Source organism: Procambarus clarkii, chromosome 70, assembly GCF_040958095.1.
Source record: "Procambarus clarkii isolate CNS0578487 chromosome 70, FALCON_Pclarkii_2.0, whole genome shotgun sequence".
In the NCBI taxonomy this organism is placed as follows: domain Eukaryota; kingdom Metazoa; phylum Arthropoda; class Malacostraca; order Decapoda; family Cambaridae; genus Procambarus; species Procambarus clarkii.
This window is the reverse complement of record NC_091219.1, coordinates 30,588,834-30,650,057: the sequence shown is the minus strand read 5'-3', so window position 1 is coordinate 30,650,057 and position 61,224 is coordinate 30,588,834. Positions and strand designations below refer to the sequence as shown.

General features: G+C 44.9%; 2 long non-coding RNA genes and 2 pseudogenes across 2 annotated transcripts; 2 read left to right on the top strand and 2 right to left on the bottom strand.

The window, feature by feature from the left end:
• Nucleotides 1–942: 942 nt before the first annotated feature.
• On the bottom strand, nt 943–31,580 carry LOC138356121 (man(5)GlcNAc(2)-PP-dolichol translocation protein RFT1-like; annotated as a pseudogene).
• A 3,488-nt stretch (nt 31,581–35,068) lies between these two features.
• Nucleotides 35,069–40,527, top strand: LOC138356178 (uncharacterized). Its single transcript, XR_011224245.1, has 3 exons — nt 35,069–35,082; nt 38,067–38,153; nt 40,501–40,527. It is a non-coding gene; the product is annotated as an uncharacterized lncRNA (long non-coding RNA).
• Nucleotides 40,528–42,708: 2,181 nt separating this feature from the next.
• Nucleotides 42,709–45,281, bottom strand: LOC138356120 (uncharacterized). Its single transcript, XR_011224203.1, has 2 exons — nt 45,224–45,281; nt 42,709–42,848 (listed from the first exon to the last, which is right to left on the bottom strand). It is a non-coding gene; the product is annotated as an uncharacterized lncRNA (long non-coding RNA).
• Nucleotides 45,282–52,472: 7,191 nt separating this feature from the next.
• LOC138356117 (man(5)GlcNAc(2)-PP-dolichol translocation protein RFT1-like) overlaps nt 52,473–61,224 on the top strand; it is a 45,282-nt pseudogene continuing 36,530 nt past the window's right edge.

The window sequence follows — 61,224 nt, the reverse complement described above, 5'->3', positions numbered from 1 at the left end:
AATCATAGTTGTGGCGAGGGTGTTGGCAGCGTTCCATGACAGCTGGCTGCGGTCCACAGCAAGCAGCAGCAGCAGTAGAGGTCCAGTGAAAGGGCCGAACCAGCCACGTACAGGACCGATTCGACCTGTTGAAAGAGGCGGAGCCGCGGGAAAACACCCCGCGTTTGGACACCTATCAAGCAGTGTCTGAAAATAAGGATGGGCTGGCCACCAAGGAACCATAAGGACTACTCCCATGGGAATGGGCTCCAACCGAGCCAGAACCCGAAGCAACAGCTGGACAGGGAGAAGAGGAACAGGTACCCCCACCTTAATCAGTCCTGCCGAAAGGCATCCACCATGAACGCCTCGCAGGCAGGTAAGGGTGCCACATAGAATGGGCGACGCCTAGACCATGCCGACTCGAAGACTTCCATGGCCAGGAGTCCGTACATCTGGCAGAGCCAACGAAACGAGTCGGCGACGACCGGCCAATCCACGAACAGAGGAATGAACCGAGACAGCTGGTTGACATTAGCTTACGAACTGATGCTAGGCAGCCGGCGCGGTAGGTCCAGGGCTCCCCCCCTCCCCTCTCGGGGCGGGGAGGGCTTGCGCGGACGATCGACGCAGCAGTAAAGTGTGATGTTTGCTTTGTTTCCTTGGGATTGTAGGGTGTTTCTACCTCTTTGTTCGGTTTTTTGTTACCATGTGGGGTTTATTTTGTTATGCCTACCTTTCTGGGTGCCTAACCCCGATCGATGGCAGATAAGGAAAACCCCAACCACAATGGGGTTTTCCAGGGCCATTGCTCCCTGAAACCTCTCTGAAGGGGCCAGGTTATGGCGCTGGTCCCTGGTAGGTCTGAACTCCTTAGCTAATGTCCCAGTCTATATAACATACATCCTAAACACTATGGTTATCAATATGGATTCATCTGCATAACAAAGAAAATGCTGAAATGTAAACTAGTTAATTTCAAAATACTGTATCATATTTCCCAACCTGATTTTGTTCTGTTATTGGTTTTCCTCGAAATATCATCTGGGCATAATATTTGTATGCTGCAGTTTCAATTACTTCGAAAAACAAGTCGGGCAGCGAGAGATCCCAAATTACTCACCACCTGTGTGCATTTATAGTTAGTTAGTTGTATAATGAAGAAATTATGGATTATCAAAATGAAAGTAAAATTTTAAGGTTGAACCAAGAATAGTGAAAAAATCAGCATTGAATGTAATGAAACGTCATTTTCTGGTGTGCCCCGGAGGCTCCCTGGGCTACCGGATTGATATACACTATATTAATCTGGGGCTTCAGTTAATGGAGTTCTGCCTAATGGAGACCACAAACCAGAACCTGGCCTCCTCTGAGAGATGCAGGGAGCAATGGCCTAAGGAAACCACGTTATATTTGAGCATATTCCATGTCTGCCAAAAACTGGGGTTAGGCACTCAGAAAGGTAGGCATTCCAAAAACAAACCACACTTGGTAGGAAAATTGCAAACCCAAGACCAAACAGAGAAACAGAACTCCCCCAATAGAAAATAAGCAAATGTCATCCACTGCTGCTGCACCGCTTGTCCGTTGCAGCTCCACCCCCCCCCCCCTCCCCATTTCCCCGGAGGAGGAGGAGAGAGGAGTCCTGGGACCCCCTCATGCCAGCTGTCCACTCTTCAGTTCGAAGAGTGGACTTTAAAGAGAAAGGGGAGTTTTCGTGAAGTCATCACAACAACACGTATATACTGTATATTAAACTCCAATTATTCTTATACAACAGTCTAGTGTTTAAACTTAATAAAAAAGTAGTCACTAGGACTGGCTATAATATAATTAGCAGTAAAAGTACAGCTTGCTTCCTAAATCCTTAAATAAACTCCATAATAGAGGCTCAATAGAATATCGAGAGAATATTATGGAACACGAACTGGGGAAAGGAGAGGTAGTCACGCTCTCACACGGACAGAGCTTGTAAACAAAACAGAGGGGGCTACTCACAACACGCGCAACTCATCAAAGGATCCACTACGATCCGACCACCGAGAAATTACCATAGTGACCTCAATAACAAAGAGGAAGAGCTCAGTTCCCGACTTCCTTACATCTTTTACTGGTAGTGATCACTATTAAATATTTGATAGGTTAGTTTGTTAAGCTGCAGGCGAGGCCCCACAAAGTGAGTAGTGTTTTACTCAGCATCACACCCCATTTAATTCATGTCACACCTGTTTCTTTAATAATGGAGCCATTATTAAAGCCCATTCTTTGGCAGGTAAGCTTGTGACCTGGAGATATTAGTGAGCTGACCACCTATAACCTGGGAAGCTTCCATGTATGATATAGTTGGCTTTACAGATGCCATTTTATGGATGCCATGACATGGCCCAGCACCTAGACCACATGTGACCCAACAAACACAGATGTTGGGACCACACAATGCCTAATAAGGCCATAGCAACTATCACAGCTAAGGCCATCAATTTACATTATATTGACCCAGTAGGTTGTAGTATTATAATACTGTAGTCTAATTACCACCATATGTGGTATAATTTATATAAATTTAATGGTAAATGTTTACAGCTTATTATATAACCACCAATTGTGGTGTAAGTTGTACACATCCCTCCCAACTATGTGCAGGTAAATTCTGGCAGGCTGAAATTAACATGCTGTCCACTTAGAATCATAATTCAATATTGAAGTAAACTAAAAAATACAAAATAAATAATCACTAATTAAAAACAAATACTGCCTGCTAGGATTACCCCATAGAGACAACTGGCTGCAACCTGCGACCCAAAGCAACACATGAATGACTGGGACCAGGAATATTCATCAAATAACAAGCAGCCAGGACCCTGTTTGACCTCCAAAACCCCCCATGCCAGAATGTCAGCCCAAGACATGTTCCCAAACACTGCGGCTAAAACTGCATACTTACAAAACACTGCATACTACCCTCATGCCCTTACATAGTAACGAGAGTAGACCACACACTGGTTAGGCTTAATAACCCTTTGGACGACCTGAGAGACCCGAGCCCTGGAACAGGGAATGAGGGAAATCAGATTAACACAAAGCGGGTTCATGGCCACAGAAGCCAAGGTGTGCATTTAATGGCGCAGAGCCACAACCAGACACAACACAGGCAGAACCCCAGCCTGACCACCCAAGTATCAATAACCCAAGGGCCCCTCCGGAAGCTCGCTGTCTTGTTCTTCACCAGAAAAGATGAAGACGGATGCAACCAAACAAACCAATCACCAGGACCAAAAGAGCAGAAACCTCTGCATTGGAGGAAAGCATAAAGCTCACCGACCTGACCCCCAGAGGCCAATGCTAACAGAAACAGCGCCTTCTGAAAGCAATCGTGAATCGAAGAGGCCATTACAAACCAAGGAGGAAAGAGAAAAGGAGAGCACCTGGGTTCAAGGACCAGGAGGGCTCAGGCAGCACATGAGCAGGCCAAAGATGAAACAAAGCACAAGAAAGCTTATGGAATGGGGGGTGGAAGTAACATCCACTTCGAATGCAAGCTACTACCCTACTTGCTACTACAAGCTACTACATGCGGTGCTGACTCTGCCAGCACCGCATGATAAGAGGCAACAGTATTTGTCATAAGATGACGGTCCAGAAAGAACCAAAAAAGGACAAAACAATCCAAACAGAAACAGAAGACAACCTATGAAGAGAGGAAATGGTGAAAAGAACGCCAAGAGACTTCATACTGTCCCCGAGACAAAGACTGCGAGTGGGACATCATCAGTGAAGTCACCTGATCACCATACAAGTGGTGATACACCTGCGTCAAAAAGACCAGACACGAAGAGTGGAGGAGTAGATCGAATTAAACAGATATATGACCGGCCAGATCTGATGGAAGGGAAGCGAAGACACGGAAAATGCCCTAGTTCAGACACCAAGCAAGTAGTGCCTGAAACCAAGACTATGTTGGCCATCAAGGAGTCACAGGAATGACTCTCCTGCAATAAAACTCCAACCAAGCTAGAACCCAAAGCAACAGTAGGACGGTGGGGGGGGGGGAGAGAGGTAAAGGTAACCCCACCTTTACCAGTCTTGCCGAAAGGCATCGTCTGCGATGGCTCCGCAGTCGAGAAAGAGCACCACATATATTCGGAAACGCCAGGACCACGTCAATGCAAGAGGTCCACCACCGGGGACCCATTCGTCCGACTGAGCTAACTGTAGGAGTCGGCGTTGACCATCCATTCCAGGGACAGGGTAATGAACCGGGACTGGCCATCGGCCAGAACGCTGGACACCCCCGATGTCAACCGCAGAGAGAGCTGAACCCTGAGAATCCAGCAGACGAGTCACTTGAAACGAGAAGCCCCTAAGAGCCAAGGACCAAAAAGACCCCCCCTCCCTCATGGTTCAATCAATGAACCACTGGGGAACAAAACGAATGGAGCTAGATCATATAGCTAGATCATATAGCGACCCAAACTCGCTGCAGCGAAAGCCATACCGCCGCAGCGAAAGCCATACCGCCGCAGCGAAAGCCCCACTGCCGCAGCGAAAGCCACACTGCTGCAAACTGGTGAGCACTGGTCACAAAATCTTAGCTGAGAAACGAGGCATCTGTGAATGCAGATTGCAAGAGAGGCGGAAGGGATGTCCCCAAAGGAACCAGAACAGGCACTGAAGCCAGACCCGACAAGCAAACCAGCACAGTGAAGTTCAGATTCCCACATAACTGTTCGAGCAACTGCTGAGTGACCCGGGAACACCCCAGGAACCGCTGAAGGTTGGACCGCAGCCGCAGCAATGCCTCTGGAGGAACACACACAGAAGCGGTCCGAGGGTCCCAAACTAGGCCCAGCCAGGTCCAAACCTGGGGATGGAACCAGATGGGACTTCTTCCAGTTTGCCAGGAACCTGAACCCGGCGAGCTGGGAAAGATTCACACCCCTGGTGAGCAGACGACCAGACCGGCTGGAAGCCCACACTATCCAGTTGTCAAGGTAGGCAAGAACCCCAAACCCCTAGCAGACACAGATGGGTCACCACGAGCCGTCAAAGATTGAGGAAAGATGTACACGTTCGTAAGTGCTTGCTTTCGTGAATCTGGCCCCTGGGGATCCTCACTTTCCCTCCCAAAGGGGGGGGGGGGAACTCTGTTTGATACTGCTTGATGGGGTTCTGGGAATTCTTCTACTCCCCAAGCCTGGCCCAAGACCAGGCTTGACTTGTGAGAGCTTGGTTCACCAGGCTGTTGCTTGGAGCGGCCCGCAGGCCCACATACCCATCACAGCCCAGTTGGTTTTAGAAAACAATCCAGTTTTCTCTTGAAGATGTCCACGGTTGTTCCAGCAATATTTCTTATAGTCGCACTATAGAGGGGTGAGAAACTCTACGGACAAATGGCACGGCAGCAGTAGATGACGTTTGCTTACAGGTATTTCCTTGTTTTCTTTTGGAGGAGTTCTGTTTCTCTGTTTGGCCTTGGGTTTGCAATTTTCTACCAAGTGGGGTTTGTTTTGGAATGACAACCATTCTGGGTGCCTAACCCCAGTCGATGGCAGACATGGAATACACACAAATACAAGGGGGGGTTCCTTAGGCCATTGCTCCCTGCATCTCTCTGAGGGGGGGGGGGGGCCAAGTTCTGGCTCAAGGTCCCCAGTAGGCAGAACTCCAATAACTGAAGCCCCAGACTAATATAGCGTATATCAGTCCAATAGCTCCAGAGAGCCGAAGGGCTCGCCACAGAGAAGTAAAAATTTATTCTGTTTATAGTAACAAAATTATATGAATATGTATGTGCTTGGCACAGTGGCCATATCATAACCAATGAGGATGATACTGTGCAAAGTTGTCTATGGAGAATTTGAAGTACAGTAAAGAGGTGTGTGTGTGTGGAAAATAGTATTAGTGTATTGTAAATAGTAAATGAGGATTTAAAGTGTTGATGGGGCTAAAGAAATAGATAATCCAACTCTATAAGAGTGGCATACACAGTAACATTGATGATGATGATGATGATGATGATGATACATATAACAACCAATGGGCAGTGATGCAGTAAGATAGAAGCAACTAGTTTGGTATTCTTCATCAAATTATAAATATAGAATTGATGGATAAGGCTCACTTTATGGTTTCTCATATCAAGACCATCTAGGCCAAACAGTGATTGTGTTATGGGCGAGTTTAATTTTAGTAAAATAAATTGGATTAATAAAGCAGCGAATACTGACATAGATGAATTTTTTAGAATTAGTTGATTACTTCCTTAGTAACACATTAAGAAGCTGACATGGGAAAATAATTTTTAGACTTAGTGTTAGCTAACACTAATAAATAATATCAAAATAGGGAGTAAGTTAGAGAACAGTAATCACAAGAAAATCAGATTTAGCATAGAATGGAATAGAATGCAAGAGAAAATTCTGTTAAGGTGCCAGATCTCCAAAAAGCTGAATTTAATGGACTAAGAAATTTCTTGGAAAGAATAGATTTGACAGCCCTAACCATGTAAACATGGTAGGTGGGCTGGTCTTGGAAAGCGATGTGAACCTGGCAATGTGTGGCGTAACAAGGGACTGCGATGTAGATTTAAAACATAGCTTAAAATATATATAAATATTCTTAGCAAAGCCCAGGAACATAGTATATTATATAAATTGATTAGATCAAATAATAATGATCCCAAATGGATAACTATGGGTCTAAAGAACCTTATATATAAATAGAAAGCTTTGTATAAAAGGATTAATAATGGGGAAGTCAATCTAGAACAATAATTTGTCAAACAAGTTAGAAATGTTAAAAATAAGGAAAGCAAAAAGAAATTATGAAGTTTGTGCAACACAACAGGACATGCAAAGACAAATCCAAAATGTTTTTCTGTGTGGCGTCTGTGTAATAACCTACACTTGGAAAATATTAGAAGGGCTAGTTCTAAATCTGCACTCAGAAATAAGACCACACGAGACCAGGAGACATGGCAGGATGTGCAAAATAGCCCCAATGAAGAGCAGAGGTGCAATAGGAATGTTAAGAGAGAACTTAACATCAAAGACCGAAGACATTTTCAACACACTTTTCCCAAACATACATGACATAACTGGCCGACTTCTTGCAGTGTTCAAAACAGAACTCGACAAGCACCTTCAAAGGACAGCTAATAAACCAGGCTGTGATTCATACATAAGGTTGCGAGCAGTCACATCAAACAGCCTGGTGGTGGATCGACCAGCAACCTGGTCAGAGACCGAGCCATCAGGTCATTAACACCTAGAATCTTCAACAGATAGAAAATTGTAGCCCCTTGTGGCTCCCTGAAAGTATGTCAAAGAGATAGCTCCCAACTACTGGATCACATCAGCCATGTTGTTCAGTTTGGCCTACCGGGGATCAAAACCAGAACCAGCCCCCCCCCACCCCCCCGCCTCAGGAGCAGTGAGCAGGTGACACTCCTCCACCTCACTGAGAAAGGCATCCCGAAAGTCAGCAAACTGATAAAGACCACTGCTGGGTTCAAAAGAGACTGAAGCCTCACAAACCTGCCGAATGAATTCCGCTAACAATGTTAACAAATTATTGAATCTCTGAAAACAAGCATCGTCTTGTTCACCCCCACCTCTCTCCCACTTGTTTGGGGAGGGTGGGCTGGGGCTCACACTGCACACTAGATAGAACAGTCAGTTCTTTTGCTGATGCAGTGTGTACAACATGTCTGCAGTAAGGCTTCTGGATTGTCTGTAAACAGTGGCTGGCCCCAGTGCCTTTCAGCTAAGTGCCTTTTTGAACTGTGCCCTGTGTAGCTTGGTTGGTATATTCTTGGTGTAGTGTAGGCTTGACCTTTTAGAGTGATTGGAGCTGTAAGTGTTCAGGGCTACCTACCCTGAGAGCTCTCTAGCACTACCCTTGCACTGACAATTCTCTCTTTTCTGGTGTGTTTGAGAGTTTGCTCTCTTAGTGGTCCATCCTGCTTGGGGTGGCCCTTGCCTTGGGTGAGTTAAGAGTATAGTTGTCTTGTTGGGTAAAAGACACCTCTGACCCAGAGTCTTGTAAGGTCTGCGCTGCTCGTGTGGCTCATATCTGACCCTCCTGATGAAGTTCTGAGTATAGTTGTCTTGACCTGGGTCAGGAAGGAGCAATGGCTAGTGGGCCACACCAGCTTGTTGGCTTGTGTGCTTGTTCATACAGTGTGCCAAGGTCGGCATTCACATCCATGTAGCCCAGGCTGTGTTGGCTAACTTTTAAGTCCAGCATAGCATCCCCAGTGCCTGAATGTCCTGTTTAGTTTACCCTTCAGGCCCTGGAAATTCCTTATGGGTTCAGTGTGGCCAATGGATATTCCCTCTGAGCCCATTCTCACCTTGTGCATATTGAGAGTTGTTCATCCTTACAATGGGTGACAACCAATTATTATGCCTCCTCCATGCCACTTGTTGGGTCAAAGACACCTCTGACCCAGAGTCTTGTAAGGTCTGCGCTGCTCGTGCGGCTCATATTTGACCCTCCTGATGAAGTTCATGCATGTCAGGCAGTGGGCTTTACAGGTTCATTTTGCCTGTCTTCAGTAGTCTAGGTAGTCTCCAGAGCATCCAGTTGGCTGCCCCGGAGATAGTCCACTTTGTGTTTAGGGATGCTGAATTGGAGGTGTTGATGAACTTCACCTTGGTTCTTAGGAACCAAGACAGGATTTTATCACAGATGTTGTAAGGAGAATGAACCTACTGAGCATGACAGAGAATAGAGGTTTAGGCCACAACTAATGAGTCACCTCAGTGAACACAACAGCAAAGTAAAAATATATGTTTATTTTGATTCAATTCAGATTGAGGATATGAAAGAATGACACAAGGAACTACAATTAATATATCTGGTGAACCTCATTTACAATGACAAAGGAAGTACAAGTATAGAACAGAGAGCTAATTTATATTGATGAGAGAGAGAATGTCTGTTTGTCTGTCAGTACAAGGTTGGAGGCCAGCTGCTTAGGCTAACCTCATCCATCTTTGCAGGGCAAATGGTCTGAGGTATGGGACGGACATAGGCTGATCAGGGTCACCAGAATTCAATAGGGAACAACATGCCATGTTCACATACTGATCCCCTTAACTGCTTTTTGCACTGCCTGACTAAATACTGTATTAAAAAAAATAACAGTTCAAAACAAACTTTTTTTTCTTATAACAATATGAAAATTATGCACTGATCTCAGGAAAATTAACTGAAATTTTATATTCATATACTTTGCCCATAGCAACATAAAATAGATAATCCTTCCATAGCTTCACAGGCTTTCTCAAAGCCAATGGGAAACTATTATATGTTTTTTATTTTTCTGAGGGGGGGGGGGTTGAGGAGAGATCTATTTTTTATTATAATATCTTAACACATTGTGCACTGATATAGCAAGAACTACTACAAATATTTTATTAATCATACTCTGGCCGTAAAGAGCAAAAACTTGCAAGTTAACACTATCACACTCTTCAAACGTCCCTGGCGTCCGATTTTTTTTGAGTCCGAGCATCGGACTGTGCTGGCGTCCGATAAAAAAATATTTCTATAAAATTCATTTATTATCCGATTGACTTTAGGATAGTTTCAAAATGAGCGCCTTTAGAGTGCGCACAATTTGATATCAAAATGAAACTTGATGTCAGAACACTTGAAAGATTATAAATACGTTTTTGGTAAAATTTTTAAAATATTTGTTAAAATTCTATTTATTGTGCTATTATTATGCGACTAGTTTTAAAATGCGCGCCTTTAGATTGCGAACAATTTGATACCAAAATGAAAGATGTAACACGAAAATTTATGTCAGAACACTGGAAAGATATAAATAATTTTGTGATGATGAGCGTCCTAAATTAAAATATTTGTTAAAATTCCAGTTATTGCTCTATTAGTATGGGAATAGTTTTAAAATACGCACCATTATATTGCGAACAATTTGATACCAAAATGAAAGACATAACACGAAAATTGATGTTATCAAACTGAACGAGTATATAAATTAAGCTGGTGTGAAATTGGTGCTTGTTCATGGGTAACTTTAGGCTTTGCTGCTGGGAGTCATGCCAGGCTTTTGGACATTATATGCATATACATCTGCAGGAAATTTAATTGTGAACACAATGATACCAAAATAAATGACGTAGCATGAGAATTAAGGTGAGAAAACTGAAACGAGCATACACATTTTATGGATTTTGTGCGTTCACGGGAAACTTTTGCAGACTTTAGGCTTTGCTGTGGGGGAGTCACGCCGGGCTTTTGGACATTATATGCATCTACACCTGTAGGGAATTCTATTGCGAATACAATGATACCTAAACAAACGACGTAGCATGAGAATTAAGGTGAAAAAAATTAAAAGAGTATACATATTTCGGTGTTGCCACACGCTCGCCTGCACAATCGCCCGCATGCCGGGGGCGTGACCTCTAAGTTGGCAGCGCGCATGCCCAGGGCGCGAAAGTGTTAAAACAAAGTCTCCACAATTGAAAAAGCCCTACCCCTTTCCCAAAACCAATGGAACACTATTATTTTTTAAATAATTCACACTGTTAGGCTGCTCCCACCAGCTGACAACCTCCATACTAATAGGAACTATATTATTATTTTTATAAGAGAAAGGCAGTCAGTCAGTCAGAGACAGGGACAGAAACAGACAGAGAAAAGTCTACAGAGAGAGAATGGGTCAACCAGGGCAAAAAAAAAGAGACAGGAAGATAGACAGAGATAAGGAGAGAAGGAAAAAGAAGGGAAATACATAGGGGATGTTTTACGAGAGGAAAGGAGAAGATGGGGTGTTTGAAGAGAGATGAGAGAGAGGGTGGATAGGGAAGAAGATGGGGAAGAGGGGAAATGGTGAGGGAAAAGGTTGGAGAGGGGGGGAGGGAGAATAGTGGAGAGGAATAGGGGGGAGAAGGTGAAGAAGGAAAGAGACAGGGGAGAGAAGAGGGGTGATAGTGGGCAAAAGTTGGAGAGGGAGGGGGTTGAGGGGAAGAAAGTGGGGAGATTCGGAAGAAGGGAGGGTAAGTGGGGAAAGGAGACACACCTGGGTGCAGCCAGGTATTCTCCGAGTTACTTATACAAAACAAATGTTTCTGACTATTTATTAAAGCTGTAATGCAAATCTTCTCACCTGATACACTCCCTGCTGGGCTAAGGATATCAGTGGAAAGAAATTCATGAGATATAATTCTCCTTCTGTCAGAGCTTCCATTAACCAGCCTTGTTTAAAGAAGCTCCATGATAAGGATCCCAACTCATTATTCACTTCAGGCTAGAAAGAAAAAATATATAAATGTACAGTATTACTGAATAGCAGTGGTTCCCAAACTCTTTACATTCATTACACCTTTTTCAGAGTGCATTCTTATTAATGGCCCCCTACACTCAGTATTAAAAGAATTTTTAGCAACATAAATTTTATTGTTGTTATTATGATCTCAGACAGGAATGATCTCGGACGCAGGTTTGAATCCTCGTCACGGCCCTTGTGGATTTGTTCATTTGATACATCACACTATTGTGATTTCTGTGTGTAATTGTTGTTATTGTGATATTTTTCTTTCTTTGAGTATCATAACCTGTATATTGCCTCAACTTATGGACCCCTACTTATTGCAAAAAGAACCCACCCCCACCCCAAGGGAGCCACGGCTCCAAGTTTGGCAACCAGTACTGTACAGGGTCCATTTTGGGGCTAAAATTAAATAAAAGAAAACAGCATTGAATGTAATGAAACCACCTTTTCTGTTGAATCACTTAGTGTTTCCCAGTGTTACTGGGGCTGTCAAGACTGAGGAAATTGTACCAGGCTCACAAAACCCACTCGAATCTACTGGAAACAAGAACCACTATCTGGCTTTCTCTATGAGGTGAGGTAAGCTTAAGGATCAGAGATCAACCCAAAACCAAAAATCCAGCGTTGAATGTAATGAAACTCAATTTTCTGGGTGAGTCCCAGAGGCTCTCCGGAGCTATCTATGGCCGATATGGATACCCTAACTATTTTGCATCAGTCAATGTGGGTTGAGTTGTAGGCCTACTGGGGACCACGAGCCAGACCCCTCATAGAGGCATGAGGAGCAATGGCCCATCATGGAAATGCACATGTGATTTGGAACATTACAGGCTGTATATATCTGTCATCGACTGGGACAGGCACCCAGAAAGGTAAGCGCCACAAAACAATCCCCTATTCTGGTTAACAATGAAAATCATCAAACGAGTGGACAGAACTCCCCAAAAGAAAAACGAGCAAACAAGCACGACGTCACACGAGTCGTGCCGCATATCTGCACAGCTCCCCCTCCCCAGATGGAGGATGGGGGAGCCCCAGACCCTCGCGCCGGCGATCCTCACCCCAGTTCTGAGGCAGGATATCAGAAATGCAAAAAATTGCCGACCGGAGGGAGGGAGGGAGGGTTGCCGGGAAGCCTCCAGGACTCACCCCCAGAAAATGGCGTTTCATTACATTCAACACTGGTTTTACCCTACGGCTCCCCGGAGCTAACTCACCAAAGACAAAACAAGAAAGAAGGGGACCTACCCGGGAGGCGGTCGGTGCTCCACTCCTCAACTCGAAGTCGAGACAACGGGCTGCAACCGCCGTCCCAATGCGGCACAAGCCCGACTGCGCCCTGGAACGTTCACGAGGTAGCGTGCAGCCAGGACCCTGTTCGACCGCCAAAAACCCCATGCCCGAATGTCAGCTCAAAACATATTGCCAAAGACGGCAGCAAGAGTTGCAAACTTACGAACGTCATAGGCACGGGGATAGACCGCAGGATGGCTAGACTTAATAACCCTGGGGACGACCTGAGAGACCCGAACCCGCGAACAGGGAAGAAGGGAAACCGGATCAACCCAAAGCGCATCCCTGGACACAGAAGCCGTGGTGCGCAGATAACAGCAGAGGGCTGCAACCGGACCCAACACATGATGAAGCCCAGGCCTGACCAACCAAGCATCAACAACCCAAGGACCCCTCCAGAAAGCAACAGTCTCATTCTTTGCCAGAAAAGAGGGAGACAGCTGCAGACGAACATACCTATGACCACAACCAAAAGAGCAAAAACCTCTGCGCCGGAGATGAGCATGAAGCTCCGCCACTTAACCCCCAGAAGCCAATGCCAACAGAAAAAGAACCTTAGCAAAAAATCCTGATTCGAAGGGGCCACAACAAACCGAGAAGAAGAGAGATAGGAGAGCACTCTGTCTATAGACCAGGACAGCTCAGGCAGCGCATGAGCAGGCCGGAGGTGAAATGACACACAAGACAGCTTGTGAAACAGTGCAGAAGTAACATCGATACCGAAAGCAAGCTGCAGCGGCTCCGCCAGCGCCACACGATACAAGGCGATACGATATATTAGGCATAAGGTAACAGTCCTGGAACAACCAAGAGAGAGAAAGAACACCACCACCCGAGCTGAAAGCAAAGAGTTACGACGAAGAATCAAAAAGAAACTGAAGGACCGCAAGGAAACTTCATACTGCCTTCGAGAAGAAGCCTGCAGGTGGGAAACCATCAGAGAGCCCACCTGAGCACCATAGAGATGGTGATAAACCTAAGTAAAAAACACCAAACGCGAAGACTCGAGGAGAAGAGCGAACCAGTCTCGTACCAGACTGGGCCGATCTCCTGAAAAAGACGAAGCCGCGGAAAAATCTCCGGGTTCAAGCACCGGGCAAGCACCGCCTGAAACCACGGCTGGGCTGGCCACCACAGGGCCAAGAGGATTACTTGCCCCTGGTAAGTCTCCAAGCGAGCCAGGACCTGGAGCACCAGCTGAACTGGGGAAAAGTAGTACAGGAACCCCTACCTCGACCAGTCCTGCCAAAAGGCATCGACCCCTAACAGCCTCGCAACCGGGGAAGGGCGCCACATACACTGGAAGACGCCTCGACCCTGCAGACACGAAGAGGTCCACCTCCGGGCGCCCGAACGTCCGGCAGAGCCAACTGAATGAGTCGGCGACAACTGTCCATTCCGTGGACAGGGGAACGAACCGGGACAGGCCGTCCACCAGGACATTGGACATTCCCTGGACACGAACCGCCAGAAGAGCCAAACTCCGAGAACACAGCAGACGAGTCACTTGCAGCGACCAGCCCCAAACAGCCAAGGACTGCATCGAACCCCTTCGGTTCAGGCAATGCACCACAGGAGAGCAGTCTGAATGGAGCAGTATTGTTGATTTGCGGGTTACCCGAACCCACCAAAGCACAAACCACACCGCAGCGAACTCCCGCACCGTGCTGTGGGCCCCACGGAAAGACAGATCCCCACCGCCCCTGGCCGGCCTGGTGAGCACTGGTCACAAAGCCCCAGCTGAGAGATGACGCGTCCGTGAACACATCGAGCAAGGGCTCGGGTAGGCGCAGTGCCAAGGCACAGACCCCGAACAAGAAGTCGGCGATGCAGCAGCCAATAAAAGGCTCCCAGGAGTCGAACCCAGTGATCGCAAGAGGGGGCAGAAGGGACGTCCTCGAAGGAACCAAAACAGCCGACGAAGCCAAACCCAACCCTGCAGGAAGACCAACATCGCAAAGTTCAGGCTCCCGCACAGACCCTCGAGCAACCGCTGGGTGACCCGGGAGCCTCCCAAAAACAAGCCCTTGCTGGACCGCAGCCGAAGGAGAGACGCCGGAGGAAGAGACAAGGAAGTGGTCCGAGAGTCCCACCCAAGACCCAGCCAGGACCGAACCTGGGAGGGAACCAGAAGGGACTTCCTCCAGTTCACCAGGAACCTGAACCCAACGAGCTGGGAAAGCACTAAATCCCTGGCGAGCAGACACGCAAACCGGCTGGGAGCCAAAACCAGCCAGTCGTCGAGGTAAGCCAACACCCGAACACCTAACAGATGCAGACGGGCCACCACGACCCGGGTAAGGCATGTGAACACGCGAGGTGCCAGATTCAACCTGAATGGGAGACAACAAAAGCGTTAACACTGATGCACTACAACAAAACTGAGCCAGTTCCGGAACCCCAGATAAATAGGGACGTGTCAATATGCGTCCTTGAGGTCCAGGGACACCAAGCGCCCGGCCCCATCAGAAGCCGAACCTGGGACAGAGTGGTCATCCGAAACCAGGGGCAAGGGTTTAGACGGGACAAGTCCAGAATGAACCGAAGGTCTGCACAGTCCCTCTTCGGAACTGGAAACAGGCAGGAAACCCACCTGAGAGACATCAACATTTCGACTATGCCCAAGAGCACCCACTTCAAGATGATCAGACAGAGCGCAGGAGAGGAAGCCTGCCTCATCAGCCCCGAACCCCCCAAAGTAGGAGGAGCCACCCAACGCCATCACAGGCCGAGAGAAACGACCCGAAAAGCCCATAAATCGTAAGACCAGGCGTGAGCGAACAGAGCAAGCCTTCCCCCCACCACCCCGTCAATGGGGCGAACCGTGAAATGGCCACTGCTCCTTATGAGAACCCAAAATGCGCGCAGACTGAACATCGCGCCGACCAGGCGGTCAGGACCGCAGGCAGCACTGGCACCGAACCCGACACCTGTAGTCAACCTCGATGAACGGAACCTCGAGCCCTAGCATGACCCCGCCGGGAAGGAATTTTCATGCTTGAAGTTTTTCAATGTCTTCAGCTGAGGTAATTTTCATACTGATTTTTGTGTCATCTGTAAAGGACGATATGAAGCTGTGACTTGTATTTTGTCTATATCTGATACGAGAATAAGGAAAAGCAGCGGTGCAAATACTGTACCCTGAGGTACAGAGCTTTTAACTGCGCTTGGACTCATTTTATATGGTTGACTGTTACTCGCTGAGTCCTGTTTGACAGAAAACTGAGTATCCAGCATCCTACTTTACTGGTTATTCCCATTGACTTCATTTTGTGTGCTATCACTCCATGGTCACATTTATCGAAAGCCTTCAAGAAGTCCGCGTATATCACATCAGCATTCTGTTTTTCTTCTAATGCCTCAGTGACTTTGTCGTAGTGATCAAGTAGCTGTGAGAGGCACGATCTTCTCGCTCAAAATTCATGTTGGCCTGGGTTGTGAATGTCATTGGTCTCCATGAATTTGGTGACCTGACTCCTAATCACTCTCTCAAATACTTTTATTATGTGTGACGTTAGTGCAACTGGTCTATAATTCTTTGCCAATGCTTTGCTCCCTCCCTTGTGTAGAGGGGCTATGTCTGCTACTTTAAAATGCATCTGGTATCTCCCCCGTGTCCAAGCTCTTCCTCCACACTATACTGAGTGTGAGTGTGAAAGGATTTCATAGCACAGGTTAGGGAAGGTAGATTATGGAGGATTATGTTTACAAAGTTGTTTGGCAATTCGTAGTTTACAAACAACTTTTAAAAATGAGGATTGAGTGGTTTTCCGTGTTTGCTTGGCTCAGGTGATTCACCTCAGAATTGGGTTAATCAATGATTTCCATAAGCTCATCAACCATGATAGAGGGGCAAGTGAAAATGATTCTTGTCTCACCAGAAGCCTGGTGTTAGCTGAAGGGAATTATCAAGGGTAGCAACCCCAGATAAACCAACCAATGATCTATAAGCCAATTAAGATATAAACAATAAACTTTATTGCATGCAATAGTTAATATATAAAAGCAAATGTATTAGCTTACCAACAGTTTTCCTTGCTTCCATTTGGGAAAAAGTTGCCTTATTTCTCGAACTGGTAGCTGTTTGGCATTTTCTTTACTGCAGAATATCTTAAAAAACAGCCCGTAATATGACGCACAATAAAATAACGAGCCCAAAATATGACTGACACCGTACACAAAGACAGCTTGCATGGGCCACAAATACACAAAAGCTGCCAGAAGAATAGATCGCAGTACCTGCATTAGGCCCTCTATCACAACCTGTAATAAGAAAAATATTAAAGGAAAATGACTTACAAATCTTACAGCTAAAACAAGGTTTATGAATTAAAAAAAAAAACGTTGAATGTAATGCAACGTCACTTTCTGGGTGAGCCCCGGAGGCTCCCCAGAGCATACCGGGCTGATATGTATGTATTAGACCGTGGCATCAGTCGATTGGAGTTCTTGCCTACCAGGGACCATGTATTTGGAAGCATTCCGTGTCTGGCCACTACAGCCATCAGTTCTGAGGTCAAACATAAAAAAACACAAAAAAAAAAAATGCCAACAAGAGGGAGGGAGGGTGCCAGGGAACCTTCGGGGCTCACCCAGAAAATGGCGTTTCATTACATTCAATGTTGGTTTGATTACAGCCAATATTACAGCCAATGTTGGCTCCTCTCCTGATGGGAGGAGCCCCATCAGCTAACCCCAGAGCTAACTATCAACAGAGGAAAAATATGGGGACTTACCCGGGAGGCAGTCGCTGCTCACTCAACTCGAAGTTGAGACAACTGGCTGTAACCGCCGACCTAAAACGACACAGGCCCGACTAGGCCCAGGAACGTTTACGAGATACCGAGCAGCCAGGACCCTGTTCGACCGACAAAATCCTCGAGCCCGAATGTCAGCCCCAGGACATATTGCCAAACACGGCAGCAAGAGCACCGAACTTGCGAACATCATGAGCCAGGGGATAGACCCTGCAGACGACCAGGGAGACCCACACCCGCGAACAGGGAAGAAGGGAAACCGGATCAACCCAAAAGGCATCCCCGGACAAAGAAGCCGTGGCGCACAAATAACGGCGAAGGGCCGCAACCGGACACAAAACATGATACACCCCCGGACTGACCGACCAAGCATCAAAAACCCAAGGATCCCTCTGGAAAGCAGGAGGGAAAGTCTCATTCTTTGCCAGAAAAGAAGGAGACGGCTGCAGATGGACAAACCGATCGCCACGACCGAAAGAGCAGACACCCCTGTACCGGAGGAGAGCATGAAGCTCACCGACCCGACCCCCAGAGGCCAATGCCAACAGAAAAAGAGCCTTCAAGAAGCAATCCTGAACCAAAGGGGCCACAACAAACCAAGAAAAAGAAAGAAATGAGAGCACCTTATCCAATGACCAGGACAGCTCAGGCAGAGCATGAGCAGGCCGGAGGTGAAACAATGCACGAGAAAGCTTGCGAAATGGCGCAGACATAACGTCAATACTGAAAGCAAGCTCAAGCGGCTCCGCCAGCGCAGCACGATATGAGGCGACAATGTTAGACATAAAATGATGGTCCTGGAACAACCAAGAGAGAGAAAGGACAACACAACCCTAACAGACAGCAAAACATAATGACAAAGACGCAGAAAGAAACAAAAGGACCGCCAGGAAACTTCATACTGACGCCTAAAAGAAGTCTGCAGGTGAGACACTAACAAGGAAGCCACCTGATCACCATAGAGATGATAAACCCGAGTCAAAAATACCATACGTGAAGACTCGAGGAGAAGATCGAACCAGCCACGTGACGCACCGGTCCGATCTGCTAAAACAGGCGGAGCCGCGGTAAAACCTCCGGGTTTGGACACCGAGCAAGCAGCGCCTGAAACCACCGCTGGGCCGGCCACCACGGGGCCAAGAGGACAACTTTCCCCTAGTAAGTATCCAAGCGAGTCAGGACCTGGAGCAACAGCTGAACCGGGGGGAAAGAGGTACAGGAACCCCCACCTCGACCAGTCCTGCCAAAAGACATCAACCTGGTCAGGACTGGGAGCGGTCGGCCGAGCGGACAGCATGCTGGGCTTGTGGTCCTGGGTTCGATCCCAGGCGCCGGCGAGAAACAATGGGCAGAGTTTCTTTCACCCTATGCCCCTGTTACCTAGCAGTAAAATAGGTACCTGGGCGTTAGTCAGCTGTCACGGGCTGCTTCCTGGGGGTGGATGCCTGGTCGAGGACCGGGCCGCGGGGACACTAAAAAGCCCCGAAATCATCTCAAGATAACCTCAAGATAACCCCGACGGCCTCGCAGTCGGGGAAGGGCAACACATATATGGGAAGGCACCTCGACCACACCGATGTGAAGAGCTCCACCTTGGGGCCCCTGAACCTCCGGCAAAGCCAAAGGAAGGAGTCGGCGTCGACCATCCATTCCGTGGAAGGGGGAACGAAACAAGACAGCCCGTCGGCCAGGACAGACACTCCCGCACGTGAACAGCCAGGAGAGCTAAACCCTGAGAACTCAGCAGATTAGTCACCCTAAGCGACGAGCACCAAAGAGCCAAGGACCGCATCGAACTCCCCCAGTTCAGGCAATGAACCACTGGGGAGCAGTCCGAATGAAGCCGGATCGTCAATCCGTGGGCGACCCGAACCCTCTGCAGCGCAAACCACACCTCCGCGAACTCCCGCACCGTACTGTGAGCCTGACCGAAGGACGGACCCCACCGTCCCTGGCTGGCCTGGCGAGCACTGGTCACAATGCCCCAGCTGAGAGATGACGTGTCCGTGAACACAACAAGCGAAGGGCTCAGGCAGGCGCCAAGGCACTGATCCACGAAAAACCCAAAGAGGAAGCCGGCGATGCAGCAGCCGACGCAAGGTCCCAAGAGTCCGAATCCAGTGATTGCGAGAAAGGCGGAAGGGATGTCCCCAAAGGAACCAGAAGAGCCGACGAAGCCAAACCTGACCCGTCGGGTAGACCATCATCATGAAGTTCAGGATCCCGCACAGTCCCTCGAACAACTGCCGAGTGACCCGGGAGCCCCCAGAAACAGGCACATACGGGACCGCAGCCACAGGAGAGACAACGGAGGAAGAGACAAGGAAGCGGTCCAAGAGTCCCATACAAGACCCAGCCAGGTCCGAATCTGGGAGGGAACCAAATGGGACTTCCTCCAATTCACCAAGAATCCAAACCTGGCGAGCTGGGAAAGAACCAAATCCCTGGCTAGCTAACAAGAGGACTGGCTGGGAGCCCAAACCAGCCAGTCGCTGAGGTAGGACCACAGCCTACTGGGGACCACAAGCCAGAACCTGGTCCCCTCAGAGAGGCACAGGGAGCAATGACCCTGGAAGATCCCCATGGTTGGGGGTTTTCCTTATCTACCATCGACTGGGGTTAGGCACCCCAGAAAGGTAGGCATAACAAAACAGACCCCACATGATAAGAAAATTGAAACCAAAAACCAAACAGAGGGGTAGAAACTTCTTCCAATCTCAAGCAAACAAGCAAATGGGGCGACTGCAAGGTGTGAACCTTGCAGTCGCCCCGAGAGGAAGGGGGAAGCCCCAAGGGAGGAACGGGGAGTCCTGGACCCCCCCTGCACGCCGGCTACCTAGCACTCCAGTTCGGAAGCTAAGCATCAAAACAATGCAAAAAAAAAAAAAAAAAAAAAATGTCGACTGGAGGGAGGGTGCCAGGGAGCCTCTGGGGCTCACCCAGAAAATTGTGTTTCATCACATTTAATGCTGGTTTTCTGTGGGGAGCCCCTTTGGCTTCCTGGAGCTACCTAACCAAAGATAAGGAAAAGAGGGACTTACCTGGTAGGCAGCCGCCACACACTCCTCAACACGAAATCGAAACAACTGGCGGCAACCTACGATCCAAAGCAACACATGAGTGTCCAGGAGCAGGAACATTAACCAAATATCAGGCAGCTAGGACCCTGTTTGACCTCCAAAATCCCTGCACCCGAATATCAGTCCAAGACATATTGTCAAACATCGCAGCCAAAGCAGCAAACTTCCTAACGTCATGAGCACGAGGATAGATTGTAGGCTGCCTTGACTTAATTCTGCAGACGACTTGGGAGACCCAAGCCCAGGAACAGGGAATGTGGTTAACAGGATCAACGCAAAGGGCATCCCAGGCCACTGAATCCGAGGCCCGCAACCGGACACAAAACATGATGCACCCCCAGCTTGACCAACCAAGCATCAATGACCCAAGGACCCCTCGGGGGAGCAGTCGTCTCGTTCTTCTCCAGAAAAGAAGGAGAAGGTTGCAACCGAACAAACCAACCAACCAACCAACCAACGGCATTCAAAATCACACTGAATTGTAACCTGAAAAGCTGAATGGCCACCAGGATAGGAAATTCTGGTACTGCATATACATGAAGCATAAATGAAGCAGTGGCCTTGCATAGAACCGAAGTTCCAGGGAACCCTAATACACTATGCTGAAAAATTAAGTTGCATAAGGGTCCCAGCAGAGGCTTGTCTGACCTAAAATACACCACACAAATGAGGAAGAAGGTAAACCACTTTAGGCAAATCATAGATTCTCAGACTTCTCATCTCATAGAGAAAGCCAGATTCTGGTCCTGGCCTCAAATAAGTCAACATGGGTCGAGTCCTGGTACAATTCCTAAGGCTTAGCTATACCAGTGCATAAATACTAGTATAGGGTGGGGGGTCTTGCCAAAAACAATGTTTTCATTCACTGTCACTGTCTAATAAATATCTTATATAGTATGTGACCATGCTATCAGGGTTATATTTTATGTACTCAGTTAAGATGTGGATTCTAAGTTGACCACCACATACAAGAGGCAGGCTCTGTATGGTAATACACAGCATGGTTTATAATGAACTTCACATTCCAAATTCCAAAGCACCAACACTGTCTTAAATTTAGAACATTCCTTAAGAAACTTAAGCCAGAGTCTTCTCTTCTAAGATACTGACATATGCTAACATGCCAGGAGCATTACCACTACATTTTAAGAAAAAATAAGGCTCAAAACTTTCTGAACACCTGTTATAGTTAAGGCAACAACAGTATAAAATACATGTTCAAACTCTTACCTTAGTTTTGCTCCACAGCTGTAACTCTGCAAGGACAAATGGCACCTCAGCTGCTACCTCAACAATAACACTTAAAGCCATGAAGACAACCCCAGCATTGTAGTTCGTGGTTACAGTATCTGGTGGCCTTTCCATTATATATAACCAGATATACCAACTCAGGGCACACACAGGTCCTGACACTAATGTTCTAAGAAAATAAAACAAAATTATTGTAGATATCCTCTTGGCATCAAAGTGCTTAATTAAGGAACTTCTAAATTGAATTTGAAACATCAGTATATTCAATATTTGATATTTCTAATTTCACTTAAAAATACTGTGTTGCTTTAACCAAGGTTAAAACAAAGTTATACAGTACTGGGGGTTCCCAATTCACGTACGTTCAGTCTTTTAAACCTTATTACAAATACCAGTTTGGCCCCCTCATTATTCTATATGAATGCTGCTTATCCAGAAAAATCTCTTAAAAAATCAGTGTTGAATGTAATGAAACGTCATTTTCTGGGTGAGACCCGGAGGCTCCCCGGAACTATCCAGACTGATATGGATATATTAGACTTTGGCCTAGAACTCCATGCACATTGACTGTGTGCATGGAGTGCATGAAGTACATGTCAAAGTGCATGAAGTTCTAGGACTAATGGGGACCATGAGCCAGAACCTAGCCCCCTCTGAGAGGCACAAGGAGCAATGGCCTATAGAAACCCCCATATGGGTGGAAGCCGTCTATGTGTGCCATCGACCGGGTCAAGCATACAGAAAGGTACACGCCCCAAAACAAACCCCCTATTCTGGTTAAAATATTGCTACTAAAAGCCAAACTATTGGATAGAACTCGCCAAATGAAAATGAGCATGATGTCCCCACGTCGCTGCGCCACTGTATGCGCAACCCCCTCCTCCTCCCAGGGATAGGGATGGGGAGCCCCAGACCCTCACCCCAGCTATCCACCCTGCAGTTCTGAGGCTGGATGTCAAAACACGCAAAAAGAACGCCAACCAGAGGGAGAGTTACCGGGAAGCCTCCGGGTATCACCTAGAAAATGGTGTTCCATTACATTCAATGCTGGTTTTCTGTGGGGTGGGGGGGGGGGGGAAGCCCATTGGCTCCCCAGAGCTACTTACCCAAAGATAACATAAGAAGGACAAACCCGGGAGGCGATCAGCAACACAGCAAACATACGAAGCCATGAACATGAGGATAGACTGCAGGCGGGCCAGACCCGGCTCCCAGCGGATGACCTGGGAGACCCGAACCCCAAAACAGGAAAGAAGGGAAACTGGTCAACCCAAGTGTGGCCCTGACCAAGCATTAACAACCGAAGGACCTCTCCGGAAAACAGCAGTCTCATTCTGTGCCAGAAAAGGAGACAGCTGCAAATGAAGAAAACAACTACCGGGACCAAAAAAGCAGAAGCCCCTGCGCCGGAGGAGAGCATGAAGCTCCCCGACCTGACCCCCAAATGCCAACAAAAGAGCCTTCGCCAAACAAACCTGAACCAAAGGGGCCACCACAAACCAAGGAGAAGAGAGGAAGGAGATCACCCGGTTCAATGACCAGGATGGCTCAGGCGGCCCATGAGCAGGCCGGAGGTAAAACAACACACAAGAACAGCTTGTGGAACGGAGCAGAAGTAACATCAATACCGAATGCAAGCTGCAGCCGCTCCACTAGTACCGCATGATACAAGGCGACAGTATTTGGCATAAGATGACGGTCTTGGAACAACCACAAAAGGAAGGACAAAACAACCCTATCCAAGAAAGAAGTACACCTACACAGAGATAAGAAATAATGGAAGGACTGCCAGGAAACCTTCATACTGCTGCCAAGATGAAGCACACAGGTGGGACACCATCAACGAAGCCACCCCGCACATCAAACAAGTGATGATTGACCAGAGTCAGAAAGCCCAAGCGCAAAGACTCGAGAAGAGCGAACCAGCCACATACCGAGCTGTACACATCTGCTGAAAGAAGCAGAGCCACGGGAAGACCTATGGGTTCAGACACCAAGCAAGCAGCGCCTGAAACCAAGGCTGAGCCAGCCACCTAGGGGCCAGAAGGACAACTCTTCCCTGGAAAGTCTCCAATCGAGCCAAGACCTGGAGAAACAGCTCAGCAGACACGTAACCCAAAGAAGGAGGTTACTGCTGGTCACCCTAAGTGACCAGCCCCAAAGAGCCAATGACCGCATCAACCCCCCCCCCCCCAGTTTAGGTAATGAACCACTGGGGAGCAGTCCGAAAGGAGCAGGATTGTCGATCCACGAGTGACCCAAACTCACCGAAGCGACATCCACACAGCCGCAAACTCCCACACTGTGCTGTGAGCCCGATGAAAGGACGGACGCCCACCGTACGTGGCCGGGATGGCCAGGATGGCCCATGACCACTGGTCACAAAGCCCCAGCCAAGAAACGACGCGTCCGTGAACACACCGAGCGAGACCTTGGGGAGGCGCCAAGGCACTGAACGCCAAAAAACCCAGAGGAAGTCGGCGATGCAGCAACTGACGAAAGGCCCCCAGAGGCCGAATCCAATGGTTGCGAGAGGGTGAAGGGAGGTCTCTGAAGGAACCAGAACAGCTGACGAAGCTAAATCCAACCCGCCGGGTAGACCACCATGGTAAAATTCAGGCCCCCACACAAACCCTCAAACAACCGTCTTGTGACCAGGGAGCCCCCAGAATAGGCGAAGGCTGGACCGCAGCCAAAGTAGAGCCCCAAAGGGAGGGACAAGGAAGCGGTCCAAGCGTCACACCAGACTCAGCCAAGTCCAAATCTGAGAGGGAACCAGATGGGACTACCTCCAGTACACCAGGAGCCCGAACCCGAACCCGAACCCAGAGAGCTGGGAAAGAACCAATCCCTGGCGAGTAGACATGCGGACCGGCTGGGAGCCCACACCAGCCAACCGTCGAAGTAGGCCAGAATCCAAGCGCCGAAAAAAACGCAGACGGGGCCACCATGACCCGAGAAAGGCCCATGAAAACGTGAGGTGCCAGATTCAAGCCAAACAGAAGGCAACGAAAACAGTAACCCTGATTGCTCACATCAAAACCAAGCCAGTCCTTGAACCACGGATGAATCAGGACATCCCAAGAAGTGTCCTTGAGGTCCAGGACACCACCATCCAAGAGCCCAGCACCAACAGAAAATGGACCCGAGACTGAGTAGTTAAAGGAGGGGAAGAAAACCCACTTCCTTCCAGGGGAAGGAAAAGGGAAAGTTCAGACAGGACAAGTCCAGAATGACCTGAGGGCCTCGCAGTCCCGTTTCGGAACTAGAAACACATGGGAAAACCACCAGAAAGAGGTGGTCCTTTCGACCACGCCCAAGCAAACCCACTCCGAGATGACCTGACATCACAGAAGAGGAGGCCCGGCCCGCCAACCCCGACCCTCCCGAAGGAGGAGGGACCACCCAACACCACCACAGGGTGCACGAAATGACCCGAAGGGCCCACAAAGAGTTGGACCAGGTGTGAGCAAACAGAGCGAGCCTTCCCCCCCCCCCCCACCACACCCCATCAAAAGGGCGAACCATGAAAGGGCTGATGCCCCTTACAAGAACCCAACCCCCAAAATAGAGAGCTCACCACACTGACCAGACGAAGCCGGTTCTATAAAGGTAACGCCGGCCCCAAAACTAGTACTACTGGCCTACTACAACAGAAAGAACTCCGAGCCCTGGCATTACCCTGCTGGGAAGACCCCCCCATGGGCCCCCCCCCCCTGAGAACCAACAATTCTGACACAGGACAACTAGACAAAGCTGCTTGCAGATACTGCACAACAGCAGACGCTGCAAACAGCAATGGGCAAAAGGTCAAGAAGCCTATGAGACAGGGGCCCAAGCGGATTCCACAGAAGCAGCAAGCACCGCCTGCTGACATGTGAAACGGGAAGCAAAAATAGCAACATCGCATCCCGCATGATCGACGTAAACAGCTCCAACAGTGCAGACAACGCACGCACCGCCGAGGCCAATGCACCAGACCCAGGAGTGGCTCCAAGCGCCTCCACATCCACCTCAAACCAGTCTGAGAACAGTTCGAGAAGGGAACAGAATCGCAAGGTTGAAGCCAACAGGCCACAGGCGTGCAAGTTCTCAGTGACCAATGCAGCCGAAAGAGAAGGAACCTGCACATGAAGTAGCACCACTCCAACATCCCGAGGAAGGGCAGGAGCGAACAAGCATGCACTGAGGGACTCAAACTTGCCCCAGGAAAACCTGAACCACCGTATGAGCCTTGCGCCACTCAAGCGTGCAGGACCGAGAGAATGAATGCACACCTCCAACAAGAAAAAAGTGGCAGTCCGCAAGCCAGGATGACTCCAGAACCTCATAACAAACCCAGAAGGGACAGGAAGCACCATACATGAAAGAAGTTTGATCCATTACGAAGGTATAATCCGGGTCGCACTGGAGGTAAGCTGCAATGGCCTTCACATGGGCGGGATGCAGGTGACCGAAAACCACTGGAAAGACGGGATCGAAGAACTCTCGGGATCACGGAACCAAAACCGGGGAGGGGTAGACACCAAATCCAACTCGTGTGAGGAGGGAAAAAAAAGGGAACCCCCACTCCCTGTAACACCAAGCCTCACTCTGAGGGTACAAAAATTCAAGCGAGGACCAACAGAGCCCAAGGCCCCAAGTCAAACTCCTCCCCCCGCCCCGGGAACCTCCCCACGAGGACCCGGGGGCCGAGCCGTTCCTCCAACCCCCCCCCACCCCTCCCCTCCCCACCCCCCAACTTCTAAAGAAAAAGCAGGCGCAGCGTAAAAGCAGGAACAAAGGGAGGCCCATTGGTCCGACCCAGAAGCTCCTGGTCGGAGGACCAGGCTCGAATGCCTCCGTCACCACAAGCGGAAGGGGACTCGCCGAAACTGCCCAAGTCTTAACACCACTAAACCCAGCCCCAACTCCAAAGCCCTCAGATGCTTTGGAACTGGAAGCAAGGGGGAGGGGAGGGCCAAGATGCATACAGAAGGGGAAGGCCAAGGGGGGGTGCAGATGGAACCAAAGATGAGGCGACTAACATCCCCAAGTCTGGTTCCCTATAAACCAAAGCAGGGCAGCCTTGGGGCATCCGGGGTAGCAACCAACCTAGTGCTCTGCAGCAACCTAAATTGAGCATGCAATGCTGAAGCTGCCCACACCCGCACATCGTGATCATCGGTCTGGGTGAACTGAAGTATGGACAAGCAACAAACTCGCTAGACTCTGGGTCGAATGTGTCAGGCAGCATGATAGAGGCACACCCAGTGAGTGTCACCCAGAGACAAGGGGACAGCGCAAACCTTCAAACTCACACGAAGCGAGAGGGAATCCAGGGGTCACATCCATTGGAACACAGACCTCCCGTGGGGTTTCTACCAAGCTCCCTTCCCCCTCCCGGGGAAGGGGGGGATTGCGCAGACAGCGGTGCAGCGACTTGGTGATGTCATGCTCGTTTGCTTGTTTTCATTTGGGGAGTTCTGTCCACTAGTACGGCTTTCAGTAGCAATATTTTAACCAGAATATGAGCTTGTTTTGGGGCACTTACCTTCTGGGTGCCTGACCCAGTCGATGGCAAAGATAGAATGCCTTCCAACCACACGAGGGTTTCTATGGGTCATTGCTTCTCGTGCCTCTCTGAGGGGGCCAGGTTCTGACTCGTGGTTCCCGGTAGGCCTAGAACTCCAGGCACATTGACTGATGCCAAAGTTCTAATACATTCGTATCAGCCTGGATAGCTCTGGGGAGCCAACGGGGCTCCCCCAGAAATGGCTGACAATAGGGAGGAAGGTGTGTGATGGTGCTCTATGCCTATGCATCACCACTTAGTGATAGTGATGCATCACTAACTGCTGCTGCATCACTTTTCCTCCTTTAGTAACTGGACCTCTTCACTCTTTGAAAAACAAAATCAAAATGAGGCAGAGCAACTCCATCATTCAAAGTAAATAAAACCAGTGTTGAATGTAATGAAATGCCTCTTTCTAGTAGGTCCTTGGTGACTTCCTGAAATGACTTCCCCTTACTGAGTCACATTAGGCATAGGAGTTCTGTTTGACCAGGGACCAGAGTCAGAACCTGATCCTCCCTCACAGAGGCATAAGAGCTGGGGATTATAACCATCGCTATCACAAAGAAAACATCCAGAAACTAAGTGAAGCAATACAGCAACCCATACTCGGGCTAGGCTTGTTAAAGCTGTGGCTGAGCCCCCCTCCCCCATCCCCCAGTGCATTCATAAATTTTAATGCATTTTGTATTTAAATCAGTGTGTTCTCATTTATATATTAATATTATTATATATATAAGTTCTGTGTATTGTTAGGCATAGGTTAGGTAAGGGGTTTAGATTCTGTTGAAGATTATTTATATTTGATGTACGTGGGTGAATCACTTACAGAGTTGTAGTTCAAACAGAGGTGTCATCAGAGCACTGTTCAAAAAATGTTCGAATGTCATCAGTTGACAATATAATTTGATAATTTTTACATAGTTGGAGGTGTTCTTTTCACTGGTTTTGAGACTTCGGTCTCTTTTTGAATCCAATAAAAGTGTTTGGACTCATTGAATTTCAGGTTGTCTTTCCTGGTGAGGTTGCAAAAATAAATGTCACTTCTCCCTAGGCTGATGTGACTCGGCAGATGGTAACCATTTCAATATATAGCCTCAGAGAGCCACAAGAGGTTCCCTCCAGAAAAACCAGGCAATAATAACTAATGTCAACGTACAGAATAATGCTGACTGCATTACCATGGAGATCAACATATGATGATAACTACTCTTTAAGGGTTAAAAGATTTCATGCACTGTACAATAGTTTACAAATGTACTATAGAATAATTCAGCTGTTGACACTGCCATGTCGTGATAGTAGGTTTTGGTGGCAGCTTAGTCAAATAATCCTCACTGAAGCAAACATTTGTTTGATCCATTGAATAATTTGCACTGAACTCAAACTGTTTGGACTATTCAAGATTTCTACTGGAGGGGTTTGTCAGCTCATGGATCCACTGTATGTCCAATGGTAACAAACATACCATGGAATACACTGTTAAAATGCAAGTACAGTAGTAAACAGGCACTATACCCACTAAGGAAACATGTCTTCAGGTGCAGTGAACTGGAGAAATAACATCCAGGCCAAATCAGATGAATGTCTGGCAAAAGTGTGCAGTGGGTCTTGCCAGACCTCTGGGTGGCTGGCATTGCCACCTGGTGGCAGTAGGGAAAGGGACATTAAAGGGTGGTTTCAGCCATTATGAGTTTTGTTTGGCTATTCACATGTTACCAAACACTTCTCTAGTGATTTGTGTTTTTGTGACCATTCTCTCATTTGTTTTACTTCCTCACTGTGGGTTGATTCCTGATCCCCACATGTTCCTCACTTCTATGATATGGCCATAGTTGGATGCCAGGTCAGGTGTAGCCCTCAAATGCCAGTGTTATAGCAAAGCTACTGATGAGCCACCAGAAATATATAAAAATAATAAACACAAATAATGACAGTTATAAGAACATAAGAACAAAGGTAACAGCAGAAGGCCTATTGGCCCATACGAGGCAGCTCCTATTTATAGCCACCCCAATTCCACACATATACATGTCCACCCCACGCTTAAAACAATTAAAGGACCCCACCTCCATCACATTACGCGGTAATTGGTTCCACAAACCAACAACCCTGTTACCGAACCAGTATTTACCAAAGTTTTTCCTAAATCTAAACTTATCCAAATTATGCCCATTGTTTCGTGTTCTGTCTTGTGTTGATACATTTAATACCCTATTAATATCCCCTTTGTTATGTCCATTCATCCACTTGTAAACCTCTATCATGTCACCCTTAACTCTTTGCCTTTCCAGTCAATACAATTTAAGCTTTGTTAATCTTTCTTCATATGACACGTTTCTAATTTGGGGAATTAACTTTGTCATCCTATGCTGGACACATTCAAGTGAATTTATATCCATTCTATAGTACGGCAACCAAAACAAATAACTTACCCAATCAACTTACTTACCCAAAACACTTATCACTTACCCAATCCAAATAAGATTGATAACTTTGTGAATTTCCCCAAATTCTTTAGAGCTTAGTGCTGCTCGCCTGAAAGCCTCCCGTGACAGCAAAAGTCCCGTGGAATACAGTAGGTGAAGTCGAACAGTCATAACAGCAAACACCTCCGACTGACGTGGCGCACAATAAAGGCATTCAGAATGAAAGACAGGATTCGTAGTCCAACCTTCCAGAGATGCATCATACATTAGTGCATTTACATAAATTTATTTAGCAGCTAATTTTTCCTATAATTTTTCCCATTAAGCAGTTTCTTTGTAATGATAATTCAATGGAATTTCCTGTCCAAATATTTGGAATGGCTCAATGCTGGATTAGCATTAGGAAAAAATATATTGTTGTACCATTTATGTATACAGTACAATGTAGTAGAGTATAAGCAATGTAAAAAAAAATCATAATACTAATTATTATTTTTATTAATTCATATAATTTAGCCAATGATACTGTATACTTTCACTTACTTGTAAAATCATGTCATAGGTGGCTGACACAACTGCCCCTTTCTTTAATTCTTTTGGGTCCGACATCTTTATAGCTCATGAAGATTTCTGAAATAAAAGTATTATACAGTATAACAAATTATTGCTATTGTATGTAAACATCATTCTTTCGTCTACATCATATGCTAGCAGCATTTTGAAGAATATATGACAACTTTCAAAGTTATGTAAAGGTGCCAGTTCAGGGGTAACTTTATCCTGTGCTACTTTTTCTCAGAGTCCCTTGTAGCTCCACGAAGCTATCTCACTGACCCAACTACTAGGTTACATCAGCAGCAGAATTCTGTTTGGTCTACCAGGGACCAGAGCCAGAACCTGGCTCTCTTCGCAGAGATGCAGAGAGCAGGTGACGCTCTGCCACCCCACCGGAAAAGGATTCGGCAAGTCAATGCGTGAATACAGACCTATGCTGGGTTCAAAGAGACCAAAGCCTCGAAACTGTTAAACCCTCTCAAACAATGTCAACAAATGATCGAATCTCTCTTAAATCAGCACAAGCTTGTTAGCATTAGCCCCCCTGCAACTTACTGCCAGCGTTTGGGGGGGTTACTGGAGCTCCAGGTCTTCCTAGCCCTCCAAGCCAGTTCTGACGCTGATGTGAACACAATTGGTTGTCAACTATGTTCCCCAGATTATCTACAAGCCATGTGGGTACAACTACTTCTAAGCTAAATTCCAAACATCCTTGGGCTTTGTTCTGTGGGGCTATTTGGTTGGTACTGTTCTATATTTTAGTTAGCTTCATGAGCATGTTTCCTGTCCAGTTTGTGTTGTGTGGACCTAGTTCGTAGCATACTTGGAGTTTCACGTGTTCATGGCTACCTTCTGTGTGTGCTCCCTAGTACTGCCCCTGCACCAACAGTTCTCTTCTCTGGTGTGTTTGGGAGGTTGCTCTTTAGAGGCTGGATCACCAGGGTGGGAACCTTATCTTGGGTGTCAGGGGTCTTTTGCCCTCTTCTGTCTAGACCTTTGCTTGATGGTAAACGTTTTGGCCAGTTGGGGCACACTGGGGGGTTCGCAAACTTGTTTTACACAGCATGCCAAGCTTGGTCTTCACAGCCTCGTTGATTAGGCTGTATCAGTCACGAGTAGATTGGCCTGGGTATCTCCTCCAGATAAGTGCAAGTTATTTTATCTTTTCTTCTTTGTAACACGTGCAGCTTGCACAAAGGATTTCCTCTTTCCTTCTTTGCCTTATTTGTGAAACGTACAGTTTGCATAAAGGATTTCCCCCTTTTAGAATTATAACAGCACGAGTAGTCCTGCTGTAAGACCCAAGACACAGCCCCGATAGGGATAGATTTACTCCAGTCAGTCGAGTGTTGTGAAACTGAAAACGTCAGAAGCTCGCTTGTGGTACCAAATCAGTGTTATCATTTTCTTTGGTTAGTTACATGTAAAATAAAAAACGAAATTCAAATAAAAATAAAAATAATAAAAATATATGTTTATTCATATGTAAAAGTACATACATAGAAGATGAGTTACAAACATAATGTTGGATTTATAGATAGAGCTAGTAAATACAGTACCTAGTCACTAATACGTACAGCGTTTCGGGCAAGGCGCGATGTGTAAATAATAATAATAATAATAATAACATTAAATTTAGGAAAAGTACATACATAGATACAGAGTTACAAACATTCTGATTGATTTATAGATAGAACTAGTACATACAATACCTAAAGCCACTAGTACACATAGCGTTACGGGCAAGGTGAGGTGGGGAAAAACAGACTAAAACTTAATAGTAATTGAGCTTAAAGTATAAATTGCGTTGAAAGAATAAATAAAATAAAAAAGGAGGGAACATGGTAGAAATAGCCATATACAAGTTGGTCAACAAACAGCATTGTTTAAAAAATTGTAAGACATGGGTTGATATTTAGAAGTAAGGTAGGTTACATGGAGTTAATTAGGTTAGTACTTAGTTTTCATCTTAAACTGGTTGAGAGGTACAATCTTTGACATAATTGGGAAGGTCATTCCACATTCTGGGTCCCTTGATTTGTAGAGCATTCCTAGTTTGATTAAGTCTTACTCTTGGAATATCAAATAGGTATTTGTTTCTGGTGTGGTGCACATGAGTTCTGTTACAACCTTCTAGGAAGCGTTGAAGGTCATGATTGACATTACAATTCAGAATTTTAAATATATAGAGTACACAAGAGAGGATGTGCAGTGATTTAATATCTAACATATTCAGAGATTTGAGTAAGGGTACTGAGTGCTGTCTGGGGCCAGAGTTAGATATTGTCCTAATAGCAGCTTTGTGTTGGGTAATTAGAGGACGTAAATGATTTTGGGTAGTAGAACCCCAAACACAAATACCATAGTTGAGATAAGGATAGATGAGATAAGGCTTTAGGCATTGTATGTACTAGTTCAATTTCTTTCTTTATTATGCACCCCATTCCCATCCCGTGGGAGGTGATGTAAAGGATTACAGAGGCACTACACACACTCTCATACATACATGTACATATATATATATACGTATACATATATAATATATATACATACACATACATATCTAATCACTCACACAAATATACACATCAATAATCTTTTGTGTCACAAGTGATTCAACAAGAGGCTCACAACAGTCACTATACAAGGCACTTTACATCTATGGTGAGTCACACAGTTGCTAGTCTTGCTGTACTCCCACCCAACTGGGCGCAGCTTTACAGTCCATGTGCTCCACACCCACCCAACTGCGGCAGCTTTACGGTCATGTGCTCCACACCCACCCAACTGGCGGCAGCTTTACAGTCATGTGCATTCATTACCTACATAAGCAAATTTTGGATACTTCGCTAAGATTCCGGACAGTACATCAGTATGAATGAAGTACTTACACATTTCTTGGACACTATTGATGATGTTTCTCTAAATTCCACGATTTTTTCACATTCCATTATATATGACGCAAAGTATGCGAATAGTTCTGCTGACAGAGTTTACATTTAGTCAAATCTACATCAGCAGATGTTACAAATTCCCAGAGGTACTTGTAGTCGGCCTAAACCTAGCAGTGATAAAATCTAGAAGTCTGCTAACTTTATTGGATGACCCATAGACGTGCGGTTCTTCCTGCATAATAGAATGATGATAGATGGAGTAACTGGTGTGAATTTCACTTTGCCTCAAGTCTCCGAAATTTAGTTGATGTTTCCTGGGATATTGCTGCCCTCCTGTTCAAAGGCAGTCCAAGTTGGTAATCAATTCCCTCTTTACGAGCAAAAGTCTTGGCCAACTCGTCAGTTCTATCATGCATTCGGAGACCAATATGGGAAGGAATCCACAGGAGACAAACTCTTACTCCATCATTGATTATTTCATCATATCTATGTCTAGCTTCATAGATAGCCGTCACAGTTATGCCTTAGGGAGCTGAGGGCAGTCAAGGATGTCAAAGTCACTTACAATTAGCGTGTCAACTTTGGATTCATATACGCGCTCGAGTGCAAGGATTATGACAACCAATTCTGTTTGAAGAGTGGAGGCCCAGTTACTTAGACGCGCGCTCTACACTCGTGGAGAAGGAACCATCTCTCCCTGTCACAACAACTGCACTTCCAGCTGCACCATAGGATTGATGCAAGGATCTATCAGAGTAAATAATCTGGGAAAGGGAGCGCTCTCTGACTAAAGCATCAATTTGGCTTAAGGCATTGTACTTTGCTTCTTGTCGAAGCAAGGTTTGTTCTTTAATCAGCTTCTTGGCGGGAAGGGGGACAATAATTTGGAAAGGAGTGATCTCCCATGGGACAGGAAAGTGTTGTGTGTTGTCTCTCTTGGTAGGAGTGATGAAAGTTATACATTCTGAGCACATTGGCAGTTACGGCAATCCATTTGGAGGGATGCTGACCTTCAAGGAAAGGCTTGGAGGGCTTCAGTGCAGGGGATAGGTGGGTTAGCCTAAGCATCTTGATACCAATTAAAGCATTAATTTCAGTGTACGATCACTTACACACGAAATATTCAGTTCCTACCTCATGTTTAGTAATTTAGTTGTACGGGGGCATCCGAGGATTATCCTCATGGCTTCGTTTTGCATCTTTTCCAGCCCTCCAAGCATTCTCTCAGGCACTAGGGCAAGCATGGTGCAGCATAATCAAATCAGTGTACTAGCTCTACCTATAAATCCATCAACGTTTTGTATCTCGCCTTATTGTATATACTTTACCTGAATAAATATTTGATTTGATTTTGATTTTCGCTTGTGAATAATAAAACGAAAAAAAAGACCTTATTTATTTTCCCACATAAACATGTCATATATAACATTTTCGCCTACAAATTTTTGAATCAAGACAACTCTGAGAAAGGACAGGAAATAATAATAATAAATATATATATAATATTCGGTGTTAGTGAGAAGTGAGGATTTTATGATTATCATTGTCATGAAGATAAATGAGGCGACGACAGGTGCAGAACACTTCGTACAAAATATATTTCGCACAGGCATTTTTCTTAACCTAACGTAATCTAATGTAAACCGATGATCACATTTAGAAAATACAATCATATTATAATGTGGGATTCATAGAAAACAGTTACACGTATGTTTGTAAAAAAGGATTGGTTATAAAATTCCAATGTTCGAAACGTGTATATACGAAGAAGGAGAGAAGGACGGCCAGTGAGAGAAGAGCCACAAGCCAGCCAACATGTCTTCACGAGAAGGTAAGACGCCATATCTTGTCCTATTGCCTCACTACTCCTGCTCTGTTAAAGCAGATAGTTCTCTCTCTATGGAAATAAATCTATGTGTGTCTTGCAGGTGGAAAGAAAGCCGCTGAAGGCGCCCAAGAAGAAGAACGCGGACATGGACGACGTTGAGTATGAGAGCAGCGTGCGTGGGGAACCTCCCTGGTTCATCTTGTCATATCTCTCGCCACACTTCTGCTGCCTCTCACCCTTCCACTATACCACATTCGTATATTTAAACTTCGTATTAATTTATGTGGGTTCAGAACGTCTGGGTGAGAATTATGACTACTGAGGAAGGGTAGGTTGGGAAGACATTAGTCCGTGCTGGGAATAAGTAATCCAGCAGTGCTTATTTTATGCTGTTATTTAGGGCGGCGGCGGCGGTACAGGGATCAGAGGAGCCCGAGTGTGTGATTTATGTACAGGAATGTATAATGGGCTATATTGTCCAATATTGGTTGATTAAGTGGTACGTGAGACTCGCCATGGTAGTAGTGACCAATTTTCCAAAGTGTGAATTTAGTCACTTCACAATCCGGTTGATTTACGGAATGTTTAGTATTGATTGTGACCTTCATTAATGGAGCATTGGTGTAGTTAGGTTAGAATCTTACCCAAAACGAGTTGGGTCAACCCGTGTATTGTATTCCAAAAATGTGTAACCGTGTTGGAAAGACGAATGCCCAAACAAATTTGTTTAAAACATCTTTATAACTTAATAAACAAAAATTATATGTCAGAAGGAAGACTAAACATAATCTATATTTTAAACCGCTCCCGAATAATATTTTAAGTAAAACCGAAGATATATGTGCAGTAGTTGTATAACGGTTGCATTTATCATCGCTCGTCGAGCTCGGAACCCGCATATTCATTCATATCAGAACAAGGCTTATTTTACATACGTTTGTTGATAAATGAAAGTGTTTTGTGTTGCAAGAAAGATACAAATATAAGCTTCATCTTAATTCCATATCATGACATTTAAAGTTCAAGTAAAGATGGTACCAGTACATGCATTTTTATAATGGCGTCCAGTAGCTTGTCGGTCATGGAGTACAGATGCCTTCACACTGCCCGATAAGTTGTTGTAATTAACATATACAGTATGCTAATAAAGCCTAAAATATTATATGAAAGATGGAGATATTTGTGTTATTGTGAGTCTATAACAGGAAATATATCTTATCGGAAAATAAAGATACAGTACATCAGTTTTAAATTTTCATAGTGACTCGCCTATCTATTGGATATTTAGAAAATACCATAAGCCTCATAGCATTACATAAATAATGAAAAAGACATTTGCTCACTAACTGCCACTGAATGAACGTAAAAATTTATATTTTTACAAGGAAATAATTTTATTTTATACCTAAATTAGACTTGAATAAAGTGGAAGGTGATGACAAAGTCGACGATTCAAACTCCTGTGTTGTGGAGCAACTATAAACCCCATATATATGTTGGCTGGCATAGCAGCCTCCTGTACACAGGGAACGAATAGTTGCACTTCTGTTTAATTTGTTGCAAATTTAGTTGATTACTAAGATTGTATACAATAATAATTAGCACTACTGTAACTAAAAAACATTTAAGATTTATTAAAATTGTATCAAAGTTAAATAAAATATAGGACAAATGTTTTAATAATTTTTATTAATTATCCTATTGCAGTTATTAAAACGATTGTCCAATAGTTTAACTTCCAGGCATGTTTTTTTAAATCTTAAATGTTTTGTGGTTATTTGTGCTAATATTATTGTTAATATGCAATCTACTACAATTAACATCAATTAAATTTGTGACAAATTAAGCAGAAATGTGACTTTAACTGTGTACAGAAGGCTGCTATGCCAGCTATCAATATATCTGGCATAAGTCGCCCCACAACATAGGTGCTTTGATCGTCGATTTCCTAAGTTGTCACTGCCATCTATTTAAGTAATTTCTTTATAAAATGGGATTATTTCCTTGTAAAAATTTCACCATACAAAAGAATTAGGTTGCGGTGAACATTTAAACCTTTTGTTGTTACCAAGTCGTGCAGTCCACTCATGACAAATTTTAGAACAGTTTTAAACTTGTAGGGGTATCACAGTGAATAAACAAGTGATGAAGCTCCAAAAATTTTATGCGCATTTTATGATGCTAGGAATAATCCCAGTTGTCTTGGTGCCAAACAATGCCCAAGGAAATTATGCCAACATAACTTTGGCATCATATGGTGCCAATTAGGCCATTTCATTGCCCAAAGCCAAACACCATTTTCTATTGTGTATATGCTTTTAACTCTTCTATGGGGTTGTAATGAAGTACACCAGGTAAACTAATCAACAATTCAAACATTATCAAATGGTATGAAAATATATATATATTTTTATACCCCAGCAACCTACTACTACAGCCACCCAACTCTACTACTACAACCAGCCACCCAACTCCCCAACTACTACAACCAGCCACCCAACTCTCCCTATTACTACATCCAGCCACCCAACTCCCCCTACTACTACTGCCACCCAACTCCCCCTCCCTACTACAACCACCCCCAGCCCCCTTCCTACTACTGCAACCACCCCACCCCCCTCCCACTACTGCAACCACCCCACCCCCCTCCCCTACTGCAACCACCCCCCACCCCCTCCCACTACTGCAACCACCCCACCCCCCTCCCCTACTGCAACCACCCCACCCCCCTCCCACTACTGCAACCACCCCACCCCCCTCCCACTACTGCAACCACCCCACCCCCCTCCCACTACTGCAACCACCCCACCCCCCTCCCACTACTGCAACCACCCCCCCCCCCCTCCCACTACTGCAACCACCCCACCCCCTCCTACTACTGCAACCACCCCACCCCCCTCCTACTACTGCAACCTCCCCACCCCCCCCTAATACTGCAACCTCCTCACCCCCTCCTAATACTGCAACCTCCCCACCCCCCCTCCTAATACTGCAACCACCCCCAGACCCTCTTTCCTACAGGTGAAATTATATTTATATCCTCTCAGCAATTGATGTTCTTTGTAAGTGGATCATTTGTAATCCTTTTTTTTTCATTATTTTTAATTCAAGGCGTTATTGTGTAAAATTTTCTTTCAGGATGATAAGCTTTTATGGAAAAGAAAAAAGAGGAGGACAAAAAGATGAAGGAGCTGCAGGCACGTGCAGCTAAAGGTGGTCCACTAGGTAAGTTGAGATCAGGTATTATCAGATGCAGGGTATTCAAACTTTGTTGGATGAGAGATGTAACCGCATAAATTAATTCCTATCAAAATTTTTTTTAGGCATTCATGATGCCCTTGACAAGCATACACAGTCAAAAGATGTTCGACAAATTCACACGAGGTTGTCTTGTAACCTGAACATGCTGGAGGGGTGACAAGACTTCTGACATGGATTAACAATTTTCTAACTGACACAGATGAGGGCAGTAATCAGAGACAATGTATCTGATTGGAGGAGTGTTACTAGTGGAGTACCACAGGGTTCAGTTTTGCACCAGTAATGTCATTGTCTACATAAACACTACCGGAAGGAATACAGAATTATAGAACGTGTTTTGCTGATGCTAAGCTATTGTGGATGACAGAGTGCAGATGATTGTAATGCCTTTTAACTTGATCTAGATAAAATAAGTGCCTAGAGGGTCGTGGCAAATGGAATTCAATGTGAATAAATGGCATGTTATGGAATGTGGAATTGGAGAAAATAAGACCATGTACAACTTGCAATTATTTGAAGAATTACAGAACTAATAAAGGATAAATATAGGGGATTTTGGATAGTAAACTGTCGCCAGAGGAACACAAATAACATTGTGAGAGGAGCGTATGCGTCACTTTACAACTTCGACTTGCTTTTTAATTACATAGATGGTGAAATACTAAAGAAACCCTACATGACTTTTGTGAGACCAAAATTGGAATTTGCAGCATTTGTATGGTGCCCAAATCTCAAGAAGCACATAAAAAACTGGAAAAGGTGCAAAGGCATTCTACAAAATGGCTTCTGGAACTGAAAAACTAGTTATGAGCAAGACTAGAGGCATTAAACATGTCAAAAATTAGAAGATAGAAGAAAAGAGGAGATATGATTACATTTACAAAATACTAACAGGAATTGACCAAATTGACAAGGATGATTTCCAGAAACCACAATTCATGGACAAGAGAAAACAGATTACAGAGAAAAAGGAAACAAAGGTGCTGAAATTTTTTTATAAAGTTTTCTTTTGCCAACAGAATGGTAGAATGGTTGGAACAAGTTAAGTGAAAAGGTGAGGCCAAAACAGTCAGTTTCAAAGCGTTATATGACAACTTACTGGGAAGACGGGACACCACAAGCGTAGCTCTCATCCTGTAACTGTAACTAACTAACTTCTTCCTTTCAGGTGAAGAATGAGTTTGTGGGCTTCCAGAGGGGTCCTTTGGTTGTGGATGCTTGGTTTGATTGCTTCGTGGCAATAGTTCTGTTTTGGTTGATCCAGTTTCCCTGGTTCTCTGTTTGCAGGGCTCGTGTTTCTCAGATTGTCCGTAGTGTTATTACAACTAATCAGCCTGTGGTCTACCCTCGTGCCCATGAATCTAATGTGCTGCTCTGACGGTTGTCTTTTATATTCAGACTGATATTCAGCACGAGGGTTTTGGAGGTCTAAGTCTTGGCTGCCAGGTATCTTTTATTGTCCCTGGTTCTCTGCATGGACAATATGTTGCACTCATTTGTCGTGGAGATCAGTCGTCTGCAGTTCTGTCGTGACCCTTTTGTCCTTTCTGGGTAGTTAGCTTCAGGGAGCCACGAGGTTCCCCACAGAAAACCAAAGTTGAATGTAATGAAATTCCAGTTTTTGGATGTGGCGTCCGGAGGCTCCTGAACCCTGGTCATCAGCAGGTTTAATTATAGAACTGGATTGAGTTGCCCGGCTGACCTAGGCCGGCTCCCTTCCTCTTCCCCAGGCGTGGGAAGGAGGCAAAATAGCATGGGGCTATTTCGCAAAATTTTGTTTTCATTATGGGAGAGTTAGCAGTTTTGAGGTATAGTTTTGTCTTTACCATGTTTGCCTGTGTTGATTTGCCCATCTGGAAGCCTTCCCTTTTGGATGGTGGCAAGATGATGAACTTTACGTTTAAAGTGTTCATTGCTCTGTGCCTCTCTGAGGGGACCAGGTTCTGGCTCGTGGTCTCCAGTAGGCCAGTAGAACTCCATGACTGATGGCACCTAGTATTATGGCACTTATTCATTGTGATGCTTCATGAAGCTTCAGGGGCTCATCCAGAAATTGACTTTTCATTACATTCAACACTTTTTTTTACTCAGTGGGTACAGGCTGAAAGAATTGTCACTGTCAAAAGTTTAATATGGTAAACTTGTTATTCTGTTTCCATGTAACATTTTGATATACACTGTCCAGTACTGTACAAATAATAAGTATTTTATTAATTTAAGAATTGCCAAGTCATAGTAAAGCCTTATTGGCTTTTGGTATTTTTAGAGTTCCTTTTATTAACAGTTTGTGGTAATTTTTTGTTTTTTTCAGCAAGTGGTGGTATCAAAAAGAGTGAAAGAAGTAACGGCCACATCTCACGATAACGCACTTGACCCCCACCATTATTTCATTGTAACACTTCATGAGGCATTTGTTTATAAAATAAAATGATATAAAAAAGTAGCTTACATTTTACTTAACCTTACAAGAAAATTAATCTAGGATTTTAGTTTTGCTTATTTAGTTTGTGGAATACTTTGGAAATGGTTGTCATGATATAAAGAATTACTGTAATACTGAACATGCTTTTTTAAAGAATGTGGGTTGTATTTATAATTTAAAATTTCTCTATACTGCTTAACAAAATATTTACAATAAAATGAATCTGGGGGTTGGTTTGTATATTTGCTGTGGAATGGAAGTGTGATGGCTAGGCATACTAATCTCTGATTAACGTTCCCTTGGGGCTAGCTTTTCTGGGGTGGGAGGTGTTGGGAAGTCTTTGCTTGCTGTTATTACCCAAAGGTTAATCAAGTGTGGCTTGTGAAGATCCTCTAATGGCAAATGGCTGGAGAGCAGTTCAGTGTAGCCTATGATACTCCCCCCCCCCCCTTCATTGCTAATAAGCTCTTTAGTTTCAATTACTATATGTTATAAGAGAATTTGGGTGCACCACAGCTGGCCTTTGGTCCATACTAGGTGGGTCCCATTAAAATCTACCCCATCCCCTTTTTCCCCATACATATACAATACGTACTGTATATCCATTGCATTATTGAAACTTGTTTAATTAACTGCTAGTCTGAATTAAGCTAGCTGCAGCCCAGGGTTGCAGTGGGTATGTGGGCCTGCGGGCCGCTGCAAGCAACAGCCTAGTGGACCAAACTCACAAGTCAAGCCTGGCCTCGGCCGGCTTGGAGAGAAGAATTCCCAGAACCCTATCAACCAGGGTCCGTCTAATTACCCAAAAGCCAGATAAAGCTTCCTGGCATTACGCTAGTAATGAATAAATTATATGACTGATTATAATGTTGGTGCTGAATGTAGAACATGACAAACATATTTTTACTCTGAAAAAGTATCATTTATAACGAAATTAGACGAAAATAAGCTGCTGGTGAGGCCAAAGCAAGTCTGTGGTCCAAGAGAATGTTGTGGAGCGACTTATCCAAGATACATTGTTGCCTAAAGAGTATTTCCTGGCATATCAGCCTCCTGTACCAACTTAAGTTAATATAACCTGTACGCAACAATATATCTTGGATAAGTCGCTCCACAACATTCTCTTGGACCACAGACTTGCTTTGGCCTCACCAGCAGCTTATTTTCGTCTAATTTCGTTATGAAATGATACTTTTTCAGAGTAAAAATATGTTTGTCCATGTTCTACATTCAGCACCAACATTATAATCAGTCAATATATCATTTATTCATTACTAGCGTAATGCCAGGAAGCTTTATCTGGCTTTTGGGTAATTAGACGGACCCTGGTTGATAGGGTTCTGGGAATTCTTCTCTCCAAGCCCGGCCCGAGGCCAGGCTTGACTTGTGAGTTTGGTCCACTAGGCTGTTGCTTGCAGCGGCCCGCAGGCCCACATACCCACTGCAACCCTGGGCTGCCAGCTAGCTTAATTCAGACTAGCAGTTAATTAAACAAGTTTCAATAATGCAATGGATATACAGTACGTATTGTATATGTATGGGGAAAAAGGGGATGGGGTAGATTTTAATGGGACCCACCTAGTATGGACCAAAGGCCAGCTGTGGTGCACCCAAATTCTCTTATAACATATAGTAATTGAAACTAAAGAGCTTATTAGCAATGAAAGGGGGGGGGGGAGTATCATAGGCTACACTGAACTGCTCTCCAGCCATTTGCCATTAGAGGATCTTCACAAGCCACACTTGATTTAACCTTTGGGTAATAACAGCAAGCAAAGACTTCCCAACACCTCCCCACCCCAGAAAAGCTAGCCCCAAGGGAACGTTAATCAGAGATTAGTATGCCTAGCCATCACACTTCCATTCCACAGCAAATATACAAACCAACCCCCAGATTCATTTTATTGTAAATATTTTGTTAAGCAGTATAGAGAAATTTTAAATTATAAATACAACCCACATTCTTTAAAAAAGCATGTTCAGTATTACAGTAATTCTTTATATCATGACAACCCATTTCCAAAGTATTCCACAAACTAAATAAGCAAAACTAAAATCCTAGATTAATTTTCTTGTAAGGTTAAGTAAAATGTAAGCTACTTTTTTATATCATTTTTATTTTATGAAACAAATGCCTCATGAAGTGTTACAATGAAATAATGGTGGGGGTCAAGTGCGTTATCTAGTGAGATGTGGCCGTAGTTACTTCTTTCCACTCTTTTTGATACCACCACTTGCTGAAAAAAACAAAAAAATTTACCACAAACTGTTAATAAAAGGAACTCTAAAAATACCAAAAGCCAATAAGGCTTTACTATGACATTTGGCAATTCTTAAATTAATAAAATACTTATTATTTGTACAGTACTGACAGTGTATATCAAAATGTTACATGGAAACAGAATAACAAGTTTATCCATATTAAACTTTTGACAGTGACAATTCTTTCAGCCCTGTACCCACTGAGTAAAAAAAAGTGTTGAATGTAATGAAAAGTCAATTTCTGGATGAGCCCCCTGAAGCTTCATGAAGCTATCACAATGAATAAGTGCCATAATACTAGGTGCCATCAGTCATGGAGTTCTACTGGCCTACTGGAGACCACGAGCCAGAACCTGGTCCCCTCAGAGAGGCACAGAGCAATGAACACTTTAAACGTAAAGTTCATCATCTTTGCCACCATCCAAAAGGGAAGGCTTCCAGATGGGCAAATCAACACAGGCAAACATGGTAAAGACAAAACTATACCCTCAAAACTGCTAACTCTCCCATAATGAAAACAAAATTTTGCGAAATAGCCCCATGCTATTTTGCCTCCTTCCCACGCCTGGGGAAGAGGAGGGAGCCGGCCTAGGTCAGCCGGCAACTCAATCCAGTTCTATAATTAAACCTGCTGATGACCAGGGTCAGGGAGCCTCCGGACGCCACATCCAAAAACTGGAATTTCATTACATTCAACTTTGGTTTTCTGTGGGGAACCTCGTTGGCTCCCTGAAGCTAACTACCCAGAAAGGACAAAAGGGTCACGACAGAACTGCAGACGACTGATCTCCACGACAAATGAGTGCAACATATTGTCCATGCAGAGAACCAGGGACAATAAAAGATACCTGGCAGCCAAGACTATTAGACCTCCAAAACCCTCGTGCCTGAATATCAGTCTGAATATAAAAGACAACCGTCAGAGCAGCACACTTAGATTCATGGGCACGAGGGTAGACCACAGGCTGATTAGTTGTAATAACACTACGGACAATCTGAGAAACACGAGCCCTGCAACAGAGAACCAGGGAAACTGGATCAACCAAAACAGAACTATTGCCACGAAGCAATCAAACCAAGCATCCACAACCAAAGGACCCCTCTGGAAGCCCACAAACTCATTCTTCACCTGAAAGGAAGAAGTTAGTTAGTTACAGTTACAGGATGAGAGCTACGCTTGTGGTGTCCCGTCTTCCCAGTAAGTTGTCATATAACGCTTTGAAACTGACTGTTTTGGCCTCCACCTTTTCACTTAACTTGTTCCAACCATCTACCATTCTGTTGGCAAAAGAAAACTTTATAAAAAAATTTCAGCACCTTTGTTTCCTTTTTCTCTGTAATCTGTTTTCTCTTGTCCATGAATTTGTTGGTTTCTGGAAATCATCCTTGTCAATTTGGTCAATTCCTGTTAGTATTTTGTAAATGTAATCATATCTCCTCTTTTTCTTCTATCTTCTAATTGTTTGACATGTTTAATGCCTCTAGTCTCTGCTCATAACTAGTTTTTCAGTTCCAGAAGCCATTTTGTAGAATGCCTTTGCACCTTTTCCAGTTTTTTATGTGCTTCTTGAGATTTGGGCACCATACAAATGCTGCAAATTCCAATTTTGGTCTCACAAAAGTCATGTAGGGTTTCTTTAGTATTTCACCATCTATGTAATTAAAAAGCAAGTCTGAAGTTGTAAAGTGACGCATACGCTCCTCTCACAATGTTATTTGTGTTCCTCTGGCGACAGTTTACTATCCAAAATCACCCCTATATTTTATCCTTTATTAGTTCTGTAATTCTTCAAATAATTTGCAAGTTGTACATGGTCTTATTTTCTCCAATTCACATTCCATAACATGCCATTTAGTCACATTGAATTCCATTTGCCACGACCCTCTAGGCACTTATTTTAATCTAGATCAAGTTAAAAGGCATTACAATCATCTGCATCTCCTGTCATCCACAATAGCTTAGCATCAGCAAACACGTTCTATAATTCTGTATTCCTTCCGGTAGTGTTTATGTAGACAATGAACATTACTGGTGCAAGAACTGAACCCTGTGGTACTCCACTAGTAACACTCCTCCAATCAGATACATTGTCTCTGATTACTGCCCTCATCTGTGTCAGTTAGAAAATTGTTAATCCATGTCAGAAGTCTTGTCACCCCTCCAGCATGTTCCAGGTTACAAGACAACCTCGTGTGAATTTGTCGAACATCTTTTGACTGTGTATGCTTGTCAAGGGCATCATGAATGCCTAAAAAAAAATTTTGATAGGAATTAATTTATGCGGTATTACATCTCTCATCCAACAAAGTTTGAATACCCTGCATCTGATAATACCTGATCTCAACTTACCTAGTGGACCACCTTTAGCTTGCACGTGCCTGCAGCTCCTTCATCTTTTTGTCCTCCTCTTTTTTCTTTCCATAAAAGCCTTATCATCCTGAAAGAAAATTTTACACAATTAACGCCTTGAATTAAAAATAATGAAAAAAAAAGGATTACAAATGATCCACTTACAAAGAACATCAATTGCTGAGAGGATATAAATATTAATTTCACCTGTAGGAAAGGAGGGTCTGGGGGTGGTTGCAGTATTAGGAGGGGGTGGGGAGGTTGCAGTATTAGGAGGGGGGTGAGGAGGTTGCAGTATTAGGAGGGGGGTGGGGAGGTTGCAGTAGTAGGAGGGGGGTGGGGTGGTTGCAGTAGTAGGAGGGGGTGGGGTTGGTTGCAGTAGTGGGAGGGGGGTGGGGGTGGTTGCAGTAGTGGGAGGGGGGTGGGGTGGTTGCAGTAGTGGGAGGGGGGTGGGGTGGTTGCAGTAGTGGGAGGGGGGTGGGGTGGTTGCAGTAGTGGGAGGGGGGGTGGGGTGGTTGCAGTAGTGGGAGGGGGGTGGGTGGTTGCAGTAGTGGGAGGGGGGTGGGGTGGTTGCAGTAGTGGGAGGGGGTGGGGGTGGTTGCAGTAGTGGGAGGGGGGTGGGGTGGGTTGCAGTAGTAGGAAGGGGGCTGGGGGTGGTTGTAGTAGGAGGGGGAGTTGGGTGGCAGTAGTAGTAGGGGGGAGTTGGGTGGCTGGATGTAGTAATAGGGAGAGTTGGGTGGCTGGTTGTAGTAGTTGGGGAGTTGGGTGGCTGGTTGTAGTAGTAGAGTTGGGTGGCTGTAGTAGTAGGTTGCTGGGGTATAAAAATATATATATATTTTCATACCATTTGATAATGTTTGAATTGTTGATTAGTTTACCTGGTGTACTTCATTACAACCCCATAGAAGAGTTAAAAGCATATACACAATAGAAAATGGTGTTTGGCTTTGGGCAATGAAATGGCCTAATTGGCACCATATGATGCCAAAGTTATGTTGGCATAATTTCCTTGGGCATTGTTTGGCACCAAGACAACTGGGATTATTCCCTAGCATCATAAAATGCGCATAAAATTTTTGGAGCTTCATCACTTGTTTATTCACTGTGATACCCCTACAAGTTTTAAAACTGTTCTAAAATTTGTCATGAGTGGACTGCACGACTTGGTAACAAAAGGTTTAAATGTTCACCGCAACCTAATTCTTTTGTATGGTGAAATTTTTACAAGGAAATAATCCCATTTTATAAAGAAATTACTTAAATAGATGGCAGTTGACAACTTAGGAAATCGACGATCAAAGCACCTATGTTGTGGGGCGACTTATGCCAGATATATTGATAGCTGGCATAGCAGCCTTCTGTACACAGTTAAAGTCACATTTCTGCTTAATTTGTCACAAATTAATTGATGTTAATTGTAGTAGATTGCATATTAACAATAATATTTAGCACAAATAACCACAAAACATTTAAGATTTAAAAAAAACATGCCTGGAAGTTAAACTATTGGACAATCGTTTTAATAACTGCAATAGGATAATTAATAAAAATTATTAAAACATTTGTCCTATATTTTATTTAACTTTGATACAATTTTAATAAATCTTAAATGTTTTTTAGTTACAGTAGTGCTAATTATTATTGTATACAATCTTAGTTAATATCAACTAAATTTGCAACAAAATTAAACAGAAGTGCAACTATTCGTTCCCTGTGTACAGGAGGCTGCTATGCCAGCCAACATATATATGGGGTTTATAGTTGCTCCACAACACAGGAGTTTGAATCGTCGACTTTGTCATCACCTTCCACTTTATTCAAGTCTAATTTAGGTATAAAATAAAATTATTTCCTTGTAAAAATATAAATTTTTACGTTCATTCAGTGGCAGTTTAGTGAGCAAATGTCTTTTTCATTATTTATGTAATGCTATGAGGCTTATGGTATTTTCTCAAATATCCAATAGATAGGGCGAGTCACTATGAAAATTTAAAACTGATGTACTGTATCTTTATTTTCCGATAAGATATATTTCCTGTTATAGACTCACAATAACACAAATATCTCCATCTTTCATATAATATTTTAGGCTTTATTAGCATACTGTATCTGTTAATTACACAACTTATCGGGCAGTGTGAAGGCATCTGTACTCCATGACCGACAAGCTACTGGACGCCATTATAAAAATGCATGTACTGGTACCATCTTTACTTGAACTTTAAATGTCATGATATGGAATTAAGATGAAGCTTATATTTGTATCTTTCTTGCAACACATAAAACACTTTCATTTATCAACAAACGTATGTAAAATAAGCCTTGTTCTGATATGAATATTGCGGGTTCCGAGCTCGACGAGCGATGATAAATGCAACCGTTATACAACTACTGCACATATATCTTCGGTTTTACTTAAAATATTATTCCGGGAGCGGTTTAAAATATAGATTATGTTTTAGTCTTCCTTCTGACATATAATTTTTGTTTATTAAGTTATAAAGATGTTTTAAACAAATTTGTTTGGGCATTCGTCTTTCCAACACGGTTACACATTTTTGGAATACAATACACGGGTTGACCCAACTCGTTTTTGGGTAAGATTCTAACCTAACTACACCAATGCTCCATTAATGAAGGTCACAATCAATACTAAACATTCCGTAAATCAACCGGATTGTGAAGTGACTAAATTCCACACTTTGGAAAATTGGTCACTACTACCATGGCGAGTCTCACGTACCACTTAATCACCATATATTGGACAATATAGCCCATTATACATTCCTGTACATAAATCACACACTCGGGCTCCTCTGATCCCTGTACCGCCGCCGCCGCCCTAAATAACAGCATAAATAAGCACTGCTGGATTACTTATTCCCAGCACGGACTAATGTCTTCCCAACCTACCCTTCCTCAGTAGTCATAATTCTCACCCAGACGTTTCTGAACCCACATAAATTAATACGAAGTTTAAATATACGAATGTGGTATAGTGGAAGGGTGAGAGGCAGCAGAAGTGTGGCGAGAGATATGACAAGATGAACCAGGGAGGTTCCCCACGCACGCTGCTCTCATACTCACGTCGTCCATGTCCGCGGTTCTTCTTCTTGGGCGCCTTCAGCGGCTTCTTCTTTCCACCTGCAAGACACACATAGATTTATTTCCATAGAGAGAGAACTATTCTGCTTTAACAGAGCAGGAGTAGTGAGGCAATAGGACAAGATATGGCGTCTTACCTTCTCGTGAAGACATGTTGGCTGGCTTGTGGCTCTTCTCTCACTGGCCGCTCCTTCTCTCCTTCTTCGTATATACACGTTTCGAACATTGGAATTTTATAACCAATTCCTTTTTTAGCAAACATACGTGTAACTGTTTTCTATGAATCCCACATTATATAATATGATTTGTATTTTCTAAATGTGTATCATCGGTTACATTAGATTACGTTAGGTTAAGAAAAATGCCTGTGCGAAATATATTTTGTACGAAGTGTTCTGCACCTGTCGTCGCCTCATTTATCCTTCATGACAATGATAATCATAAAATCCTCACTTCTCACTAACACCGAATTATATATATATATATTTTATTATTATTATTTCCTGTCCTTTCTCAGAGTTGTCTTGATTCAAAATATTTGTAGGCGAAAATGTTATATATGACATGTTTATGTGGGAAAATAAATAAGGTCTTTTTTTTCGTTTTATTATTCACAGCGAAAATCAAAATCAAATCAAATATTTATTCAGGTAAAGTATATACATATAAGGCGAGATACAAAACGTTGATGGATTTATAGGTAGAGCTAGTACACTGATTGATTATGCTGCACCCATGCTTGCCCTAGTGCCTGAGAGAATGCTTGGAGGGCTGGAAAAGATGCAAAACGAAGCCATGAGGATAATCCTCGGATGCCCCCGTACAACTAAATTACTAAACATGAGGTAGGAACTGAATATTTCGTGTGTAAGTGATCGTATCACTGAAATTAATGCTTTAATTGGTATCAAGATGCTTAGGCTAACCCACCCTATCCCCTGCACTGAAGCCCTCCAAGCCTTCTTCCTTGAAGGTCAGCATCCCTCCAAATGGATTGCCGTAACTGCCAATGTGCTCAGAATGTATACTTTCATCACTCCTACCAAGAGAGACAACAACAACACTTTCCTGTCCCATGGGAGATCACTCCTTTCCAAATTATTGTCCCCCTTTCCCGCCCAAGAAGCTGATTAAAGAACAAACCTTGCTTCGACAAGAAGCAAAGTACAATGCCTTAAGCCAAATTGATGCTTTAGTCAGAGAGCGCTCCCTTTCCCAGATTATTTACTCTGATAGATCCTTGCATCAATCCTATGGTGCAGCTGGAAGTGCAGTTGTTGTGACAGGGAGAGATGGTTCCTTCTCCACGAGTGTAGAGCGCGTCTAAGTAACCTGGGCCTCCACTCTTCAAACAGAATTGGTTGTCATAATCCTTGCACTCGAGCGCGTATATGAATCCAAAGTTGACACGCTAATTGTAAGTGACTTCTTGACATCCTTGACTGCCCTCAGCTCCCTAAGGCATAACTGTGACGTGCTTATCTATGAAGCTAGACATAGATATGATGAAATAATCAATGATGGAGTAAGAGTTTGTCTCCTGTGGATTCCTTCCCATATTGGTCTCCGAATGCATGATAGAACTGACGAGTTGGCCAAGACTTTTGCTCGTAAAGAGGGAATTGATTACCAACTTGGACTGCCTTTGAACAGCCTGAGGGCAGCAATATCCCAGGAACATCAACTAAATTTCGGAGACTTGAGGCAAAGTGAAATTCACACCAGTTACTCCATCTATCATCATTCTATTATGCAGGAAGAACCGCACGTCTATGGGTCATCCAATAAAGTTAGCAGACTTCTAGATGTTATCACTGCTAGGTTTAGGCTCGACTACAAGTACCTCTGGGAATTTGTAACATCTGCTGATGTAGATTGACTAAATGTAAACTCTGTCAGCAGAACTATTCGCATACTTTGCGTCATTTATATAATGGAATGTGAAAAAATCGTGGAATTTAGAGATAACATCATCAATAGTGTCCCAGAAAGTGTGTAGTACTTCATTCATACTGATGTACTGTCCGGAATCTTAGCGAAGTATCCAAAAATTTGCTTACTGTAGGTAATGCATGCACATGACTGTAAAGCTGCCGCCCAGTTGGGTGGGTGTGGAGCACATGACCGTAAAGCTGCCGCCCAGTTGGGTGGGTGTGGAGCACATGACTGTAAAGCTGCCGCCCAGTTGGGTGGGAGTACAGCAAGACTAGCAACTGTGTGACTCACCATAGATGTAAAGTGCCTTGTATAGTGACTGTTGTGAGCCTCTTGTTGAATCACTTGTGACACAAAAGATTATTGATGTGTATATTTGTGTGAGTGATTAGATATGTATGTGGTATGTATATATATGTATATATATGTATACGTATATATATATATGTACATGTATGTATGAGAGTGTGTGTAGTGCCTCTGTAATCCTTTACATCACCTCCCACGGGATGGGAATGGGGTGCATAATAAAGAAAGAAATTGAACTAGTACATACAATGCCTAAAGCCTTATCTCATCTATCCTTATCTCAACTATGGTATTTGTGTTTGGGGTTCTACTACCCAAAATCATTTACGTCCTCTAATTACCCAACACAAAGCTGCTATTAGGACAATATCTAACTCTGGCCCCAGACAGCACTCAGTACCCTTACTCAAATCTCTGAATATGTTAGATATTAAATCACTGCACATCCTCTCTTGTGTACTCTATATATTTAAAATTCTGAATTGTAATGTCAATCATGACCTTCAACGCTTCCTAGAAGGTTGTAACAGAACTCATGTGCACCACACCAGAAACAAATACCTATTTGATATTCCAAGAGTAAGACTTAATCAAACTAGGAATGCTCTACAAATCAAGGGACCCAGAATGTGGAATGACCTTCCCAATTATGTCAAAGATTGTACCTCTCTCAACCAGTTTAAGATGAAAACTAAGTACTAACCTAATTAACTCCATGTAACCTACCTTACTTCTAAATATCAACCCATGTCTTACAATTTTTTAAACAATGCTGTTTGTTGACCAACTTGTATATTGGCTATTTTCTACCATGTTCCCTCCTTTTTTATCTTTTATTTATTCTTTCAACGCAATTTATACTTTAAGCTCAATTACTATTAAGTTTTTAGTCTGTTTTTTCCCCACCTCACCTTGCCCGTAACGCTATGTGTACTAGTGGCTTTAGGTATTGTATGTACTAGTTCTATCTATAAATCAATCAGAATGTTTGTAACTCTGTATCTATGTATGTACTTTTCCTAAATTTAATGTTATTATTATTATTATTATTATTTACACATCGCGCCTTGCCCGAAACGCTGTACGTATTAGTGACTAGGTACTGTATTTACTAGCTCTATCTATAAATCCAACATTATGTTTGTAACTCATCTTCTATGTATGTACTTTTACATGAATAAACATATATTTTTTATTTATTTTTTATTTTTATAACATTGAATGTTTCGTATTGCACATGTAACTAACCAAAGAAAATGATAACACTGATTTGGTACCACAAGCGAGCTTCTGACGTTTTCAGTTTCACAACACTCGACTGACTGGAGTAAATCTATCCCTATCGGGGCTGTGTCTTGGGTCTTACAGCAGGACTACTCGTGCTGTTATAATTCTAAAAGGGGGAAATCCTTTATGCAAACTGTACGTTTCACAAATAAGGCAAAGAAGGAAAGAGGAAATCCTTTGTGCAAGCTGCACGTGTTACAAAGAAGAAAAGATAAAATAACTTGCACTTATCTGGAGGAGATACCCAGGCCAATCTACTCGTGACTGATACAGCCTAATCAACGAGGCTGTGAAGACCAAGCTTGGCATGCTGTGTAAAACAAGTTTGCGACCCCCCAGTGTGCCCCAACTGGCCAAAAACGTTTACCATCAAGCAAAGGTCTAGACAGAAGAGGGCAAAAGACCCCTGACACCAAGATAAGGTTCCCACCCTGGTGATCCAGCCTCTAAAGAGCAACCTCCCAAACACACCAGAGAAGAGAACTGTTGGTGCAGGGGCAGTAGCTAGGGAGCACACACAGAAGGTAGCCATGAACACGTGAAACTCCAAGTATGCTACGAACTAGGTCCACACAACACAAACTGGACAGGAAACATGCTCATGAAGCTACTAAATCTAGAACAGTACCAACCAAATAGCCCCACAGAACAAAGCCCAAGGATGTTTGGAATTTAGCTTAGAAGTAGTTGTACCCACATGGCTTGTAGATAATCTGGGGAACATAGTTGACAACCAATTGTGTTCACATCAGCGTCAGAACTGGCTTGGAGGGCTAGGAGAACCTGGAGCTCCAGTAACCCCCCCAAACGCTGGCAGTAAGTTGCAGGGGGGCTAATGCTAACAAGCTTGTGCTGATTTAAGAGAGATTCGATCATTTGTTGACATTGTTTGAGAGGGTTTAAACAGTTTGCGAGGCTTTGGTCTCTTTGAACCCAGCATAGGTCTGTATTCACGCATTGACTTGCCGAATCCTTTTCCGGTGGGGTGGCAGAGCGTCACCCTGCTCTCTGCATCTCTGCGAAGAGAGCCAGGTTCTGGCTCTGGTCCCTGGTAGACCAAACAGAATTACTGCTGCTGATGTAACCTAGTAGTTGGGTCAGTGAGATAGCTTCGTGAGCTACAAGGGACTCTGAGAAAAAGTAGCACAGGATAAGTTACCCCTGAACTGGCACCTTTACATAACTTTGAAAGTTGTCATATATTCTTCAAAATGCTGCTAGCATATGAATGTAGACGAAGAATGATTTTACATACAATAGCAATAATTTGTTATACTGTATAATACTTTTATTTCAGAAATCTTCATGAGCTATAAAGATGTCGGACCCAAAAGAATTAAAGAAAGGGGCAGTTGTGTCAGCCACCTATGACATGATTTTACAAGTAAGTGAAAGTATACAGTATCATTGGCTAAATTATATGAATTAATAAAAATAATAATAATTAGTATTATGATTTTTTTTTTACATTGCTTATACTCTACTACATTGTACTGTATACATAAATGGTACAACAATATATTTTTTCCTAATGCTAATCCAGCATTGAGCCATTCCAATATTTGGACAGGAAATTCCATTGAATTATCATTACAAAGAAACTGCTTAATGGGAAAAATTATAGGAAAAATTAGCTGCTAAATAAATTTATGTAAATGCACTAATGTATGATGCATCTCTGGAAGGTTGGACTACGAATCCTGTCTTTCATTCTGAATGCCTTTATTGTGCGCCACGTCAGTCGGGAGGTGTTTGCTGTTATGACTGTTCGACTTCACCTACTGTATTCCACGGGACTTTTGCTGTCACGGGAGCTTTCAGGCGAGCAGCACTAAGCTCTAAAGAATTTGGGGAAATTCACAAAGTTATCAATCTTATTTGGATTGGGTAAGTGATAAGTGTTTTGGGTAAGTAAGTTGATTGGGTAAGTTATTTGTTTTGGTTGCCGTACTATAGAATGGATATAAATTCACTTGAATGTGTCCAGCATAGGATGACAAAGTTAATTCCCCAAATTAGAAACGTGTCATATGAAGAAAGATTAACAAAGCTTAAATTGTATTGACTGGAAAGGCAAAGAGTTAAGGGTGACATGATAGAGGTTTACAAGTGGATGAATGGACATAACAAAGGGGGATATTAATAGGGTATTAAATGTATCAACACAAGACAGAACACGAAACAATGGGCATAATTTGGATAAGTTTAGATTTAGGAAAAACTTTGGTAATACTGGTTCGGTAACAGGGTTGTTGGTTTGTGGAACCAATTACCGCGTAATGTGATGGAGGTGGGGTCCTTTAATTGTTTTAAGCGTGGGGTGGACAATGTATATGTGTGGAATTGGGGTGGCTATAAATAGGAGCTGCCTCGTATGGGCCAATAGGCCTTCTGCTGTTACCTTTGTTCTTATGTTCTTATAACTGTCATTATTGTGTTTATTATTTTTATATATTTCTGGTGGCTCATCAGTAGCTTTGCTATAACACTGGCATTTGAGGGCTACACCTGACCTGGCATCCAACTATGGCCATATCATAGAAGTGAGGAACATGTGGGGATCAGGAATCAACCCACAGTGAGGAAGTAAAACAAATGAGAGAATGGTCACAAAAACACAAATCACTAGAGAAGTGTTTGGTAACATGTGAATAGCCAAACAAAACTCATAATGGCTGAAACCACCCTTTAATGTCCCTTTCCCTACTGCCACCAGGTGGCAAATGCCAAGCCACCCAGAGGTCTGGCAAGACCCACTGCACACTTTTGCCAGACATTCATCTGATTTGGCCTGGATGTTATTTCTCCAGTTCACTGCACCTGAAGACATGTTTCCTTAGTGGGTATAGTGCCTGTTTACTACTGTACTTGCATTTTAACAGTGTATTCCATGGTATGTTTGTTACCATTGGACATACAGTGGATCCATGAGCTGACAAACCCCTCCAGTAGAAATCTTGAATAGTCCAAACAGTTTGAGTTCAGTGCAAATTATTCAATGGATCAAACAAATGTTTGCTTCAGTGAGGATTATTTGACTAAGCTGCCACCAAAACCTACTATCACGACATGGCAGTGTCAACAGCTGAATTATTCTATAGTACATTTGTAAACTATTGTACAGTGCATGAAATCTTTTAACCCTTAAAGAGTAGTTATCATCATATGTTGATCTCCATGGTAATGCAGTCAGCATTATTCTGTACGTTGACATTAGTTATTATTGCCTGGTTTTTCTGGAGGGAAACCTCTTGTGGCTCTCTGAGGCTATATATTGAAATGGTTACCATCTGCCGAGTCACATCAGCCTAGGGAGAAGTGACATTTATTTTGCAACCTCACCAGGAAAGACAACCTGAAATTCAATGAGTCCAAAACACTTTTATTGGATTCAAAAAGAGACCGAAGTCTCAAAACCAGTGAAAAGAACACCTCCAACTATGTAGAAAATTATCAAATTATATTGTCAACTGATGACATTCGAACATTTTTTGAACAGTGCTCTGATGACACCTCTGTTTGAACTACAACTCTGTAAGTGATTCACCCACGTACATCAAATATAAATAATCTTCAACAGAATCTAAACCCCTTACCTAACCTATGCCTAACAATACACAGAACTTATATATATAATAATATTAATATATAAATGAGAACACACTGATTTAAATACAAAATGCATTAAATTTATGAATGCACTGGGGGATGGGGGAGGGGGGCTCAGCCACAGCTTTAACAAGCCTAGCCCGAGTATGGGTTGCTGTATTGCTTCACTTAGTTTCTGGATGTTTTCTTTGTGATAGCGATGGTTATAATCCCCCAGCTCTTATGCCTCTGTGAGGGAGGATCAGGTTTCTGACTCTGGTCCCTGGTCAAACAGAACTCCTATGCCTAATGTGACTCAGTAAGGGGAAGTCATTTCAGGAAGTCACCAAGGACCTACTAGAAAGAGGCATTTCATTACATTCAACACTGTTTTATTTACTTTGAATGATGGAGTTGCTCTGCCTCATTTTGATTTTGTTTTTCAAAGAGTGAAGAGGTCCAGTTACTAAAGGAGGAAAAGTGATGCAGCAGCAGTTAGTGATGCATCACTATCACTAAGTGGTGATGCAATAGGCATAGAGCACCATCAACACACTTCCTCCTATTGTCAGCCATTTCTGGGGGGAGCCCCGTTGGCTCCCCAGAGCTATCCAGGCTGATACGAATGTATTAGACTTTGGCATCAGTCAATGTGCATGGAGTTCTAGGCCTACCGGAACCACGAGTCAGAAACCTGGCCCCCCTCAGAGAGGCACGAGAAGCAATGACCCATAGAAACCCTCGTGTGGTTGGAAGCATTCTATCTTTGCCATCGACTGGGTCAGGCACCCAGAAAGGTAAGTGCCCCAAATAACAAGCTCATATTCTGGTTAAAAATATTGCTACTGAAAGCCGTACTAGTGGAACAGAACTCCCCAAAATGAAAACAAGCAAACGAGCATGACATCACCAAGTCGCTGCACCGCTGTCTGCGCAATCCCCCCTTCCCCGGGAGGGGGAAGGGGAGCTTGGTAGAAACCCCACGGGAGGGTCTGTGTTCCAATGGATGTGACCCCTGGATTCCCTCTCGCTTCGTGTGAGTTTGAAGGTTGCGCTGTCCCCTTGTCTCTGGGTGACACTCACTGGGTGTGCCTCTATCATGCTGCCTGACACATTCGACCCAGAGTCTAGCGAGGTTTTGTTGCTTGTCCTACTTCAGTTCACCCAGACCGATGATCACGATGTGCGGGTGTGGGCAGCTTCAGCATTGCATGCTCAATTTAGGTTGCTGCAGAGCACTAGGTTGGTTGCTACCCCGGATGCCCCAAGGCTGCCCTGCTTTGGTTATAGGGAACCAGACTTGGGGATGTTAGTCGCCTCATCTTTGGTTCCATCTGCACCCCCCTTGTCCTTCCCCTTCTGTATGCATCTTGGCCCTCCCCTCCCCCTTGCTTCCAGTTCCAAAGCATCTGAGGGCTTTGGAGTTGGGGCTGGGTTTAGTTGGTGTTAAGACTTGGGCAGTTTCGGCGAGTCCCCTTCCGCTGTGGTGACGGAGGCATTCGAGCCTGGTCCTCCGACCGGAGCTTCTGGGTCGGACCAATGGGCCTCCCTTTGTTCCTGCTTTTACGGCTGCGCCTGCTTTTTCTTTAGAAGTTGGGGGGTGGGGGAGGGGAGGGGTGGGGGGGGGGTTGGAGGACGGCTCGGCCCCGGGTCCTCGTGGGGAGGTTCCCGGGGCGGGGGGAGGAGTTGACTTGGGGCCTTGGGCTCTGTTGGTCCTCGCTTGAATTTTTGTACCCTCAGAGTGAGGCTTGGTGTTACAGGGAGTGGGGGTTCCCTTTTTTTCCCTCCTCACACGAGTTGGATTTGGTGTCTACCCCTCCCCCGGTTTGGTTCCGTGATCCCGAGAGTTCTTCGATCCCGTCTTTCCAGTGGTTTTCGGTCACCTGCATCCCGCCCCATGTGAAGGCCATTGCAGCTTACCTCCAGTGCGACCCGGATTATACCTTCGTAATGGATCCAACTTCTTTCATGTATGTGCTTCCTGTCCCTTCTGGGTTTGTTATGAGGTTCTGGAGTCATCCTGGCTTGCGGACTGCCACTTTTTTCTTGTTGGAGGTGTGGCATTCATTCTCTCGGTCCCTGCACGCTTGAGTGGCGCAAGGCTCATACGGTGGTTCAGGTTTTCCTGGGGGCAAGTTTGAGTCCCTCAGTGCATGCTTGTTCGCTCCTGCCCTTCCTCGGGATGTTGGAGTGGTGCTACTTCATGTGCAGGTTTCCTTCTCTTTCGGCTGCATTGGTCACTGAGAACTTGCACGCCTGTGGCCTGTTGGCTTCAACCTTGCGATTCTGTTCCCTTCTCGAACTGTTCTCAGACTGGTTTGAGGTGGATGTGGAGCGCTTGGAGCCACTCCTGGGTCTGGTGCATTGGCCTCGGCGGTGCGTGCGTTGTCTGCACTGTTGGAGCTGTTTACGTCGATCATGCGGGATGCGATGTTGCTATTTTTGCTTCCCGTTTCACATGTCAGCAGGCGGTGCTTGCTGCTTCTGTGGAATCCGCTTGGGCCCCTGTCTCATAGGCTTCTTGACCTTTTGCCCATTGCTGTTTGCAGCGTCTGCTGTTGTGCAGTATCTGCAAGCAGCTTTGTCTAGTTGTCCTGTGTCAGAATTGTTGGTTCTCAGGGGGGGGGGGGCCCATGGGGGGGTCTTCCCAGCAGGGTAATGCCAGGGCTCGGAGTTCTTTCTGTTGTAGTAGGCCAGTAGTACTAGTTTTGGGGCCGGCGTTACCTTTAGAACCGGCTTCGTCTGGTCAGTGTGGTGAGCTCTCTATTTTGGGGGTTGGGTTCTTGTAAGGGGCATCAGCCCTTTCATGGTTCGCCCTTTTGATGGGGTGTGGTGTGGGGGGGGGGGGAAGGCTCGCTCTGTTTGCTCACACCTGGTCCAACTCTTTGTGGGCCCTTCGGGTCATTTCGTGCACCCTGTGGTGGTGTTGGGTGGTCCCTCCTCCTTCGGGAGGGTCGGGGTTGGCGGGCCGGGCCTCCTCTTCTGTGATGTCAGGTCATCTCGGAGTGGGTTTGCTTGGGCGTGGTCGAAAGGGACCACCTCTTTCTGGTGGTTTTCCCATGTGTTTCTAGTTCCGAAACGGACTGCGAGGCCCTCAGGTTCATTCTGGACTTGTCCTGTCTGAACTTTCCCTTTCCTTCCCCTGGGAAGGAAGTGGGTTTTCTTCCCCTCCTTTAACTACTCAGTCTCGGGTCCATTTTCTGTTGGTGCTGGCTCTTGGATGGTGGTGTCCCTGGACCTCAAGGACACTTCTTGGGATGTCCTGATTCATCCGTGGTTCAAGGACTGGCTTGGTTTTGATGTGAGCAATCAGGGTTACTGTTTTCGTTGCCTTCTGTTTGGCTTGAATCTGGCACCTCACGTTTTCATGGGCCTTTCTCGGGTCATGGTGGCCCGTCTGCGTTTTTTTCGGCGCTTGGATTCTGGCCTACTTCGACGGTTGGCTGGTGTGGGCTCCCAGCCGGTCCGCATGTCTACTCGCCAGGGATTGGTTCTTTCCCAGCTCTCTGGGTTCGGGTTCGGGTTCGGGCTCCTGGTGTACTGGAGGTAGTCCCATCTGGTTCCCTCCTCAGATTTGGACTTGGCTGAGTCTGGTGTGACGCTTGGGACCGCTTCCTTGTCCCTCCCTTTGGGGGCTCTACTTTGGCTGCGGTCCAGCCTTCGCCTATTCTGGGGGCTCCCTGGTCACAAGACGGTTGTTTGAGGGTTTGTGTGGGGGCCTGAATTTTACCATGGTGGTCTACCCGGCGGGTTGGATTTAGCTTCGTCAGCTGTTCTGGTTCCTTCAGAGACCTCCCTTCACCCTCTCGCAACCATTGGATTCGGCCTCTGGGGGCCTTTCGTCAGTTTGCTGCATCGCCGACTTCCTCTGGGTTTTTTGGCGTTCAGTGCCTTGGCGCCTCCCCAAGGTCTCGCTCGGTGTGTTCACGGACGCGTCGTTTCTTGGCTGGGGCTTTGTGACCAGTGGTCATGGGCCATCCTGGCCATCCCGGCCACGTACGGTGGGCGTCCGTCCTTTCATCGGGCTCACAGCACAGTGTGGGAGTTTGCGGCTGTGTGGATGTCGCTTCGGTGAGTTTGGGTCACTCGTGGATCGACAATCCTGCTCCTTTCGGACTGCTCCCCAGTGGTTCATTACCTAAACTGGGGGGGGGGGGGTTGATGCGGTCATTGGCTCTTTGGGGCTGGTCACTTAGGGTGACCAGCAGTAACCTCCTTCTTTGGGTTACGTGTCTGCTGAGCTGTTTCTCCAGGTCTTGGCTCGATTGGAGACTTTCCAGGGAAGAGTTGTCCTTCTGGCCCCTAGGTGGCTGGCTCAGCCTTGGTTTCAGGCGCTGCTTGCTTGGTGTCTGAACCCATAGGTCTTCCCGTGGCTCTGCTTCTTTCAGCAGAATGTGTACAGCTCGGTATGTGGCTGGTTCGCTCTTCTCGAGTCTTTGCGCTTGGGCTTTCTGACTCTGGTCAATCATCACTTGTTTGATGTGCGGGGTGGCTTCGTTGATGGTGTCCCACCTGTGTGCTTCATCTTGGCAGCAGTATGAAGTTTCCTGGCAGTCCTTCCATTATTTCTTATCTCTGTGTAGGTGTACTTCTTTCTTGGATAGGGTTGTTTTGTCCTTCCTTTTGTGGTTGTTCCAAGACCGTCATCTTATGCCAAATACTGTCGCCTTGTATCATGCGGTACTAGTGGAGCGGCTGCAGCTTGCATTCGGTATTGATGTTACTTCTGCTCCGTTCCACAAGCTGTTCTTGTGTGTTGTTTTACCTCCGGCCTGCTCATGGGCCGCCTGAGCCATCCTGGTCATTGAACCGGGTGATCTCCTTCCTCTCTTCTCCTTGGTTTGTGGTGGCCCCTTTGGTTCAGGTTTGTTTGGCGAAGGCTCTTTTGTTGGCATTTGGGGGTCAGGTCGGGGAGCTTCATGCTCTCCTCCGGCGCAGGGGCTTCTGCTTTTTTGGTCCCGGTAGTTGTTTTCTTCATTTGCAGCTGTCTCCTTTTCTGGCACAGAATGAGACTGCTGTTTTCCGGAGAGGTCCTTCGGTTGTTAATGCTTGGTCAGGGCCACACTTGGGTTTGACCAGTTTCCCTTCTTTCCTGTTTTGGGGTTCGGGTCTCCCAGGTCATCCCGCTGGGAGCCGGGTCTGGCCCGCCTGCAGTCTATCCTCATGTTCATGGCTTCGTATGTTTGCTGTGTTGCTGATCGCCTCCCGGGTTTGTCCTTCTTATGTTATCTTTGGGTAAGTAGCTCTGGGGAGCCAATGGGCTTCCCCCCCCCCCCCCACCCCACAGAAAACCAGCATTGAATGTAATGGAACACCATTTTCTAGGTGATACCCGGAGGCTTCCCGGTAACTCTCCCTCTGGTTGGCGTTCTTTTTGCGTGTTTTGACATCCAGCCTCAGAACTGCAGGGTGGATAGCTGGGGTGAGGGTCTGGGGCTCCCCATCCCTATCCCTGGGAGGAGGAGGGGGTTGCGCATACAGTGGCGCAGCGACGTGGGGACATCATGCTCATTTTCATTTGGCGAGTTCTATCCAATAGTTTGGCTTTTAGTAGCAATATTTTAACCAGAATAGGGGGTTTGTTTTGGGGGCGTGTACCTTTCTGTATGCTTGACCCGGTCGATGGCACACATAGACGGCTTCCACCCATATGGGGGTTTCTATAGGCCCATTGCTCCTTGTGCCTCTCAGAGGGGGCTAGGTTCTGGCTCATGGTCCCCATTAGTCCTAGAACTTCATGCACTTTGACATGTACTTCATGCACTCCATGCACACAG